The sequence below is a fragment of the Mustela erminea genome, chromosome 8, assembly GCF_009829155.1.
Source record: "Mustela erminea isolate mMusErm1 chromosome 8, mMusErm1.Pri, whole genome shotgun sequence".
Taxonomy (NCBI): Eukaryota; Metazoa; Chordata; class Mammalia; order Carnivora; family Mustelidae; genus Mustela; species Mustela erminea.
In genome coordinates, this window is record NC_045621.1 from 37,986,215 (window position 1) to 38,051,949 (window position 65,735).

The 65,735-nt window shown below is 41.4% G+C and overlaps 1 protein-coding gene and 1 long non-coding RNA gene across 5 annotated transcripts; one reads left to right on the forward strand and one right to left on the reverse strand.

Moving 5' to 3' along the window:
* Positions 1-8,072: 8,072 nt before the first annotated feature.
* On the reverse strand, positions 8,073-30,137 carry LOC116597410. Its single transcript, XR_004288591.1, has 4 exons — positions 29,889-30,137; positions 13,258-13,329; positions 12,157-12,251; positions 8,073-8,993 (listed from the first exon to the last, which is right to left on the reverse strand). It is a non-coding gene; the product is annotated as an uncharacterized LOC116597410 (long non-coding RNA).
* A 6,906-nt stretch (positions 30,138-37,043) lies between these two features.
* Positions 37,044-54,313, forward strand: LOC116597411 (delta-type opioid receptor-like). Of its 4 annotated transcripts, none has more exons than XM_032355092.1 (3): positions 37,044-37,492; positions 45,960-46,093; positions 50,937-54,313. In XM_032355092.1, exon 3 carries the CDS (start codon positions 50,960-50,962, stop codon positions 51,872-51,874), a length of 915 nt encoding a protein of 304 aa, XP_032210983.1. In that variant the 5' UTR covers positions 37,044-37,492; positions 45,960-46,093; positions 50,937-50,959; the 3' UTR covers positions 51,875-54,313. The 4 variants fall into 4 exon arrangements, with proteins under 4 accessions (XP_032210983.1, XP_032210984.1, XP_032210985.1 ...); XM_032355093.1 differs by having other exon boundaries at positions 45,960-46,046; XM_032355094.1 differs by lacking the exon at positions 45,960-46,093 and having other exon boundaries at positions 37,044-37,334; positions 37,440-37,492.
* Positions 54,314-65,735: the final 11,422 nt, after the last annotated feature.

The following is a 65,735-nucleotide window of genomic DNA, read 5'->3' on the forward strand; positions in this document are numbered from 1 at the left end:
GGTTTGAAGTCTCACCCCACATCCGCGTGGGAGAAGCACCTTCCATTTCACTGAGACAGCAGGGAAGTGAGATGCAAAACCCTCACCGAAGTCTGGGACGCGAAACATGGCACTTTGTAGATGGAGGAGAAGGGCAGGGCCTGTAGGATTCTTGGCCAAAGAGGACTGAAAATCCCTAATTCTTGGTCCTAGTCTAGGTCCCACCTCTCATTGCTTCTTTTCCAATCAGTCTCTTCCCGTTGGGTCTCACACACAAATTTCATTTCACTTGTATGTACCCTGTGCCCAATAAAATTCTTTGCCCTGGAAAGTTCTCAGTACTGGTTAACGAGGCCAGGGCTGTTTCCCATCACCTGAAGGTACTTATAGTCGTTTTCTATTGCTGTTGTAATAAGTTACCCTACATTTAATGGCTGAAAACACAAACTTAGTATCTTTTAGGTCTGGAGGTTAGAAGTCTGGAATGGGGCTTACTGTGCAGAAATCAAGGTGTTGTGAGGGTGTGTTCCCTCTGGCGACTCCAGGGAAGAGCCACCAGATTGAGAGTGTGTCTACATTCCTTGGCTTGCGGTGAGTATTCTTGTTTTCACAGCGAGCAGCATTCCGTCATTCTATGCCTTTCTCTTTGGCTCCCATCACCTTCTGTCTCTCTCCTCCACTTTTAGGGGCCCTTGTGATTACATTGGTTTACCCAGTGGTGGTTGGATTGTTGGATAATCCAAACAATCTCCCTGTATTGAGGTCAGCTGATTAATAATCTTAATGCCACTTGGAACCTTAATTCCTCTTTTGCCATGTGACTTATTATAGTCACAGGTTCTAGGGCTTAGGATGGGGCCTTCTCTGGAGGGCCATTATTCTGTCTACCACAGATTGCCGTCTACCATCCTTCCTTCTTTTTGTGTTTTGTTTTCTTTTTCTCAAAAAAGAATATTTACATGTCTTTCAGATTGCCGTTTTTAAAAATATCACTCCCTGATTAAAAAATAATTGAGAACATTGTGAGAAATGATGGCTAACTGAGGACATTTTGATGAGGCACTAGGCTTATGTGTTCCACATGTTTGAATTTGCTGACCAGAACATGAGCAAGTGGATAGTTAGTAGTCCTTTCTGCTGTCCTCAGCTAGCACTCACTTGAAGCAGGCTTTTGATGGCAAGTCAGGATTACGGCAGTACCTCGAGTGCAGATGGTCCGTCTTGTTTGAAAAGAGGTCTGTGAGATTTTTACATTTTTTTCCCCTCAGAAACTTTGTACTTTTATTGATGTATAAGTGATGTAGTATGAACTGGAATTATTTGAATGTGCATGTTTAAATTTGATGGGTTTTAACGTAAGTTGGGAACTGTCCCCTCAATCAAACAACTCCAGAATTTTCATGTGTACCCTTTGTAATCCATGCCTCACCCTGTCCCAAATTCCCAGGCAACCTCACCTCTGCTTTCCAAGAAGCTTCTAGTCTGAACCGTGTTCATTTCACATCTGGAATGCCCAAAGAAGGTTTTCTTTTCTTTCTGTTTCCAGCTTTGTAGAGGTATATTTGACAAATAAAACTATGTCTATTTAAAGTGTACAATGCCATGACTTGATGCACAAGTACATTGTGAAGTGATCGACACAGTCAAGCGTTTCCTTTGTGGGGAGAATGCTTACAGTCCACACTTTCTTAACAACTTTCAAGTATACAATCCTGTATTGTTAACTATAAACGCCATGCAGTACGTTACAGTCTCGGAACACAATCACCTTTAACCAAACGTTTGTGCCCTTTGACCAACACCTCCTCACTTCTGCCATCTCCTGGCCCCTGGCAACCAGGCAACCAGGCAACCATTCTATCCTGTGTTTCTGTCCATTCAAACTTTTTTTTTTTAAAGAATCTACATTGAGTGGGATCACACAATATTTGTCTTTCTCCGTCTGGCATATTTCATTTAACGTCATGTCTTCCAGGTCTGTCTTTGTTGTCACAAATAGCGGGATGTCCTTCTTTGTTATAGCTGAATACTATCCCATCTTTATCCATTCATCCGTCAACAGATACTTAGGTTGTTTCTTAAGCTTGACTATGTGAATAACACCACTGTGAACATGGATGTGGAGACAATTTTTCACGATACTGATTTCATTTCCCACAGAAGGCTTTCCAGGAACTTATTCTCCTTCACAAGCGTCACCGCTCTCACCTGCCTAGGGGTCTCTTGCTGACACAAATCGCTGGAGAGCAGGCCCAGAGCAAAGCGTCTGACTGTGATCCAAGGGTTGGGACATCTGGGTTAAAGGACTAGAAATCCACCCTACATTAGAGTGTAAAAGACAAGCCCTAAATAAACCCTTCTCATCTGCAGTAGAGGAACATATTGTTATGTCTTGATTTTCAGGCAACTTGCATATTGTTCCAATAGTTGTCTTACCTTTTATCAGGTAATAATAACCTTGTCCCTTAAGAAGATGAAACATTTTGAGAGCTGCCTGTGGAAGCTGTTTCTCTTTGTGTTATTTATTCATTTATTATTTTTTTTACCTCTCAGTTTTAGTCATGCATTCAACTGATTTCATTACTGGAGCTGGTGGAACTATCTGTGCACAATCTGTGCCTTAATTTGGGGGTTTAATGGGGGGATTAATCATAGATTGGGATAAAATCAGCTTTTGAGGAAGTTGCTAACATAGAATATTGAAGGTTTTTTTTTTTTTTTTTAAAAAGATTTATTTATTTATTTATTTGAGAGAGAGAGAGAGGTAAAGAAGAGAGAGAGAGAGACTTTGAATGGGGGGAGGGGCAGAGGGAAGGGCTCTTCAAGCAGACCTCCTGCTGAGCATGGAGTCCAACACAGGGCTCAGTCTCACCACCCATGGAACCATCACCTGAGCCAAAACCAGAAGTTGGATGCTTAACCAACTGAACCACCCAGGCACCCCAGATATTGAAGGTTTTTGAGGAATACCGAATGTGTTACCTTGACTGCCTCATTTGAGCAGAACCACTAGGAAGTCAGTCCAGGCATGAAGACGATGCGAAAACTCTGTCGTTGTCCCAAGGACATTGTTCTGTCTGTTACTCAGTGTAGAAGTCAGCCCCACCCACACCCCTCCAAGTTTACTGCAAGGACACTGTAATGGTCAATTCTGTGTCAACCTGACCGATAAGTGTTGGCAAGGATGTGGAGAAATTAGAACCCTCATGTTCTGTTGGTGGGAATGCAAAAGAGTGCGGCTGCTGTGGAGAAGTTTTCAGACCCTCAGAAGTTTAAACAAGGAATTGTCAAAGGTCCCTGCAATTCCCCTCCTCCGAGTATACCCTCGAGTAAGGAAAACATGAGTCCACACACAAACTTGGCCAGCAACGTTATTCGTAATAGTCAAAAGTGGAAACAACCCAGACGGTGATCACGTGATGAGTGGCTGCACAGAATGGGATAGAGCTGTGAACTGGACTGTGGTTCAGTTACAGGAAGAAATGGAGTAACAGTACATGCTACAACTCACATGAGTCTTGGAAACCTTATGTTGAGTAAAAAAGGTCAGTCACAAAAGATCACATATTGTATGATTGCTCTTAGAAGGAATGTTTAGAATAGGCACAGCTGTAGAGACAGAAAGCGGATTGGTGGTTGCCTAGGGCGGGGATGTTGGAGAGGAAAGAGAGAGTATCTGCTAATGGATACGCTCCTTGAGGGTGATGAAGACATTCTAAAAGTGATTTTGGTGATGGTTGTGCAAAGTGGTGTGTAAACTAGAAACCATTTCCTTCCTCCCAAAACTGACTAAAGTGGACCATACATAAACCGGGGTGGAGGAAGGTCATGGAAAAGATGGGACCGTTAGTTGACCTGCGAGCTGGACTTGGGCACTCGGAGGCTCTTCCCCCCACCCCTGTCCTTGGAATGTGGGTTCCATTTGCCTTTCCCATTCCCAGAGGCTGTTCCAAGGACATATCCTGGAGATGGTGATGTCGTGTTGAGAGCACCTGCTTGGTTTGTGTGACTGATCCTTTATCCAACTTTTAAGATGTGGTGGGTGGTGCAGGGATCCATTCACCTTGTGGGTGCCCAAGACAAGCCCCCTATGTCAGTTCCCTTGCTTATTAAAGGCTTATTAAAGGTTCCCTCCCAACCTGGAGTGACCTGCTTCTTTGTTGCTCCCTGCCTGCCCTCTGAGTATGGGGGTTGGTTTCAGGTTTTAACCAGGAAAGCTCCCAGCAGGCTTATGAACCAACTGGTGAGCCAGCCAAGAGACCAGAGAAATGGGGCTTGGGAAGGGGCTGCTAGGGGGAAATCCGGAATTGGTCAGTGAGGTATGTATGGGGAGGGGTGGCCTGTGCAGTAGGTGCTCTTGGACTGCCAGATGAGTATCAGGATGCCCCAAAACCCAAGCCATCTAAGGCTCTTGTTGGAGGCCCTGTGCAGAGCACAGTGTGCCAAAGAAGGGGACAAATGACTGCCATGGGCTGGCCTCCTCTGTGGGCAGTTCTGCAGGCCCCCAATGCTGAACTAGAGGCTGAAGTTTGCATTAGAAAACAAGAAGTGGGTGGCTCAGTCTGTTAAGTGTACCAACTCTTGGTTTCAGCTCAGGTCGTGATCTCAGGGTTGTGAGATCAGGTCTTATGTCAGGCTTGGTGCTGGGCATGGGGCCTGCTTAAGATTCTCCCTCTTTTTTTCCCCCTGCCCCTCCGTCTCTAAAAAAAATCCAAGCAAACAAAGAAGAAAGTTAGAAGAGCTTAGGCTAGAGAAGGCTGTGCAAATGTCCACTATTCTGCTGGCTATGTGTGTGTGTGTGTGGGTGGGGGGGTCAGATAGGGCAGGAAAGCAGATGACAAGTTAGACACAGCATTGTGGCCTTCTGCAGAGCGAGGAGGGTGCCACCAGGATTCCGGTTCAGGCACTAATGACAAAGCCCGATTAGGACACTGAGACCTGGAATCTCTGAGAAAGTGATGGAAATGAAGACGATGCTGTCGTGATGGACGGTCAAACAGACGAAATCCCCCAGGCCTTCTGGTCCCTAATACGAAGGAAAATTTAAAATAGCAATTACCCCCAAAACTCCTAGGAGAAAGCTCTGCATTTGTTCTCTGTCCCTTGAAGTTGTAAATCTTAGCAGGTCTTTGAAAATAAGTACCATGGGAGATAACCAAAACATTGCCCACTGAGATTGAAGAGAAAAGGTGGGAAGGCTTTTTAAAAAGACAGACTGCTAAAAAAAATAGTAATAATAAAAATAAGTAACAATGAGACCACTGCAGACATTCCTTTGTCGATTGCATGAGGATGAAGTCCCATCAGATCTCACTGCAGCCATTTTTAAGTCTCTTGCCATTTACAGAGGATTACTGTTTTACTCTGATGCTTTGGCAAAAAGCGTTCCTGCAAAAGTGCTTCAGCTTCAAGGAAATTCCTGGAAAAGACTTCGACAGGTTTCTGATAACTAAGATAATTTGCCTTCATGCGGGAGGGACAGTGATGAACATTTCAGGTGCTCCCAGAAGGCTACGTGCATGCTTTACAAATATGTCCTGGGATGGCCGCTGGAGACCCGTCCCTGCTCCCTGCTCCCTGCTCCCTGCTCCCATTGGTAAAATGAACTCATCATGTTGCTGATACAATGTTAACATACAAAGACTTGCCTCTGTTGCAGGACAGCTACAGGCTTTGCTGGAGCACCTGTAAGGCAGAGAATGGGCAGTGATCCCACAGACAAAGCAAGACTCAGGCACCCAAGTAAGGTGTGGAGCATCACGTGGTTGGGTAAGATGCACCTTGTCCCAAAAGCTGTGATTAATAAGGTGCAAACTTATACAACCCCTAAGACTGTGAAAGAGGTGCAGGGTTTTGTAGGCTTTTGGGGGGAGTCTAGAGGGCTTTTATTCTCCACTTGGTACAGTGCCTCAGTCTCTTAGGCCACCTGGCAAAGAAAGGGCATGTATGGGACTGGAGATCAGAGCAGCAAGCCACGTTTAAGAAGGTAAAAACAAGGGGCACCTTGTTTTTGTGGCTTGTTTTTGTGTTTTTGGTGGCTCAGTTAGTTAAGTGTCTGCCTTCGGTTCAGGTCATGATCCCAGGGTCCTGGGATCGAGCCCTGCATTGAGCCCCACATCGGACTCCCTGCTCAGGGGGAAGCCTGCTTCTCTCTCTCCCACTCCCCCTGCTTGTGTTTCCTCTCTCCCTGTGTCTTTCTCTGTCAAATAAATAAATAAATAAAATCATTTAAAAAAAAAAAAAAGGAAAAACAGACAAAAACTAGAAAAACAAAAAAACCCTAATGAAACAGATGAAAACTCTGGGGCATCTCTCAAGCAGGGCTACCGTTGGAGTTAGACGTGTCAGTGACTCCAGAGGTAGGGGTCAGGCACTGTGGCAGAGGCAACAAAGTGCGGGGGGGGTGGTGCCCTGAGGATTTTGGTTCTAGTTCTGGAAGGAGGCAGAAACCCAAGGTACACTCTAGAGCCGGTGGTAGTACAGAGTGCTCCTCTAGGTAAAGCCTTTCGCACAGCAGCCAGTGGTCTGAGTTCAGACCAGGTCTGGCTGGTGATTACTCAGGAGGCCTGGAAGGACGTTTGGGTGCATTTTTAAGAGCCTAAGGCAGCCCTTGCAGTTTTTCGTGTCCCAGATTTCGAAGCAGTGACACTCCTGGCAAGGATATGAGCCTCAGTAGATACAGCAGACTGGGTGCAGAGAAAAGCAAGTGATAGTACAGTGCTGGCGAAGAGGGAGAGGACCTGAGAGGGTTGCCGTTTTTTTGTTTTTTTTTTTTTTGTTTTAAGATAGATTTATTTATTTATTTGTCAGAGAGAGAGAGAGAGAGTGCACGCATACAAGCAGGGGGAGTGGTAGGCAGGGGGAGAAGCAGGCTCTCCACTGAGCAAGGAGCTGGACGTGGGACTCGGTCCCAGGACCCCGGAATCATGACCTGAGCCAAAGGCAGAGGCTTAACCAAGTGAGCCACCCAGGTGCCTGGTGAATCTACTTCTATGTACCTGAAGTCCAAGGTACAGTTAATTACACAAATCTGACCTTTCATTTAAATACTTACCCTAGCCTCATCTTAAGCATTAATATCCGTAAAATCATGGTCACGATGTGTTACCTACATACTTGTATAATGCATATCAATAGAAAAGCCTAATTATTATTATTTTTTTAAAAAGATATTATTTATTTCAATCTCAAGTAGGTGGAGAAGCAGACAGAGAGAGAGAGAGAGAGAGAAGGAAGCAGGCTCCCCACTGAGCAGAGAGCCCGATGTGGGGCTTGATCCCAGGACCCTGAGATCATGACCTGAGCCGAAGGCAGAGGCTTTAACCCACTGAGCCACCCAGGCGCCCTGAAAAGCCTAATAATTTTAAAGTTCATCAGCCTGTGTCTTGTTTTGTGGTTCCTGCAACATCCCCCTTTCTCTCACAGCCCACGCATAACTGTCTGATACACAAGTTGTGAGAGAGCCCCAGGGTTTGCCTACAGGTCTGGTTCATGAGTGAGACAGCAATTTGCTTTTCCTAAGGGGTGTTAGATGCAAGGGCGTGAAGAGAAATCCCAGGCATTCAGGTTGGTATTTTCTTCCTGCTGTAGGACCTCCTTACACTTCATCCCCAAGCACCAATGAAACTTCTCCTCCCCCAGGTGGTTGCAAGCTTACATCTTCCATGGATTCAAATTCAAAGACGGATCAAGGGTGAAATATAGCAAAATCAATGATACATTTCCGTCTTCACTGTAGTCTTCCAAGTGTCTTGCATTATTCTTTCTGATAGGAATAATCAATATCCTCATGGAGTAACACGTGACTTCATAAGTAGAAGTTGTAAAAATGCCAGGGCTGTCACTAACTTGGAAATTAAACACTTTTCTCCTACATGTGTCTTAAAAAAAGTAATGCTCAGGTTGTGGGCATTGTATGATAATTTTGTTGGTTAATAGTGTAAATGATTTTTTAAGTCTTTAAGGAAATCAGTGATGATAGTAAACAAATCATTCAATATTTTTCTTGCAGCTATAGTTGTTTCTTCTTTTATTCAATATCTATTTTCCCAAAAAGGTGCTTGTAGGTCAAGTCTTATTTTAAATGTTCAGGGTGCTCACCAATGGAATGCCCAATGAATCCTTCTGAGGCTACCCGCATGCCGATATATTTATATACCAACTTCATTGTTTTATAGGTTTCTATTTAAATTTTATCCTTCCTTTAGAGCACAATACACTTGTAATTTATACTATTTTTAAAATATTTTGAGTGTCCAGAAATGGATTATTGACATTAAACATTCATGCTCTATTTAAAAGTCAACTCCATGTCATATTCTTTGAGAAGGTCACTAATGAATAAGACTAAGTCTGGGACTCCATGAACCGAGATGAGAAAGATCCAGCATTTTCTTTTGTCAGTCATGACCTCAGTCTTTATAGGAGCAAATATTTCTGATGAATCCAGTTGAAGAGATGAAATGTGAATGCTATGAACCTAAGAGGCAAGGAGTTTGGATGGGGGCAATTGAATCATTCTCTTCTTGTAGGGCAAGTGTTCGCTCCAGGAAAATGAATACAAGCTATTATAGGACAATGTATAGTTTAAGGGAGACTCAGTAGACAGGCTCTTTAATTTTACGTAGGAGGTGGATGGTTCTCTTTTCTATGACTCTGTTTTCTATGATCACTTTTGCTGAATTTCTTATGTGTCTACCTTATAGCTTCCAGTCGCATAGGCACACCTAGGAAACCAATGAGTGAGATGTCACAGTGGGCTCCAACTCTTCAGCCTGTGGTTGCAGTGTTCTTGGACCTCTTTGCTCTGTCTTGCCCTCCGGCCTTCCTCCAATGTGTCTGTAGTTTCCAGTTTTCCTCTTCACCTTGATGGCAAGTTGAAGTTCCAGTGCTCTCTCTGGGACACCCGTGGCTCTTCCAGCCCCAGACGGTTTCTGTGACCTTGCTCACCAGGCAAGTTCCCCACCTGACAACTATGTAGGCTCCTTTGCAGGAGATCAGTTGATTTCAATATACTGTGAAGACCAAAGGCCAGCATTAGGAAACTCCTAGGACTATGTAAACCAGTGATTATGAAAACCAAAAAGTTGTCCTCTTCCCGGATGCAAAGCAACAGAGCATGTGTGACCGAAGCCAAGAGCACACACTGCTCAGGTATTTAGGTTGTGAGTCAGTCAGACCTGAGCTGGATTCCACTCTCCCCTGTGTGTTTATGTGGTCTGGGCATTAGCCGTACAGTAGGTGTGATGGCTGGACATATCAGAGGGTTATTGTGAGGATCAAGTAGACTAATGCCTGCGAAGCACATACTTGACATGTAAGCAGGGGACTTCGTTCTCACGTAGTGAGAATGGTGTCATCCAACCCATTCTACCGCAGAGAGAAGATGGCCTGATAGCGGCCTTTTTGAGAGGCATCATAAATTAGAGGTTATGAGCATAACCCCTTGCCTGGGTGGCTCCGGGGGTTAAAGCTTCTGCCTTCGGCTCAGGTCATGATCTCAGGCTCCTGGGATCAAGCCCCGCATCAGGCTCTCTGCTCAGCGGAGAGCCTGCTTCCCTTCCTCTCTCTCTGCCTGCCTCTCTGCCTACTTGTGATCTCTGTCTGTCAAATAAATAAATAAAATCTTAAAAAAAAAAAAAAAGCATAACTCCTGGGGTCTCATCTCCTGGATTCAAATCCCAATGCTCATTACTTTGTTCATCTCTTAGTGTTAACTCAACTTCTATACATCTTGGTGTCCTCTTCTGTAAAATGGGGAGAATGAAAAAGGAGGAGGAGGAGAAGAATATCTAGTTCTTGGGTTGTTGTGAGGTGTAAATGATTTAGAGCATATAAAGTCAAGGGACATATGCCTCCCAATGTGATGCATTGAGAGAGGGAGCATTTCTTCTGTGAGACTCTCAATAAAAAAACATACAAACTAAAGTTCATCAGGAAGAAACAGTAAACAACCCTAAACTAAGGAATGCTCCAAAAAATAACTTCTTTGTACTCTTCAAGAAGGTGAATGTCAGAGCACCTGGGTGGCTCAATCAGTTAAGAGTCTGACTTTGGCTCAGGTCATGATCTCCAGGTCCTGGGATCCAACTCCAAGGTGAGCTCCTTACTCAGTGGGGAGTGCGCTTCTTCTCCTGTCCCTGCTCCTCCTCCTGTTCATGTGCTCTCTTTCTTCACTCACTCTCTCTCAGATAAATAAACGAAATCTTAAAAAAAAAAAAAAAAAAAGAAAAAAAAGAAAAGGCAAGTATTATGAAAGACAGACAAAGGTCCAGATTGAAGGAGAAGACAGAGACATGATAACTAATGCAATGTGGGATCCCAGATTGTTTTTACCAGTGGTAGTACTAAATCTGATTCAGGTCTGGAGGTTAGGTAACAGTGTTATAACTTTGTTAAATTTTTGAGTTTGGAAATTGTACTTCAGTTACGTGGGAGAATGCTCTTGTTTTTAGGAAATGCTCACTGAAGTATTTAGGAGTAAAGAAGAATTTTGAAAGTATGTAAAGTCCTTAGAACAATGCCTGGCACTTAGCAGGACATGAGTGTTCCCTGTTATTTGCTAACTGAATTTTTTCCGGTGCCGAATTCCATTTAGTATCAAACAGTGTTATTGTGGCCTTCATTAACAATGTTGCAGGAAACTGGCTAATCTCACTGCTATTTTCTTTTCCTGTTTATCCGCCTTTGGTTTTAGATCTTATGCAGTCCCAGAAAATGCAGAAGAACTACAAGGAGTTTCCTTTGCAGACTTAACATCTCTCCATTCTTGTTGCCCGCTCTGTGGAAATTGGCTTAGGAATGGCCTCACGACCCAAATCAAGCTAATCACTCCAATCCCAGTTAAGCTTGGGTTTAACTATTGGTAAAGAGCCATTCTCTGCTGACCTCACTAAGTTGTGGGACCCAAGCCTCAAACTGCTGGGGGGAGCTTTTGCTACCACATCGGACATGGTAAATGGTTAACAATCTAAGGTTAGACAGAACAGAACCATGAGTTGGAAATACAAAGAAATGATGCCCTTATTTGAGCATCTGAGCCCAGCTATGCTTTCAAGAATCTGTGCTTTTTGTTATGTGAACCAGGGTGTGTTCTTGAATCCGTTGGGGTTAAGATCCTTCTCTTGCCCAGACGAGGATCCAGAATGACATGGGGCCTGTGTGTCTTGTGTTACTATTGATTCCATGGCTCCCATGTGACTGATCCTGGATGGCGGGCCCCAATGCCTTGGGTAGCTAGTACTTGGAATGCTTGCATGGGTGACATTTCTTGCTTTTGAGTGGGTCAGAGGTCCGGCTGTGTTCCTACAGGCCCTGCAGAGAATCCTCTGGTTGACTGCTCTTGTCCTACTTCTCTCTCTGGATGTCTACTTTTTCTAATTGCCGACAGCAAAACAGTTGCTGTGCGTAAACCTTTTTTCATTTGTTCCGTCCAGGACCATGGTTCATCTGCTTCCTTTTCCTTACAAAAACTCTGCTTTGGGGATTAGAAGGGTTTACTCCTGGCTTGAAATTTATTTTGCTTCAGGGCATTTTGTTTTGTTTTTATTTATTTGTTTTTAAAGATTTTTATTATACTTATTTGTCAGAGAGAGTGAGAGAGAGAGATTGAGCAAGCAGGGGGAGTGGCAGGCAGAGGGAGAGGGAGGCAGAAGGAGAAGCAGGCTTCCTGCTGAGCAAGGACCGGATGCAGGACTCGATCCAATGACCCTGGGATCAAGACCTGAGAGGAAGGCAGATGCTTATTTGATCAAGCAAACCAGGTGTCCCAGCCTCAGGGCATTTTAAATAACACTACAGATCAGTAGTAGATACTCTCTGTTTTGTTTAAATTTAGCTGAAAACCCAGAGGCCTGTGAGGCTCCAAAAGGATGAGATTCGTAGAAGTGCTTCATGAACTTGGGGGGAGGAAAAAGGAAAGAGAGTCTCAGCATGAAGGCCTGAGGTTCAGAATTTAACATCTATGATCAGGGATGGCCCAGACCAAAGTTGTCAAACAATTAAGTGTCTTTGGAGCCCAACCCTTTCCGAGTTCAGTGGCTCAGCTCTCCCCTCCCTCTGTTCCCTCCAGGTGTTTTCTTGCCCATCAATCCTCTGACACTGACTGGTCCTCTTATCATTTTCAAGTGGGTCCGCCCCCCCCCCCCCCCCCCGCACCACCCCAACCCCGCCACTTACCTTGACTGCTGGAAATGACATTCCTCATCCCTGGGCCAAACTGCCCACCTCCTGAGTCCCCAGTGTCTTAGTGGCCATTATTCCTGGTCGCCAAGCTAGAACAGATAGGCATTTCAGAGGTTTCAGATCATGTCACCCTTCCACATGAAGTGCCCATGCCCCACTGCCTCCCCCAATCTGGCCTCAGTTTCCACCATTTATAGTCCTCTGCCCCTGCAGGCCTGGGCTCCAGCCAGATGGGACTTCCTCTCTTCCTCACACCAGTCTCTGATCGTGGCTTCACATTTTTTACTTCTGTGACCTTTGTCACACAATTTCCTTTTTTGGCATACTTTTATCCCTATCTTTTCCTGTCAGTTCTCTCCATAACTCAAGGGCACCTGGACCCTATTCTACTGCTCAGTAAGGATATTCTCTTTGATTTTTTTTTTCCTTAAGATTTTATATATTGGCAGGACGGTCGGGGGGAGGGTGGAGAGCACGAGCACACAAGCAGGGGAAGCAAGCAGAGGGAGAGGGAGAAGTAGGCTCCCGCCTGATGTGGGACTCCATCCCAGGACCCTGAGATCATGACCCAAGCCAAAGGTAGATGCTTAACTGAGTGAGCCACCCAGGCCACCTTCAGTAAGGTTATCCTTGAGACCCCTTGAACTAACCCATTCCCTAGTCTATGGCTTGTCATTGCATTTGTCACATTCTAGCTTGTGGGATGGTCATTCATTTCATGTTTCAAGTTCCCCACTAGAATTTTCTCTAAGGGTCCAGGTTTGTCTTACTTCTATTTGCAGAGCAATGCAGTGAAGTGGGTATGATCATGGGCTCTGGAGCCGGGTTGCCTGGGTTTGAGGTCTGGTTCATCCACTGTATGACCTTGGGTATTATACTTAACATTTCTGGTTTCTATTTTCTGAGTAAATGGGAATAATAACAGCCCTTGCCCCATTGGATTGTGAGGATTAAATGAAATAATATATCTAGAGAAACAGAATAATGTGCTGCAGAGCATAGCTATTCCCAGGGTTAGCTACCATCATCATCATCATCATCATCATCATCATCATCATCATTGTCTTACTCTCATTCATTCAACGAAACACTCACAGTGTGCAGACACTGTTCTAAGCAGTGGGTTACAGTGATGGGCCAGGTTGGGTCTCTTCCCTTGTGAGGTACCTGTTGGGAGAAGCGAGAAAAGATGCAAGCAGATGAGTGGACAAATAGATGGTCTAAATTCAGATAGTGATAAAGCAGAGAAGTGATAAGTGAAAAGATGACATGATAGAGTATTGGAGGCTATGGGATGTATTTTTGATCACTGTTAAATGGTACAACTGTAGATGTCTTGCATAGTCTCAATGTTCAGAAATGTTTGGGAAACATGAATAGATGAATAAACACTGAATTATAGTATTTCCCAGGGGCTGTGTTTATTCTCATCAATACTGGAATCTTGAGAAGCTCTTATGATTCAATGGATTATAGGCATGACAGAAGATGGGTGGGAGAAGGATACTCTGAGACAAGGGCCTGTTCTCTGTCTCCCTCCTTCCCTTTCATACACTCTGGTTCCCGGGATCTCAGGTCAAGTCTCGTTTCTGATGAGATGATCCTTAAGTTCAGCTCTTTGGTTCTGGCTGTGTCACAGCTCCATCCAACTGGCTTAGGTCTCACCAGTTGGAAAGCAAAGGGGTAAGGTGCTGCTTTCTGAGCTGTGGAAGGAGCATGGCCAGAAAGGTACCCTTCTTATTTATTTACTCAGTTCCACAGAGCGTGGTAAGGATGTGTTCCTGAAAATAAGAACCAACTTTATGCAGAATGGATAGAACCAGCCCCCTTCCTCCACTGTGTAGCATACCTGGAAGGTTTTCTCCCCTAAAAATCACCTTCATGGAATCTTAAGAGCTTATCTTTTTAGGGCATTCATGACAGTTTTTATAACTCAGATGCCTTTGGGAGAGATCACACTTTCAATTGCAGGCAGCTGAGTTTCTCAGTTTCTAAGCAGAGAGCAGAGAGCTGAGGGAAACAGACACAGGGCAGAGCATTTTGATATAGGAAGAATGTATCAAGAGTATGAAATGCGCTGGGAGCATTGGTGGCATCTCAGAGAGGGAACACCAGACAGAACTCCCAGGGGTGAAGGAGGTCAAGGCCAGGAAAGAGCAAGTGTATGGGTAAGGACGAGATAAAGAAGGCAAGGTTAGTCTGTGTCACATCTGGCTTAAGGCTGCTCATGCTGCTCATGCAAGGCCTGAGGCCCCTGTGTTCAGAAGCTCTGTGTGAGCCTGGTCCTGACACTGAAAACAATTTTATGTCCTTTACCCTTCTGAAGTAGTTCCTCACGCAGTGGGAAAACCATATTTAATTATGAGTCCTGATGACACATTACCTATCCCAAACTGTCATCCAGTCCATTCTGGGTGTAGCAAAGCTAATTTCAGCTGGTATTCTTAGTATGGCCATACAGGGTGTTAAAATGCTGAAATATTTGGATTGCTGACATTTCTGGGGAGGATGGCAGAGTAGGAGGGCCCTAAACTTCTTTCATACCATGGATACAACTAGATAACTACATACAGCTAGATAACTTCCAATCCAAGTAAACAACCTAGAAAACAACCCAAAGACTGGCAGAACAGACTCTCCACAGCTCAGTGTATAGAAGAGCCTGGAACAAAGAGGGTAGGAAGGATAGAGATCCAGCTGGGAGCAAAATGGATCCTTATAACAAGCACCCAGGTATAGAGAACACACTTAGAGAAGACAAATCCCCTTAACATTTGGCTTTGAAAACCAGAAGGGCATAATTTCATGGATTCTCAAAATCTGTGGGGCTCAACACCCAGAACTTCAAAAATCAGCAGGCCCTGCTTTGGGGGAGATGGAAGAAGAAAGGAAACTGAGTCCTTGCTTTTAAAGGAGACAATACAACAAATAGCCCCACAGAGATACAGCATAGAAGTAGCAGTTTGACAAACACCTGGGCTATATGGGAGGGAGAACTTGTTTACTAATCTCAGAGCATGTACTTGGAGGGGCAGGGATCATCGGAAGACTTCTCCAGGGATGAAGGAGCTGGCTGGCAACATTTCCCTCCCCTCTGCACAGCCAAGATACATGGACAGCTGCAGGAACCAGTGTAGGGCCAACACTTGCTACCTAACTTGCTAACATGCACCCCCCACACCTTTGTTCTCCTGAAGATGTGCCCCTCCACCCAGGCTGTGGCTCCAGGTCCTCTCCCATAGCAAACCCTCACAAACTTGCTAATGCTGCAAGCCCTCCCTTCTGCATTTTCTGTGGACTTGTCATCTTCAATAGTTCTTGTCTGGAGCAGTCCAAAGTGGTTTCACAATCCTGGCAGTGTGCAAACAGACCTGACAGGGGTCAGCACCATTCCAAAGTGACTCCTACCCCAGGAAGAGGGGAAGGTAACCACACACACACACCAGTCTGATTGCAGCAATGGGCTGGGGGCAGATATCGGCTCTGACTGCAGGTCTGGTATATCAGCAAAAATTTTTCAGGGTCTAACACAAGGAAAGCATCCTGCAGTTCAGTGCTACTTCATCTTTGATAAACACATGGTCTGACTCAACTCAAGCCAAAGGTAGCCCCAGACTGGCCCACTAACACCACAGGGACCAAACCTTGCCCAGAATAGGCAAAGAGAGCCATTGCAAATGAATGGACTAAAGGCAAAAGCAATTCAGTTACAGCAGTAGGGTGCAAGAAACACAAAGGAGACACACTTCAAGTGCCAAGTTCTGATGAACAGATCAGAGGGCACCACAGGAACTCTTCCTCATAAAGTCACTACTCTTAATAGCCGCGGATGTAGCTGACCTTCCTAACACATGAACCAGACACAGAGATTTAGACAAAATGAAGAGAGAGAGGATATGTCCCAAATGAAAGACCAGGACAAAATCACAGCAAGAGAGTTAAATGAGAAGGAGATAAGTAATATGCCTGATAGAGGATTTAAAGTAATGATCATAAAGATACTCACTGGACTTGAGAAAAGAGTGGAGGTTTCATTGCGACCCTTAACATAGAGACAGAAAACATAGTAAAGGACCAATCAGAGATTAAGAACTCAATAACTGAAATGAAAAATATGATAGATAGAATAGATAGTAGACTAGAAGAAGCAGAAGAATGGATAAGTGACATGGAAGACAGAGTAAAGAAAAGCAAGCTGGGCAGGTGGAAAAAAATAATGCAAAGTGAAAACAGACTTATGGAACTCACTGACACTATCACACATAATAACATTCACATTATAGGGACCCAGAAGGAGAAGAGAGAGAAAAGGGGGTGGAAAATTTATCTGAAGAAATGATCATTGAGAACTTCCTGAATCTGGGGAAAATAACAGACATCCAGATCCAGAAGGCACAGAGAGCCCTCAACAAAATCAACCCAAGGAGGCCACACCAAGACACACAGTAATCAAAATGGCAAAAAGTAATGACAACTGAAATAAGTCAAGCAGAGAGAGTCAATTATCATATGGTTTCACTTATTTGTGGAGCATAACAAATAACATGGAGGACATGGGGAGATGGAGAAGAGAAGGGAGTTGAGGGAAATTGGAAGGGGAGGTGAACCATGAGAGACTATGGACTCTGAAAAACAACCTGAGGGTATTGAAGGGGCAAGGGGTGGGAGGTTGGGAAACAAGGTGGTTGGTATTAGGGAAGGCACGTACTGCATGGAGCACTGGGTGTGGTGCAAAAACAATGAATACTGTTAAGCTGAAAAGAAATAAAACTAAACTAAAATATAAAAAAATAAAGTAATGGGGAAATAATCAAAGTATTTTAACATAAAAATATAATTCTACAGATCAGAACTTATAAACGGATATTCAATATCTTAAAAAAAAAGTAATGACAAAGAAAGAGTTTTAAAAGCAGTGGGAGAAAAAAAGATGGTTATGTATAAGGGAAACTTCATAAGTCTATCAGGTGATTTTTCAGCAGAAACTTTACAGACAAAAGGGAGTGGCATGATTCAAAGTGTTAGAAGGAAGAAAATCTGCAGCCAAGAATACTCTATCCGGCAAGGCTATCATAAGAATAGAAGGAGAGATAAAGAGCTTCCCAGACAAACAAAAGTTAAAGGAATCCATGACCTCTAAACCAGCCCTACAAGAAATGTTAAAGGAGACTCTGAGTGGAAAGGAAAGACCATGAACAGGACTAAGAAAAATGAGAGGCACACAAGCAGTAAAATTCAGTGTACCTACAAAAAACAGTCAATGAATTCACAAAATAAAAGGATGTAAATTATGACACCATATACCTAAAATGTGAGGGTTGGGGGGAGAGGAATAAGAAATGGGTTCAAATTTAAGTGACCATCAACTTAATATAAACTGCTATATACATAAGATGCTATATAGAAACCTAATGGTAACCACAAATCAAAATCCAGTAATAGGTATGCAAAAAATAAAGAGAAGGTCATCCAAGTATTTCACTAAAGAAAGTTAGCAAGCTGAGAGAAGATAGCAAAAGAAGAAAGGAACAGAGAAGGGGTGTCTGTGTGGCTTGGTTGATAAAGTGTCTACCTTCAGCTCAGGCTATGATCCCAGGGTTCTGTGATAGAGCCCCTCATCATGCACCCTGCTCTGCCCCTTCCTATCCCCAGCCCCACTTGCTCACTCTCTCTTTCAGGTAAATAGATAATTAAATGAAATCTTTAAAAAAAAAAAGAGAGAGAAAAGAAAAGAGAATAACTACAAAAATAACCATAAAATAGATATTAAAAAATGGCAACAAGTACATACCTAGTAATAATTGCTTTGAATGTAAATGGACTAAACACTTCAATCAAAAAGACATAGGATGACAGAGTGGGTTAAAAAAACAAGACTCATCTATATGCTGCCTACAAGAGACTCATTTCAGACCTAGAGACACATGTAGATTGAAAATGAAGGGATGGAAAAGCATCTATCATGCAAATGGATGTGAAAAGAAAGCCAGGGTAGTAATATTTATATTGGACAAAATAGACTTTTAAAAAAAACTGCAACAAGAAACAAAAAAGGACAGTATATAATCAAAAAGGGAACAGTCCACCAATAAGATACAATGATTATAAATATTTAGCACCCAACATGGGAGCATCAAAATAAATAAAGCAGCAAAACAAAACAAAAAACTATAAAGGAAGTAACCAATAGTAATATAATAACAGTAGGAGACTTTAACACCCCACTTACATTTACAGATAGATCATCCAAATGGAGAGTCAACAAGGAAACTGTGCTTTGAATAACACATTGGACTAGATGGATCTAACTAATATATTCAAAATATTCCATCCTAAAGCAGCAGAATGCACATTCACACATTCTTCTCAAGGACACATGAAGCATTATCCAGAGTAGATCACATATTAAGCCATAAAACCAGTCTCAAAAAATAAAAAAAAAATCAAAGTCATAATTTTCCAACCACAATGCTATGAAATTAGAAATCAACCACAAGAAAAAAAATCTGGAAAAAACCACACAAGTACATGGAGATTAAATAACATGTTACTAAACAATGAATGGTCAACCAAGAAATCAAAGAAGAAATAAAAAAATACATGGAGACAAAAGAAAATGAAAACACAGTGGTCTAAAGTCTTTGGGATGCAGCAAAAGGTATTCTAAGAAGGAAATTTATAGCAATAGAGGCCTATCTCAAGAAATAAGAAAAATCTCAAATAAAAACCTAACCTTATACCTAAAGGAGCTAGAAAAAGAACAAAACCCAAAACCAGTAGAAGGAAGGAAATCATAAAGATTAGAGCAGAAATAAACAAAACAGAAACTAAAAACAAAAACAAAACAAACAAAAAAAATCTCAAAACAAACAAACAAACAAACCAGTAGAACAGATAGATCAACCCAGGAGCTGATTCTTTGAAAAGATCAATGAAATTGATAAACCTTCAACTAGACTCCTTTAAAAACAGAGAGAGAAAGAGAGCAGACTCAAACAAAATCAGGAATAACAGAGAAGTAACAATCAACACCACAGAAATACAAAGAGTAAAATGAGAATATTATGAAATATATATAACAACAAATTGGACAACCTGAAGAAATAGATAAATTCCTGGAAACATACAACCTCCCAAGACTAAATTGGGAAGAAACAGAAAATATGAACAGACTGATTATCAGCAATGAAATTGAATCAGTAATCAAAATACTCCCAAAAAACAAAAGTCCAGGACCAGATGGTCTCACAAGTGAATTCTACCAAACATCTGAAGAAGAGTTAATACCTTTTCTTCTCAAACTACCCCCAAAAAATAAAAGAGGAAAGTTTCTAAATTCATTCTGAGTCCAGCATTACCCTGAAACAAAACCAGATGAAGACACTTCAAAAAAAAAAGAGAACTATAGGTCATCTCTGATGAATAGAGATGCAAAAATCCTAAAAAAAAAATTAGCAAAATGGATTTAGGATCTAAATGTGAAAACTGAAAAAATAAAATTCCTAAAAGAGAGCATAGGGAGAAATTTCTCTGACATCGGATGTGGCAACATTTTTCGAGATCTGTCTCCTGAGGTGAGGAAAATGGAAGTAAAAATAAACTATTGTGACTACATTAAAAGAAAATCTGCAGAGCAAAGGAATCAACCAGCAAAACTAAACAACAACCTACTGAATGGGAGAAAATATTTGCCAATGACATATTCAATAAAGGGTTAGTATTCAAAACATATAAAGAACTTGCACAACTCAACACCAAAAAACCCCAAATAATCCAATGAAAAGTGGGCAGAAGACATGAACAGATATTTCTCCAAAGAAAGCATTCAGATGGCCAACAGACACATGAAGCAATGCTCAGTGTCCCTCATCACCAGGGAAATGCAAATAAAAACTACAATGAGGAAAAAAAAACAACAACTACAATGAGCTATCACTTCACACCTGTCAGAATGGCTAAAATCAAAAACACAAGAAACAACAAGTGTTGGCCAAGATGTGGAGAAAAAGGAACACTTGTGTACTGTTGTTGGGAATGCAAACTGGTGCAGCCACTGTAGAAAACAGTATGGAGTTTCCTCAAAAAGTTAAAAAGAGAACTACCTTATGATCCAGTAATTGTGCTACTGGGTATTTACCGAAAGAATGTGAAATACTAATTCAAAGGTATACATGCTCCCCATGTATTGCAGCATTATTTACAATAGCAAAATTATGAAAGCAACCCATCAACTGATGGAAGAATAAAGAATATACATATGTATATATGTATGCGTGTGTGTGTAATGGAATATAACTCAGCCATCAAAATGACATCTTGCCATTTGCAACAACACAGATGGATCTAGAGAGCATAACGCAAAGCAAAGTAAGCCAGTCAGAAATGATTTCACTCATATGTGGAATTTAAGACACAAAACAAACAAAATAAAAAAGAGAGAAACCAAAAAAACAGACTCTTAACTATAGAGAATAGATTGATGGCTACCAGAGGGAAGATAGTGGGGGGATGGGTGAAATAGGTGAAGGGGATTAAGAATACGCTTAACATGATGAATATTGAGTAATGTAAAGAATTGTTGAGGGTGCCTGGGTGTCTCAGTGGGTTAAGCCTCTGCCTTCAGCTCAGGTCATGATCTCAGGGCCCTGGGATCAAGCCCCTCATCAGGCTCTCTGCTCAGCGGGGAGCCTATTTCCTCCCTGCCTCTCTGCCTACCTATGATCTCTCTCTGTCAAATAAGTAAATAAAATCTTAAAAAAAAATTGTTAAATCACTGTATTGCACACCTGAAACTGATATAACACTGTATGTTAAATGTGTGTAATTCAAATTAAATAATTTTTAAAATGTTGACACATTTCTATCATGGTTGGTAAATAGGAAAACAACTGCTTCCTGGCAAATACCCTTGTTTTACAAATATGAAATGCTTTGATGCCTATGAATGCTGCACAAGTTAGCTATTATTCTGTACTATGCATTGAAACATTTAAATGTATCGAGTTAAACCATTTGCTACAAATCCACAATTTTTGTTATGTCTCAATGATGGGATAAAGTCTTTGTGCTGGGCTAGACAGGGCATTGGAGACCCCATGAGACCCCATGCTGACACACTTCACCCCACAAAAGTCCAGATGCCTGCATGCCTCAGTCTCCCATTTCCCTTTGTGAGGAGAAACAGGAAGAGGGAAGACAAAGGGAATGCCATAATAACTAAGCCCACAAGCTCTCCTCCGCACCCACTCCATTCAGAACCAAGCAGAGCCTTAGTCCTGCAGAGACCTGTAGCAGTAGTTCAGTGAGCAGATGCTAAGTGGTTTCTCCCAGATCTGGTGGCCCTGGAGTATCTCAGTGAGTGGAAGAATAAAGCCATCAAAGGAATTAACCCAAGGTAGAGGGCACTAGGACTGATTTCTCAGGGTCTGAGTGAGGACCAGGGCTTGGGAGTTGGGGGGAGTAGGTTGCATGGCAGAGCCTTGGTAACAGGTGGCAGAGCCTACAGGGTGGTGGCACCTGTAATGGCAGCAGAAAATTGGCCAGCATGACTCAAGAACTTCCTAATATCTAGGGCTTTTGGGAACAAAATTCTAAAGTCTTTGAGTGATTTCAGGATGACATAAAATAATGGCTGTAGATATAATTCATTTTTAAAAGACAAAGGAAAAAGGTGCCTGGGTGGCTCAGTGTGTTAAGCCTCTGCCTTCAGCTCAGGTCCTGATCTGCCTTCCGCTCAGCAGGGAAGCTGCTTCCCCACCCCCCCGCCTGCCTCTTTGCCTACTTGTGATCTCTCGCTCTTTCTGTGTCAAATAAATAAATAAATAAATAAAATGTTTAAAAAAACAACAACAGCAAAGGAAACAGTCAACAAAACAAAGAGGCAACCCACGGAATGGGAGAAGACATTTGCCAATGACAGTACAGACAAAAGGTTGACATCCAGGATCTATAAAGAACTTCTCAAACTCAACACACACCAAACAGATAATCATATAAAAAAATGGGCAGAAGATATGAACAGACACTTCTCCAAGGAAGACATACAAATGGCTATCAAACACATGAAAAAATGTTTATCATCACTAGCCATTAGGGAGATTCAAATTAAAACCACATTGAGATACCACCTTACACCAGTTAGAATGGCCCAAATTAGCAAGACAGGAAACAACATGTGTTGGAGAGGATGTGGAGAAAGGGGAACCCTCTTTCACTGTTGGTGGGACTGCAAGTTGGTGCAGCCACTTTGGAGAACAGTGTGGAGATTCCTCAAGAAATTAAAAATAGAGCTTCCATATGACCTTGCAATTGCACTACTGGGTATTTACCCCAAAGATACAGATGTAGTTAAAAGAAGGGCCATCTGTACCCCAATGTTTATAGCACCAATGGCCACGGTTGCCAAACTGTGGGAAGAACCAAGATGCTCTTCAAGGGATGAATGGATAAGGAAGATGTGGTCCATATACACCATGGAGTATTTTGCCTCCATCAGAAAGGATGAATACCCAACTTTTGTGGCAACATGGATGGGACTGGATGAGATTATGCTGAGTGAAATAAGTCAAGCAGAGAGAGTCAATTATCATATGGTTTCACTTATTTGTGGAGCATAACAAATAACATGGAGGACATGGGGAGATGGAGAGGAGAAGGGAGTTGAGGGAAATTGGAAGGGGAGGTGAACCATGAGAGACTATGGACTCTGAAAAACAACCTGAGGGTTTTGAAGGGGCGGGGGGGTGGGAGGTTGGGGGAGCCAGGTGGTGGGTATTAAGGAGGGCACGTATTGCATGGAGCACTGGGTGTGGTGCAAAAACAATGAATACTGTTACGCTGAAAAGAAATAAAAACCAACAAACCAACCAAACAAACAAAAACAAAAGGGAAAGGAAAAAATACTAAAATTCTCTTTTTTCCTTTTACTAACCCCTTGAGGGCTTGTTTTATTTCCTCTCAATGCCTTTTAGAGAACAGGATCTCCTTGTTGAACAAAGACTCCTACTCTGGGAACTGATAGGTGTTGGTTTATAATCCACTGGGTTAGCTTCACCACTGGGTTGATGAACTGGCCTTTCCTCCACTCTTGCTGTGAACATTCATTGATGTCATTCATTTCAATATGTGGGTGGTTGAAACAAGTATCACCCCCCCCCTTCTTCTTGGACTCTATCTGCTGGTGGGGGTGGAGTGGTAGGGAGATGACCATGTAGGGGTCATCTCTGATTTCCAGTCATCTATACTCGGAAGGCCAACAGGGCCACTTTTCCTCAACCCTTTCTCCTCCTCTGTGCACTGACCTCTTCTTGACCATCCTTGGGGCCCACCCATATATTTTCTCAGAGGCCTTAATTGAAAACTCATTCCAGGCTCAACAGTTTGAACAGTTAAGGGACCACTGTTGGGGGTGTTGGCATTTTGAAAGTTTTAACTTGTCAGAGAATCTGAGGCTTGAACAGGATGTTGGAGATTATCTAAGCCAGGGGTCAGCAAATTGGGCCAAATCTACTTTGACACCCAGGTTTGGAAAATTAAGTTTTATTGGAATACAAGGCCCATGCATTTATACATTTTTTTTTTTTTTTTGTGCTACAAAATGGCAACAGTGGTAGATTTGAGCAGTTGTGACAGGGAACATGTGACTCCCAAAGCCAAAGATATTGATTATTTACTCCTTTACAGAGAAAGCTTGCCAAGACCTGACCCAACTGAGCCCTGTTTACCTCCCTTACATGTGACCGATTCTTGAACATCTTCTATGACAGCTCACTTCCTAATACTCACCAGTTCCTTAATTCTAGAAAGTTCCTTCTTATGTTAAACTGCAGTAGCTTTCTTGATTTTCCTTTTTCTACTACTTCACTAGAAAACAAAAAAGTCAGATAACCCCAAAGAGCTAATTTTTTTTTTTTTAGATTTTTAAAAATTTTTATTTATTTGACAGAGAGAGATCACAAGTAGGCAGAGAGGCAGGCAGAGAGAGAGGAGGAAGCAGCCTCCCCGCTGAGCAGAGAGCCCGATTCAGGACTCGATTCCAGGACCCTGAGATCATGACCCGAGCCGAAGGCAGCAGCTTAACCCACTGAGCCACCCAGGTGCCCCCAAAGAGCTAATTTTTAATGGTAGAATTATAAACACCTTTACAGATAGATGAAAGTGAGAAAAAAAGGGGCTTTAGAAGTAATTATCTTTCAAACTGCATGACATAGGTATTTGCCTTTTTTCTGCCCACTTGCAAGATCTACCCTTGAAAATTTGGGGATTCAGTCTTATAGGTTGAGTCAAATCAGTTTTTGGAGGTGGAAATAAAAACACAAGCTGCCCAGTTACATTTGAATTTCAGATAAACAATGAACACTTTTTTTTAACTGTAATTTTGCCTCAAATATTTCATGGGATATGCATACCCCAAATAATTATTTGCTTTTTAACTGAAATTCAAATTTAACAGAGCATCTTGTGTTATTATTTAGTAAATCTGGCAACTCCATCCCCGAGTCCCATGCTTTCTCCCCTCCTGAAACTGAATTGAGTGCCTATGACCTGTATTCCCGGAGTGACTTGTACATCCATCTCCACCCACCCCTTACTGAACTGTAAACTCTTTGAGGGCAGAGATTATGGCCAGTTCCCCACAGAATCCCCAGTGCCTTAGACAAGGTCAGACGTGTGGTAGACTTCAGTGTCTGCCAAATGATTCATGCCTAATTCCTGTTCCTTCCTCTCTCTCCACACCCTGCCCCAGGTAGGCAGCCACCCCGAGATCCAACTGAAAACCCAAGTATCTCTAACCTGAACCCCCAGATCTTGGTGTTGGAGAGGGAATACAGTAGTCCTGGTGTCAAGCTGGTGTCCCCGATGGATCTTCAGAACCAGGGGGAGCCAGGGCGGGCGGGAGGGGCGAGATGAAGAGCCAAGACCAGGAAGAGTAGGAAGGAAATAGGAAGCAGCAGGAGGTTGATCTGCATGCAATCTGCAGAAGTTGTATCCCGGCCAAGGTGATTTCATTCCCTCCCTGGTGCACTTCTGTGATTGGGTGGAGCTGTTTTAGGGGACTGGCACTTGGTGGGCATGTCAAATTTTGCCTGAGGTTGGAAAAGGCAGAAATATCCCTATGAGGCTTTTTGTCCCTCCAGGCTTTGTGGAAACACTGGAAGACCTTGTGTAGGTCTTGAATGTAGCAAATCTCTTTGGTATCCATATATATGGATATATATATACACACACATATATATATTATGGATATATATTATATTAATATATAATTTATCATATAAATTATATTAAAGAAATAGAATTTATTATATAATTTATATATATTATATATATATTTATATATGAATATATATATATATATATATATTTTTTTTTTTAAGTAGATGCCACACCAACTGTGGAGCCCAGCACAGGACTTGAATTCATGACCCTGAGTCATGATCCTGAGATCAAGACCTGAGGTGAGATTGAGAGTTGGACACTTAACAGACTGAGCCACCAGGAACCCTGGTATCCATATTGGAAATGAGTAAATATGTGAAAATAGATATTCATCTCTTTAGGGTTATTTTAATAAGAGCCAAGGAAAGCAAACAATACTAGCTGACCTAAGATAAAATCTAATAATTGACAGTATTTTGAAAGTTAATTTCATTACCATTATAAAGTTAGTAGAATGTGTTTCACATTTATACCTCATAGAATATGGCTGTGGGGTAAGTATTGTTTTCAAAGAAGATTTTTGTGTGTGCATTAGATTTCTTTGTTTAAGGTGTAAAAATGGATGAAGGCCCTTAGTCACATTTATACTAACGTAAAGTTATCAGGAAATCACGTGTTTTCAAAGCTTGTCAGCTGTTGGTCTTAAAACAATCAGTAAGACCAGATGAATTTAAATTTCATTACGTCACATCATATTAATCAAATTTAAACATAACAATACTGAAGACAGTTTAAAAGAAAAAAACAAAACATAAGTTGCTTTTGCTTAGTTTGTAAAAGATCTTTTTCAGAGATTTCTCTGGATTTCTTACTGCAGCCACCCAGGTCAGACAGAGCAGAAGCAAGAGCCCTAATTTAAGAACAAGGTTCTTTTGAGAGGTTCAGACTAGGTCACTGGCGTTCAAAGAACAACGCCAAACAGAGCTTTTCTTTCTTTTTCTTTTCTAAAAATATTTTATTTATTTAGTTGTCAGAGGAAGAGTGAGAGAGAAAGCACAAACTAGGGGAGCAGCAGACAGAGGGAGAAGCAAGCTCCCCACTGAGCAAGGAGCCCAATGTGGGACTCAATTCCAGGACCCTGAGATCATAACCTGAGCTGAAGGCAGAGGCTTAACAGACTGAGCCACCCAGGTGTCTCCCAAACAGAACTTTTCTGACATTTCTAGACATTGCTAAAGTCTGGCAAAGAGAATAATTGATGTTCTGACCCCTGTATCTCTTTTCGATTCAGTTAAATTATGGTGTAGACCCACCATAAGAAAAGCCCCAGCCTGGGTCCCAGAGGTAATGACATACTGAAAGGCTTTGGGCTCTCAAGGAGTTGATAACTAGTTAATGGAGATTAGTGGGAGTACCCGACAGGCTCCGGGAGGTTCTTTGATTTCTTGCACTCCTCCCACAGCTCCCACTGCTCCCTATCAAATCTATCAGCAATTACCCTAAATCTGTCTACCGCTCTTTCTTCACCAACAGCATCTTGTTCCAAGACATAGACATCTTGCCTGGACATGGGCAGGGGCTGCCAATGGTTCTCTCAGTTCTATTCTGGGTCCATGGAGGAAGCTGAATAAGGTTTCCTAAAGACATCAGGTCCTGTTCTTTGGAATCTGCACGTGTTACCTTATTTGGGAAAAAGGTCTTTGCAGATATGATGAACTCAAGAATACTGAGAGGAGAGATGATCCTGGATTATCAGGGCGGGTGCTAAATGCAGCCAAAAGTTTCCTTGCAAGAAAGAGGCAGAGGGAGCTTTTGCACATGCAGAAGAGAAGAAGGCAATGCGAAGACAGAGGCAGAGGTTGTAAGTGACACAGCCATAAGCTAAGGAATGCCAACGCCCACCAGAAGCTGCAAAGGCAGCTGATTTTTGGCCCAGCGCTACTGATTTCCTTCTTCTGGCCTCCAGAGCCATGAGAAAATAAATTACTATTTGTGATAAAAAAACAAATAGATAAAAATACATTAAAGTTTGTGGTCATTTATAATAGCAGCCTCAGGAAATTAACTTAGCCCCTTCAATCTCTTTTCTACACAGAAGTCAGACAGAACTTTTGAAGTTGCAAATCAGACCATGCCAATCTCTTGCTTAAAACCTATTCATGAATTATCATAAGATAATTATCACAATTATCACAAGTAAAATGAGTCCAAAGTCCCAGGGAGATATTTGTTGGACCACTGGGAAATCTGAATACGGACTGGATGTTAGATGATACTATGCAATTATTGCTAATTTTTTTTAATGTAGTAATGTTAATTGTGGTTATGCAGCAGAAGTTCTCTAGCATTGGGTGATGCATGCTGAAGTATTTAAGGGTGAAGTATCCTGCAAGTTACTTTCAAGCAGTTCTGAAAAAAGCATATATTTTTGGAGTAGCCGGGTTGGGTGGCCCTAGCTCAGAGTGTGTCAGTCAGCTGTTGCTTGGGGCTGCGGTGGGAAGAAGGTGTTCTGAGGCTGGCAAGTTGCTGCTGGCAACTTGCTGGCTGTTCCTCTCCATGTGGGTCTGTCCGTGAGACTGTTGGAGTGTCCTTACAATATGGTGGCTAGTTTCCCTCAAAGCAAATCCAAGGACAAAGACAGAAACTGCAGTATATTTATGACCTACCCTTAGAAGTCATGAACCAACCATCACTTCTGTATTCTATTGTTCATACAAGCCAGCCCCAGGTCACTGTGGGAGAGGCTTATTCATTGGTTAAGATTCATTGAGGTTAAGATCACTAGGATCCATATTGGATGTTGGCTACCAAACTGGGGGGAAAAAAAATCAAACTTAATTAAATTCTAGCTAAACTTACTCTAGCTTATAAAGATCTGACTCTTCTCCCGCATATTTTCAAATAACTCTTCTCCTTATCTGTTCTGTTGTAGGACATTGATCTTTCAGTTCCTTGAAATTGCCAAATATATTCATGCCTCAGGGCCTTTGCACTACATGTGTCCTTTCATCAGCTGTGTTCTTTCTCCTCATTACATAGCTGAAGTTGGTCGAATCTCAGCTTAAATGTCACCTCCTCAGAGAGGTCCTGTGTTACAGACTGCATGTTTATTTCTCCCCCAAATCATATGTTGAACCTATTTTTCTAGTGTGCTGGTATTTGGAGGTGGCAGACTCCGGGAAATGATTAGGTTTTGAGAACAAAGCCCTCGTGAATGGGAATGGTATCTTCATGAAAGAGACCACGGAGAGCTTCTTTATGCCTTCTGCCATGTAAGGACACAGAAAGAAGATGGCTTTCCATCCAGGAATCTGGCTCTCACCAGACAATGAATGAGCTGGATGGAACCTTGATCTTGGACTTCTCAGCTCCAGAACTGTGAGCAATAATTTTTTGTTGTTTATAAGCCCCCACAGCTTATAGATAGATAGATAGATAGATAGATAGATAGATAGATAGTATAACAACATATACTAGCTTGAATGGACTGAGACATTCTCCCTCACCATTCATTCTGAAGTGGTTACCAAGTCCCTTGCTTTGGCTCCACCTCTTTTTAATTCTCTACTTGGCAGTTATTTGATATATTTTATATGTATTTGTTGTTGTGCTTATCATTTATGTTTCCCACTTATCATATAAATTCTGTGAACACTTTTCTGTGTTGATTATCCTTGGATCCCCAGTGCCTAAAATGCAGACTGAAACATGTTGACACTTGGTGAAAACTTTTTGAATGGCAACCAAGGGGAGAAGTAAGTGCTCTAGCAGTAGTTTTAAAGTGTTGTGGGAGCCCAGAGGAGAGGACGTTTTCCAGCCTCATAACCTTGACGTGTTGTCAGGTAATTGCTTCCTGAGCTGTCCTATGGATGAGCCTGATGAACAACCCTTATGTGCTCTGCGACATGGTCCAATAAAACAGTCTTCTGACAGAGCCTAAAGGCATACCAGTCTACCTGTCAACAATCATTCTTTCCTTTTTTAAACAAAATTTGAAACCGTCTAAAACCCACCTCGGCTCCCCTGCTGTCAGGCACAGCTGTATCCTTCACAGCCTCGCTGTGTGCTCATGACCCCTCATTTCTCTTGTGCACCGCCCCTTCCCCACAGCTCATTGCCACTCACGGCCTCTGAGTGGTCAGGGATGCGGGGCAGAAGTTTCTTATGCTTTTCAGCCCACAAATATGCCTCTATTACGGGAATGTCAGCTGAATTCCTAAATCCTGATATGCCTCTGGAAGTTCTGGAGAGGAGCCCTTCTATAGTCTGCCTGTGGGTCCACATCTTATCCGTCTGACCTTACCCACGTTTTGTCCCTGAGGTATTTCCTCTTGCTCCAGCACACCAAGATGTGTAGATGTCTATTGTTTTTTTGCTAGACTCTGTAGGGAGCTCTGACAAGAGACCCTTGGGCTTAAAGTGGATCTGTGGATGACAGAATTGCATCACCCAGGAGCTTGTTGGAACTGGAGCTTCAAAGACCTCCTGCATCAGAATCTGCATTGGAACTCAATCCCCAGCCAATTCACGCAAGCATAACAGTATCAGAAGCACTGATGTAAAATTACCTTGGCGTTGTCTTCATCGGGTGTAAAGGAGCTGAGGCAGGTAGACTATCTGCCAGTCACTAGTTAGGGGCTGCTGCGGGGAGGTGAATTCTTTCCAGGGTGACTGGTTTACCAAATGCACAGGCAGGTGAATCTGGGCCTGAGGGTGGTGCTGGCTGTTGGGAGGGAAAGCGTACAACCAGTGGGAATGGAAAAGGGACCCTAGGGGGTGTGGGCAGAGTGTGGATTCTGCCCACCGCACCTTTCATGTGGGCAGATTGGATCCAATTTTATCATTCTCTGTTTTAGTCGCTGTTGCCCATAGTAACCTCCTTTTAGAGGAAGTGAAAACACTTGAAACCAAACCAAACATTCTCCCAGCTTGCATCCAGGTTGCCCGCTGAAAACAAGTGTGACCAGGTTAGAGGGGCAGGGAGAGACAGTCTTAGCCAAGCTGATTTCTTTCTCAAAAAAGTGAGTAGTTTTATTAAGAGTTTTTACAAAGCTGGTGATGTGTGGATATTTGTAGGTGTTTAATTGTGTTTTGGAAAATAGAGGATGTACATTTTTGAGGAAGTGAATGTACTTGGCTTTCCTTCCTCTTTACAGGACTCTCCCTACATTAAAAAAAAAAAAAGTTCCTGAATATATATACATATATATATTTTTTAATTTTTATTTTTTTTGTAGGGAGAGGATGGATTAGGATAATGTAGCTTATTTTTAATTGGATTTATTGGGGTATAATTTACACATAGTAAAAAAAAGTCCTATAGTTGTTTGAGGGTTTTTTCATTTTTTGTTTTGTTTTGTTTTGATTTTTGTTTTTGTTTTTTGTTTTTTTTTTTAAAGATTTTATTTATTTATTTGACAGAGAGAAATTACAAGTACACTGAGAGGCAGGCAGAGAGAGAGAGAGAAGGAAGCAGGCTCCCTGCTGAGCAGAGAGCCCGATGCGGGACTCGATCCCAGGACCCTGAGATCATGACCTGAGCCGAAGGCAGCGGCTTAACCCACTGAGCCACCCAGGCGCCCTGTTTTTTGTTTTTTGTTGTTTGTTTTTGAGAGAGGGAGGGAGAGAATCTTTTTTCTTTTTAAAGATTTTATTTATTTATTTATTTGACAGACAGAGATCACAAGCAGGCAGAGAGGCAGGCAGAGATAGAGAGAAGAGGAAGCAGGCTTACTGCTGAGCAGAGAGCCCGATGTGGGGCTCCATCCCAGGACCCCGGGATCATCACCTGAGCCAAAGGCAGAGGCTTTAACCCACTGAGCCACCCAGAGGTCCAGCGAGAAAGAATCTTAAGCAGGCTCCATGTGCCACACAGAGCCTAACGTGGGGCTCAATCTAACAACCTGGGATCATGACCTGAGCTAAAATCAAGAGTTGGAGGCTTAACCAACAGAGCCACCCAGGCACCACTGTTCTTTGAGTTTCAACAAATGTTTACCGTTGTATCATTCAGGACAGAACCATTCCATCAAAACAAAAAAGTTCCCTTCTGCCCCACTGTAGCTGTCCCTTTTCCACTAACTCTTGGCAACCACTGATCTGATTTCTGTCTCTACAGTTTTGGATTTTCCAGAATAGCATGTAAAAATGAATTATGCATTTGGTATCTTTTTTTGTGTTTGGTTTCTTTCCCTTGGCATAATGCTTTTGAGGTTTACCCATATTTTGTGTCAGTGTGCATTAGTTAGCTTAACTATTTCTTTTTATTACTGAACAGTATTCTTGGTGTAAATGTACCAAGATTTGTTTATCTATTCACCAGTTAATGGGCATTTGGAATGTTTCCACCTTTTGGCTATTTTGTATAATTCTGCTATGAACATTTGTATATGGGTTTTGTGTGAACATATGTTGTTGTTTGTCTTGGGTAAATACCTAGGAGTGGGTCGTGTGGTAACTGTATAAACTTTTTAAGAAACTGCCAAACTGTTTTCCAAAGTTGTGTGGCCACCAACACTATTCAGTTCTAGAATATCTTCATCTCCCTCCAAAGAAACTCTATACCCATTAGCAGTCATACCCAGTTCCCCTGAGGCCCTGGGAACCACTCACCTACTTTATGTCTCTGCAGATTTGCCTATTCTGAACATTTCATGTAAATGGAATCATATAATATGTAGGTTTGTTTTGTTTCTGGTTTCTTTCACTTAACATAATGTAGTCATGCATGTTGTAACATGTGTCATTCATTTTCATGGCTGAATAATATTCCACCAAAAGGATAAATCCCATTTTATTTATCTTTTTATCAGTTGATGGGTATGTGTTGTTTTTGCTTTTTGGCTATTAGGCACAATGCTGCTCTGAACATTTAAAAAAAATTTTTAAATTAACTGCTATGAACGTTTTGTACGGACATATGTTTTCCTTTTGGGGGGTATATACCTGGCATGGAAATTGCTGGGACATATGGTGATTCTATGTTTATGTTTTGAGAAACTGCCAATTGTTTTCCAAGTCAGCTATATCATTTTACACCCCACCAGCAACGTATGAGGGTTCCAATATCTCCACGTTATCTCCAGCACTAGTTATTTTCTCTCCCTTTGATGCAAACTCTCCTAGTGGGTATGAAATGGTATTTCATTGTGGTTTTAATTTATGTTTCCCTCATGAATAGTGATGATAAGCATCTTTTCATGTCTTCTTGGCAATTTGTATGTCTTCTTTGGAGAAATGTCTATTCGAATTCTGTGCTCTTTAAAAATCTGTGTTATTATCTTTTAAGTAAGTTATAAGAGTTCAAAAGCAGAAGTGTTGAGTATGGAAAAACTATACACTTTTTATTTTGTGGTTTGAACTTTTTTGTATCCTATAAAATCAATATCTGCCTAACCTAAGGTTGCAAAGATTTTTCTCTTATTTTTTTAGTTTTTTAAAAATATTTTCTTTCTTTCTTTCTTTTTAAAGATTTTATTTATTTATTTGACAGACAGAGATCACAAGTAGGCAGAGAGGCAGACAGAGAGGGCGGGGAAGCAGGCTCCCGCTGAGCAGAGAGTCCGATGCGGGTCTTGATCCCAGGACCCTGAGATCATGACCTGAGCTGAAGGCAGAGGCTTAGCCCACTGAGCCACCCAGGCACCCCAAGGTTTTATTTATTTATTTGACACAGAGAGAGAGAGAGCTCACAAGTAGGCAGAGGGGCAGGCAGAGACAGAGAGGAAAGCAGGCTCCACCCTGAGCAGAGAGCCCAATGCGGGGCTCGATCCCAGGACTCTGAGATCATGACCTGACCTGAAGGCAGAGGCTTAACCCACTGGATCACCCAGGCGCTCTATCTTCTGTTTTTTTTACCACCCCCCCCAAAAGTTATACAGTTGTTGGTTTTATTTATTTATTTTTTTCAGTTGTTGGTTTTACATTCGGGTAATGATCCATTCATTTGGATCCATTCATTTGATCCATTCAAGTTGAGTTCTGTAAATGAGTCAAGATACAGTTCAAGGTTCATTTTAAAAAATATATTAATATATGTATATAATTGTTTCAGCACTATTTATTGAAAAGATTCTCCATTTATTATTGATTTACCTTAACATCTTTTGCAATAATCCATTGATGATATACAGATATATGAGTCTTTTTTCTGAACACTCTCCTGTTCCATTGACCTCTCTATCATTGATATAGGTCTCTCCATGCAGCAATATCACAGTCTTAATTAGTGTAGTTCTTATAGTAAATCTTAAAATTTGGTAGTGTTCTTTCTTTTTAAAGTTGTTTTGTGTATTCTAGGACTTTTGTTTTTCTGTACAAATTTTAGAATCAATTTGTTAATTCCCATTTAAAAAAAAACTAGTAGGGTTTTGCACTGAATGTAGAGATCAATTTGGAGAGAACTGACAATGTAACAATATTGAGTTTTCTGATTTATGCACATATTCATGAAGAGATAATGTTTGGCAAGGCTCATTGTTTTGCCCAGTCCATGTATGTTTATCTCCCCTTGTTGACAACTAATCTAAGTCAAAACTGTTAATTCCCCTTCTCTTGCCAAGGTTGGGTCAGGAACGGGCTTGTGACTCAGTTCTCCAAAGATGCTGGAGGGAAGCTGACCCTGAGAGCTCTGGGAAAGGTGTTTCTGTCCTAGGAAGACTCAGGAAGAGAGGCCCTTTTCTTTCCCCACACGTCGTAATATCTAGATAGGAAACCAGGAATTGTTGTGGTCATTTGTGAGGGGAATCAGAATGAGGGCAAATAGCCAACATGCAGAACACGACAAATTAAAAAGAAAGACTCTGGACCTTGACGACCACACGAAGCCACGGAAATAATTGACCTTGGAGCCTACACGACCATCTTTGTTATGTGAGAAAAAGATTTTCACGATGTCTCAAATCTGTATGAGTTGGAGTTTTCTGTTATATGTAGTAGAAATCATCTTACCCCAAATATCCATTAATATCAGCTAGAAACACATTCCTGAAAAATCACAAGCTATAGATTTTTTCACTTAAAGAATACTTTTAGTTCATTTTCCCACTCTTTATTTAAAACTTGTATTTTACCTTTTAAATGTATGAATTCAGTATATGAAATCAGTCTCATTATAAAGATACAAACAATACAAACCTGGTAAATGTAAAAAGTCACCGCTTTCCTCCAGCCTCCCCTTTCCCCTAAGCTAGCCCAATACCCGTCCTAGAAAGTAACCATGATTGTTAATTTGTTGTGCATCCTTCTGGACATACATAAATATATGTTAAAAACATAACATCTGAATGTTTACAGGCATAGGTGAATGAAAATTTAACATTTGCAAGGACTTTTAAAAAAATATAAGAACTTTTGCCATATGTGTGTTGAAATCTTTCTAAATACTTTTCCTCGTGTGGGAAAAACATACTGAGGTACACATTTATATCATATCTCAGAATCCAGTGAATAGTCCTGCAATAACTTTCTGGTAACCTTTAAAAAAAAAGATAAAAATATGTTATCTATAAAGAAATATACCAATGTCACTGAACACTGGTCCCTGGTGGTTATGAAGCACATGTTCACGATGGACGACACAATGCCTGCCAATCTCGGCCAATCTTGTTAGAATTACACTCTTCCGCCTGTTGTGATATTTGCTCCCTTGCCACCAATACCCTTTTCTTCCACGCATAAAGTCTAGGGCTGTGCCTTTAAGTGAAGTGACTTAAAAACACTTAAAAAAGGTGTTTAACCACATGGGAGTAATGTGACTTCATGAGTTAGAGCTGCCTGGGTTAAAAAAATAAAATCAATATTAAAAGAAAAGCTCATAATTTCCTTTCAAACTCCTATAGTACCATTCCCTGAATTAACATTAACAATCATTTTCTTTATCTTCTCTCATGGCGGTGTGTGTGTGTGTGTGTGTGTGTGTGTGTGTGTGTGTGAAATGGAATCACATGATACTCTTTTAGTTAGGATACAGGTTTGGCTCTTTAATAAAATCCCAAAATAACAGTGGCTCCCACAAGAGAGAAGTTTATGGAGTGAAATGGAAAGGAACAATCCATTTAAAAGTAGTCTAGGAGGTATGGACTTTCTACACTTCAGTGACACAAGCTCCTTCCGGGTCATTATGCTGTCATCCCCAGGTATCTTGCTTATCTACAAGATTATCCCCATTTCTTCACTCCAACCCAAGGAGGGAGTGAAATCCAGGGGAAGGCATTTCCCTTGCTAAGAGCACAGCCGGGAGGTTGCATACGTCACATCTGTTCTTATCCCACTGGCCATAATTTAATCACAAAACATACTTCATTTTAGGGAAGCTGGAGAGAAGCTACCAGGATTGTTGGGGTTCAGACAAGCCCAGGTTGCTTCCCAAAGTCTCGAGTCTCAAGCATCCCAACCTTGATTTGTTGCTGTTCCCATCAGGTCATCTTCACTAGTAAAGGCTGAACCCAGATGACTGTGAGTCCTCAGGTTAGAGAATGACCAAAAAGGGTAGTAAAAATAAAGAGAAAGACTTACTGATTTAACTAAAATTTAAAAGTTCAGAACGGTAAAAAAAACAATACCATATCCAAGATAAAAGGCACATGGCATGCTGTGAAATGATTTGCAGTAGACAAGTGCAATTCATGATTTTGTAAAAGTATATTTATCTTAAAAAGAAAGGGTGGTTATTATATATTTTTAAGCAGGAAGTTATAAGCAGTGTGTGCAATATAGCCTCATCCTAATAAAAATATCTCCATGAGTCATTTAAGATGCAAGTTACAAGTAATAGAAAATTCAATTTAAACTCACTTCAACAAGCAAATGAATTTGCTCATATAAGTAGAAACTCCAGAAGTAAGATAGGTTTTGGTGTTACCTCAATTTAGCAACTCTGAAAGTTCCTTAAAAACCTAGTTTATTTTTATATCTCTTTTCTGCCTTCTGAAGCATTTGCCTCCGCTGAAAGCGGGTCTGTGTTGTGTTGGCAAGCTGGCCACCAACAGCTTCCTGTTGTCCAAACACAGAGAAGGGATGAGTGTCTCTCTCTTGACCTTTTGGGGGAGCCTGGGCTTTGCTCTGATTGGACCATCTTGATCAAGTGCCTTTCTTGGTGGTCAAATGTATTGTATTGGCTTAGGTCTGGATTAGGTGCTGATCCCTGAAACAAACACCGTGGCAAGGGCCTAGGATTATCGTAATTTAGTTTAGCCAAATCAGGCTCCATAATGGAGGTAGATATGGGGTAAATCCCAAGAAATCTGCATGGATGTTCTACAATGGGATGGGGTGGAATGGATGTTGAGAAGCTCATTCTCACCACAGAAAAAAGGCTGGAAGGATGTACTGCAAAGTGCCCACAGTGCTTATATTCAAGTGGAGTTATGGGGGATTTTGATTTTTCTTAGTTATGCCTATCTGTTATTTTATGTTTTTGACAACAAACATATTACTTGAATAACTTTAAAAAGAAATGAGGCTATAAATATGAGGAGAAGTCGGTGTGTAACACTTGCAGTGTAATTAGCAGCTTGAGAGACTTAAAGCAGACATGTTGGCAAACAGGAAATATGAATTTTCAGAATGGAACCAACTGTGCCTTGCAGAAGCTTCTAACTGCAGTTCTCTTGCCTCTGTTACGAAATTGTGGTCATTTCTATAGATGTAACATGAGATTTTTGAAGGCTAGTCTGGCTCAAAACTGCCGCTTCCAGTGGCTTGAATGTTTCCCTTATGCTGGGGTAGAGAAGCTTTTTAGCTTTCTCTGGAAGTTCTTTCTCTTGTCACCTTCAAACACCATGAAGTGGGTTCCAACCCCAGAAGGGGTGAAAGAGGGGAGGCCTTGAGTTCCTCCACTTCCCTCTTGGACAGAAGACGTGGAGTGTTCTTTCAGGAAGTGGTTACCACAAAAAATCCCCGCTTTCTCTGAGGTCCTGCAGCTCTCTGCACTGGGAATCATAGGGTGACACTTGTTGCAGCCAGCCCAGAAGGAGCCCTAGATCTGAAGACTCAGGCGCCTGGGAGAATGTGAAGTGAGAGACTTCGCTTGATTCACTTCCATTAGAGCTGGGTATTGGGAGTTCTTCCCAGGATTCTCGGAGGAACTCCTGCTGGTCTTCCATATACGTTTTTCCTAGAAAAGAGAACCCATTTTTCCACGGGCATAAAAGACCTCTACTGGTAATGTAAGGTAAGCAGTTCTCATGTTTCTCAATATTATTTCTGCTTGAAATTGATTCTCCATTCTGCATTTTCAAAAACCTGATTTTATCTAATCATGCACTTCTGGAATTATCCCATTGTAATGGTAAACAGTCAATTGATATTTTGGTTTCATTATGAGAACTATACTTAAACAAAGGATGGAAATGTTCCAGTTTAAGTGGTCAAGGCACTCTGGTCTCAGTAAGAAAATACCAGTGAGAGAGGAAATTAGGTCTGAAGGTTGATTTTGGATGGTTTTAAGGAGCCATTCTGTGTTTCTCTTGGTAACATCATCTGTACCCCACCAGAATGGCAACCCCACTCAAAGAAGGACTTGGTTTGTCTTGTTCAGTGGGCATCCACAGCCTCTAGAACAGTCAGAGGTACTCAACACATACCTAATAAATGGATGAATAGGAGGCTGGCCAGCTGGATGGATGAATGTTCCTTATTTTTAAGAACATTGTCCCAATGAGAAGTTTTCTCTGACTCTTCTAGGAAGATTAGACTCCCTCCTCTGATTTCCATGGCACTTTGAATTAAAGCACTTAAATCATAGAATTGAAACTATTTGCTTAGACATCTATCTTCCCTAAAAGATTTTGAGCTCCACAAATGCCTTACTTCTCCATTTAACTAACTATAGACACCTCACACAACTCTATCACACAGCAGAAAAAAAAAAAATACCATGGCTGAGTATCTCTCAGCTTGTGGGATATGCTTATTAAGTAGATCAGGATATTACATTAATTGGGGCCTCATTGTTTCTTCAATGGTGATACATTATTAACTTCTTACTATTTGCTTTTCATTGCTTCCAAGGGAACAAGCATCCTTCTATTTTCAGCTGTTATTTTAATACCTTTCTGTTGAACTGTAAGTACACTCAGTGGTTTCCATAGATTACATTTCCAGGATCAAATTAGTCACTCCTGATGTTATATAAAGAGGCATCTTAATCTTAAAAGCAAACCATCTCCAAGTGTTAAAATAGGATGCATAATTTTTGGGAGGACCACCTAGAGATAACACATCCCTTCTTGGTTATATAAATTCTTACTGCTCTGGTCACACAAACTGAAGTCCCCTACAGGTCCCCACTCATTTTTGGCTCATCTCTTTTATTACCAATGGTCCTCTGTCTGAAGTCTGTTCTTCCTTCAGTAAGAACACTTACCTTCTGACCAGGTCAGATTTCTTTGGGGTCCAGGCAGGGATCTGCATGGTACCACTCTAACAACTCTGAAAGAGCAAATGTCCTCATGTAGCTCCAGTCCTGGATCATCCAGAAATAATATTCAATGTTTTGTGACCAGACATTTAGGAATTCAAGACATAGACTAAGTGACAACCACACTTTTAAGATCAGGGCAGTCCGAAAATCTGAAACAAGGTAGATGCTCAGGTTAGGTAACATTGGCAATAACAATGGCAATAACCATGATGTAAGCCTGATTCTTTAGTGGACTTAGTGGGAGCCTGAGCCCATGGATGCAGATAGTTTAAGTGGCCAAGAGGTGGTGAAAAGGATGGTAAAAAAAATTATAATATTATTGGAAGGTTATTTGAGTATGGAAACTAGTCTCACAAGATCAGAGTGACTCAAATATTTATTTGTGGGGTACATACCACTGGGATGTGTACATCAACAATTGTACCCCTATCTCCCACTGGGTTTTTCATGCAAGAAAAAGAATAACTTCCCCGATCCTCTTATTGGGATACAGAGAAAAAAAAATCACCTTTGTCTAATCCTTTAACATTTCTTGCAGGGCTGGCTTCGTGGTCATAAATTCTTTTAGTTTCTGTTTGTCCTGGAAGCTCTTTATCTCTCCTTTCATTCTGCATGATTGACTTGCTGGATAAAGTATCCCTGGCTGTATATTTTTCTCATTTAACACCCTGAATATATTATGCTAGTCCTTTCTGGCCTGCCAGGTCTCTGTGGCTAGGTCTGTTTCCAGTCTTATGTTTCTACCCTTGTAGGTTAAGGACCTCTTGTCCTGAGATGCTTTTAGGATTTTCTCTTTGTCTTTGAGATTTCCAAGATTCACTATTGTATGTTGAGGTGTTGACCTATTTTTATCGCTTTTAAGGGGGGAATTCTCTGTGTCTCCTGGGCTTGAGTGCCTGTTTCCTTCCCCCAGATTAGGGAAGTTCTCTGCTATAATTTGCTCCAATATACCTTCTGCTCCACTCTTTCCTCTTCTTCTGGGACCCTAATTATTCTAATATTGTTTCACTTTATAGTATCACTTATCTCTTGAATTCTCCCCTCGTGATCCAGTAGTTGTTTATCTCTCTTTTCCCCAGCTTCTTTATTCTACCATCATTTGGTCTTCTTTATCACTAATTCTCTCTTCTTCCTCAATTATCCTAGAAGTTAGAGCCTCCATTTTTTATTGCATCTCACTAATATCTTTAGATTTCAACTTGATTAGATTTTAGTTTTTTAATTTCTCCAGAAAGGGGTTATCTAGTGCCATCTGTGCTTTTTTCAAGCCCAGTTTTGTATCTTTATAATCATATTCTGAACTCTAATTCCAACATCTTACTTATATCCATACTGATTATGTCCCTGGCAGACAGGACTGCCTCTTGTTCTCTTTTTTGGGGTGAGTTTTTCCATCTTGTCATTCTGTCCAGAGAAGAATAAATGAACAAGAGAACAAAATGATAAAATAATAACAATGATCCCAGAGAAATATACACTAAACAAATCAGAAGAGACCAGAAACTGAAAAGAAAAAAAGAGAGAGAGAGAGAAAATAATCAGACAGGTAAACTAGATTCTGAGTGCATTTTGGTCTAATGTTAGAAGAAACTAGATTTCAAAATTGTAAAGAAGGAAAGAAAGAAAGAAACAAACAAACAAACAAAGAAAGAAAGAATGAAAGGAAAATATATATTTCTCCCTTCCCCAATGAAGTAAGTTTCTTGAAAACAGAACCCTTATCTCATTCATCTCCACAGGCTCAGCATTTAGCACAGTGCTTGACACAAGGTGGGTACACGATACATAGTTATTGAATGAATGAATGAATGAATGAATGTATGAATGGAGAAAATGGGATATGGACATGAATTTTAAAATTCTGATTATTCATTTTTTTGATCTTTCAAAAGTGGTTGGATGATAACACAGCTGAGGTTTTCAGCATTAATATTTTTTTCACCAATATTTACAATGTAATTTCTATTGAAAAATACAAAATATAGTTATAAACAATGTTTGCCAAATAACAATAATAATAATATGCTTCTTATTTGGGAATAAGTCCATTAAATAAACAGATAAATATAATGGTCATACTTTAAGATTATCACAAAGATAAATAGTGACATAGCCATTTGCTCTATAAATATGATTCAAAATTCTTTGCCATTTTTATTTTTTTATTTTTATTTTTATTTTTTTTTTAAAGATTTTATTTATTTATTTATTTGACAGAGATCACAAGTAGGCAGATAGGCAGGCAGAGAGAGAGGAGGAAGCAGGCTCCCCGCTGAGCAGAGAGCCTGATGTGGGGCTCGATCCCAGGACCCTGAGATCATGACCTGAGCCGAAGGCAGAGGCTTTAACCCAGTGAGCTACCCAGGTGCCCCTCTTTGCCATTTTTAAAAGGCAAATACAAATGCTAATAAAAATAGTCAAGAACTTTAATAACTTGGCATAAGTGGACTTTCCTATGGAAAAATGCTAGTCTATCCATATGGTAATAGACTCTGCTATGGTCAGAGGCTTATATCCCTGCCAAAGAAACTTTGTAAATATACAGGATTCTGAAAACTGAGATAAATCAATTATATAATAGTTAAGTAAAAGTTCAAGTTAATAATCAACTATGTGCTAAGTAAAAATTTACAGAGAAGGCAAAATTTAAGGCATTCCATGGGTTTTACATTCTATTATAAATCAGAGTTTTCAGATAAAGAGAATCGACTTTGCATGACATATATAATCAAGTATAATTTATATTACTCAAAGGTACCTACTACAGATAAGAGTACTTGACAAGCAATGTATATTATACATGGATTTCAAAACTAAGGGGGTTCTTTTTCATCCAGTGAAACAAATAACAGCCTGTAAAAAAGGTTAATAAGAATAGCTATAATTACATTGTACCTTAATTGGGGGAAATAGAATTAAATCTGACAGAAAGTTACAGCAATCCCCAATGCTGAGTCAGAGAGAGAAAGCTAAAGAGTTTATGGAATCTGCTGATTTCAGATTTACGAAGAATGTACTGATAAAACATTTGGTTTATGGCTAAAGCCAGGTGGGGTCTGCTGAGGCAGAAAGCGTGTGTGCTGTTGCTTGGGATGGGTCAACTATTTTAATTGTGCAAGAAAGAAATCCACTGACTATAGTATAGAGGATTTCCTGCCAGCCAAACGCACAATTCACTATGTTGGCAACTATTGTTGACTTACAAGCTTTAATAATGTTAAAGTGATACACAGGTAAATTAATTTTTGAAAAACTTAATAAATTCAATAATGTAACATTAAAATAGTTTCAGGAATGCCTGGGTGGCTCTCTTTTGTTTCCTCTCTCTCTCTCTCTCTCCCTGACAAATAAAGAAGGAAAGAAATCTTTAAAGCAAAGCAAATCAAATAGCTTCAGCGTATTTCAAGAATAAATGCAAAACCAAGAGAGACTAGAGACAAAATCCTCTCAAATTCTGGGAAATAGCATTCACAGTGAATCACATGCTTAGCAACATATAGAACGTTGTTTGCTTTTTGTGGTTTATAGACATCATATTGACCTTTGGTGGCTGGAGAGATAGTGAGGAAGGGAGAAAAATACCATCTGTCTATTGACTTCTAGGTTAGTGTCAGGGGCTCTGACTGTGTAAGCTCCCTGATGTCAGAAACTTCTTGGTGTGTTTTGGATACTGATGGGTCTCCAACTCTTAGATCCACACTGGTGGGCACACATGTCCAGGTTTATCCTGCTATCTGAAATTAAACTGTTCCCATGAGAGCTTTTTTTTTTTTTTTAAGATTTTATTTGTTTATTTGTCAGAGAGAAAGAGAGCACAAGCAGTGGGGAACAGCAAGCAGAGGGAGAAACAGGCTCCTCCCTGAGCAAGGAGCCTGGTGGGGTCTGCTGAGGCAGGATCCCAGGACCCTGGGATCATGACCTGAGCCAAAGGCTGATCTTTAACCAACTGAGCCACCCAGGTGTCTCCTTTCTTTCTTTCTTTCTTTTTTTTTTTTTTTTTTTAAAAGATTTTATTATTTATTAGAGAGAGAGAGAGCAAACAGGGAGAGGAGAAGAGAGAGTGAGGAGAGAGAATCTCAAGCAGACCCTACAACTGAGCACGGAGCCCAATGAGGGGCTGGATCTCATGGCCCTGAGAACATGACATGAGCCAAAATCAAGATAGCTGCTTAACCAATTGAGCCACCTAGGTGTCCCCCTTCCCCATGAAAACATTTTGTAAGCCAAAATGGCATAAAGCAAAGAAGCAATTACCATTTATTTATATGGAGAAATTTGTGAACATTCCCAGATCCCAATATCAACTCCCATAGACTTTTCTGATCCCATAGGACCTAGTGGCTGCACAAAATAAATTGAGGTGAGGCTCATAGGCATAGTTCAAAAGTCTGGCAGCCTAGAGCTGAGATGCTGAGCATGGTCCTGGGGAAGGACGTGGGGTGAGGGGAGGGTCTCTTGCCGCTTGGGGTGCATGCTGCCTCCATCCTGGCTCCAACAACGGTGGAAGGCTATTGTGGCTTTTTTGTCTTTTTTTCAGTTAGTGAAAACAGGAACCAGTATAGGTCTTCGACAAAAGCAAAGTGGTAAAACATGAACTTTCGAAAATTGGATGATACCTTGAGCTGAAATTCACCAGCTGAGTGAATACATGTCTATGTGTCGAGACCACTACTTTTGTTCATAGTTAGTCCACGCCAGTGAAGAGAGATCCATCCAAGCATAATTGAATGGCTCTTATTTTAGCCAGTGCGCTGGTGATATCATATAAATTCATTATTTAAGCTCATATGAAGATTAATGGAAAATGTTGTTTGTTGTCTATGATATCATTACAGGTAGTATTATTGTACAATGTTTTTCTGAAATCCTGGTATGGCTCTTTTGTCTATTTATATCTGCAGATACATTTAGCATAGTGAAATGTGTCATTAAATTGTGTCCTTTTTTGTTATCGTTGTTACTGTAAAGTTAGATCACACACAGTTACTATTATTTAGATATAGAATGAAAAGAGCTTTGTCACTGTTCTTATGAGCTACCTTTTTTTCAATACTTTCTCCTTGAATATTTATTTGTATTCCAGGTTTGGGGATTTGTTTCACATGGCTACCCTTGTTCATGGGCAGCCTTGTGTTTCAAAACCTCAAGTAAACATGCGCAAGTGCATTGTTTTTTAAGACGTGTTTTTACACATTAAGTAGCTCAGAAAAGGCAAGGTTTTTGTAAAGCAAGGTGTCAGGTCTCTGGATTAATGAATCCTATGAGTGCTTAGAAGAACACCTGTAGATCAAAATTTTGGTCAGAAAAAGAGTGGGGAAGGAAGCCGGAGAATTTCCCTCTATAAATAAAAAGGTGAGTTCAAACTCAAAAAGTTAACTGCCTGAAAAAGCACTCTGAAAAATGTGTGATTTTACTGCCTTCAGAAATCACAGGATACACCTACAGAGCCTTTGTATCTCATCTAGTTCCCACGTCACCTCTGTGAGCTGTTCTCAGATGATCAACAATCACAGCTAATATTTACTATGTACTCTTTCTTGATATCAAGTGACTGGTGCTCAGCAGACACCGGTTTCCTCCCTTCCTTCCTGCCTGCTTTGAGGAGAATAACAGAGGAGATCACCAAAGCTTCCCAGACAGGAGTGATTTTTTAAAATAACCAAAGAAGTAAGATCACGATTAGAGCAGAGGGGAGGACATGTTTAAAGAGAGGAGGAGGGCATGTTTATTGTAGGAGAAGAGATCTGATCATCCAGGGAGGGTTTTAAGAGCAATTCTTTGAGTATCCACTTCTTCTCATTGGCCTTCTGCCGGCAGCCACAGAGCATTTGAAATCATTTCTGAGCTTTGTTTTCAGCTGATGGTCCTTTCCACTGGCGGTATAGTCAGATACTGGCCCAAAGCCTGGCCCACACTACCCAACAGACCGTGAGCACCCAAGAAGGAAAGGCCCTCCTTCCTCTCAGAGATCTTTCCTCCTTCAGAAATTCCCAGGTGGAGATTCTGGGGAGAGTCTGGGTGGACCCATGGGAGAGTCTGAGCCCTTCTCAGTGAGCTGGAACTAAGGTGGTCGCTAGGGGCTGCTTTTCCCCGCTGGATCAGTCTGCTCGGGCTGCCGAAACAAAATACCACAGACAAGGTGGCTTAAACCACGGAAATGTATTTCCTCACAGTTTTGGACGCTGGGAGTCCATGATCAAGGGGTCAGCAGGGTTGGTTTTATCTGAGGTCACCCCTTTGCTGCCTCTTCACATGGTCTTTTCTCTGTGCATATACATCTGTAGGGTCTGTGTGTGTCCAAATCTCCCTTTCTTATAAGGATGCAAGGGCACCAGTCAGATGAAATTACAGCTCACCATAATGGCCCCATTTGAACTTAATGACCTCTTTAAAGACTCTGTCTCCAAATACAGTCCCATTCTGAAGTTCTGGGGGTTAGGGTTTCGACATGTGAATTTTGGAAAGGGCATGATTCAGACCATAATACCTAAGTCTTTTTTTCTTTTTTCTTTTCTTTTTTAAAATTAATTAATTAATTATTTATTTTAAAAAGATTTTATTTATTCATTTGACAGAGACAGATCACAAGTAGGCAGAGAGGCAGGCAGAGAGAGAGAGAGAGGGAAGCAGGCTCCCTGCTGAGCAGAGAGCCCGATGCGGGACTCGATCCCAGGACCCTGAGATCATGACCCGAGCCAAAGGCTTAGCCCACTGAGCCACCCAGGTGCCCCTTTCTTTTCTTTTTAAAGAAGAATTCAATTCACCTGCACCAGTAAGGTCTTGTTGGGAAAAAACTCAACAAACAATAGCCAAATGTCATTTCAGAAATCAGAAGAATTAGGTTGGCAGCCAGACTTCACCATTAACCAGCAACACCCTGAGAGGAAGTTGTGGGGAGTCTGTCACAAACTTTAGGTATCGTCCTTCCCTGATGTGGGGCACCTGGCCTCGGGGGTTTAGAGAATGACCGCTGCAGGTGGACTGCCTGGTCCAAGCTCCAGTATCACTGTCACCAGCTCATTAACCCTGAATGGCTTCCTTCCCACCTCTATATATCACTTTTCTTTTGGGAAAAATGTGAAAAAAGATTATTGGGCTTGGTGTGCAGATTAAAGAAGTCAGCTCCCCCCAGAGCCATCTCATAGTGAGCAGTCAGCATGGATATCTACCATTATATTCTGTTTGTGTCTTTACCCTCTTCCTATCTCCCTTCCAGATTCTTCTCTCACATTAGCACCCATCCAATGTTCTCTTGGTTTTCTTCGAAAGTGGGGTGTCTGTTCAGGAATGGTTGCCCTCAGAGGTAAGAGTGGGGGAGATCGCCCAGCTCAGTGACCTTGGACTCACAAGGTAGGCAGTGCCCTTCCGTGGAAGGTATCTCTCTCCCTGGACCCTGCTGTGGACTAGCGTGGGGGCACACGCTGGAGAAGAAGAATGTTCTGCCACCCATTCATTAGCTCCCTGGGGAAATGGCTCCAAGTACACATGCTGTTGGAGGGCCCCTGGCACCTTCTTTTCATACCATCTGAAGACGAGCAAAGACCTTCCAGATGAGCAAAACCAAGGCCACCTAGTCAGAGGTTGCGAGAGCAAGGGAGTGAACCCCAGTCACTTGCTTTTTAACAAAGCCTCAGAGGCAGGCAGAAGAATGGGGGAACTTAGTGTGGACATGGGAGGCTACAGGTGTGCCCTGATGGGAGCCTGGGGAAGCTGGAGGAGGGCTAACTAGAAGTGGGGTGTCTTTGTGACTGGGTGGGGGGACATATTTGACTCTCTCTGGTTGGTCCTAAGTTGGAAGCAGGGACAAAAATTAGGGAAGCTGCCAATCATTAATAAAGTCCTGACTGTTTGGGGCCAGTTATTACAGAGGCTGTTGTCTGGCTACCTGGACGGTCACAAGAGACACCTGTTACTGTGGGCTGGGGCTTGGTTTCCTGGCAGGTTGCTACAGGCTGTGGATCAGCATTTAATTTTTATACATGGGTTGACCATATGTGTTCATATATTCAGTTTCCCACCAAGGGTAGCATGTTGCCCTCAGGGGTTTGCCATAAGTCGGACTCTTTGGAACCCATTGTTTCCCTGCTTTTATTAGGCGCCCATCCCGCCACCCCCCCAATGCTTCCAGCAGGATTTTTGTAGGGAGTGGTGGCAGCTGCTTCTGATTTCATCACAGCAGTTGTGGAACAAATGTGATTCTTAGCTCCAGGGTTTTCTTTCAGAGCTGAAGCTGAAGGAACCTTTAGGGCTGGAGGAAAATAGGTATTTCCATTTTACAATTTCCAAAGAAAAAGCTCTAGGAATGAACCATGAGTAGAGATAAGACATATAGAAGGGGACTTCTTATATGGCTTTTTTTGCCATGAACTCTTGTTAGGCAAATATACCTCTGAGAAGGAATATGTATTTGAAGAATGGGAAATTCTGTCTGGCGGCATGATCCTGAATAAATAACTCATCTTTCTGAGTTCTCATAAATAAATTAAAGGCGATAAAACTTGCCCTCGTTGATTTTGCAGATTTGCAACTCTCCCGGTGATTTTATGTCCGCAAGAAGAATTCTAAGCCACTTGCTATGGTAGTAGTGTCTTCACTGTGTACATTTGTCCTGTGCCAGGCTTCCTGCTCTGTAGAGCTCCTATCAGACCCCACTGTGCAGGCACGGGTGGGCATCTCATGTGTCCTCTTAACCTGTTGCATGGCTGCTCCTAATTTTAATTATGCAAGCCTCCTTATTGAGTGCAAAGTGAATTTTTACTCTTGGAATGGAATGAAGGTCCTCCAAATCTGGTCCCGGACTTTGTTCTTAGTCCTCTGAATAAGCCCTCAGTCCCCCAAACTGGATCTACTCATCTCTCCTAAAACTCCCAGGTTTTGCTTCCCATTTTCTGTTGCTTGCAATCTGGACCTCTCCTCGTCTCTATCCACCTCACCCTGGGTCCTGCTTTCTTCGTTTTCAGCCTTGAAAGGCTAGGTTTGAGTCTCAGCTCTTCCAAGAAGCTTTCTCTCACTGACTCCATGACCCTTTCTATTCTGAACAACCCCTCAACCCTGCTGGAGACACCCAACTTTCTTGCTCATTTGGCAGGTTAAGTGAAACTACATGATGTTTCTGGTTATTATTACCTAGTTATATAGTATTCTGTTTCTTCTGTTGGGTGAGAGGCTTCTGCATGTCAGCACCTGTGTTTTACCACCTGGTTAGCTCACCGCTTAGGATATGCATCGTGTGTTTCAATGTGCAGTGAAGATCGGTAGAATAGAATGATGCGACGATGTGCTGCATCGATCAGTCTGTTAAACATACTAGAAAGCCACAAAAACCAGTTGCCTGAAAGCATGTATTAGATCTGGAAATAGAGGGGTTTATTATAGTTGTAGCTACAGTAATTTGGGAGAGAAGAAGCTTGTAAAAATTTTTTTCAGAGGAAGCGCAATGGGAGTCTCTGATGCTCTGTGTAGGATTACAAGTTGTAGAACACAACAAGGCCAAGCCCCACTCATTGCTGTTGGGAATGTGCTGTGAAAGAGCCAGACAGGTGTGTAGGAATGATGGGGGTGGGGGACAGGCAGGAGCAGGGAAACCCTGCTGAGCAAAAAAGAGGAATCCAACAGGGAAGCTGAAGACATGACTGAGGTTCTGGGTAGAATGGGGGATGGGAAGCAAGACTGAATAATGCAGGAGCATAGCCCATCAGCTGGGTCAAACCCAGCAACAGTGAGCTTGGGAATGAGCATTGTTGGGAAGCCCAGGCAGACAGGCAGGCTGTCACAATTGTGTAGCCTGCCAGCAGTGGCCTTCTAATTCAGGGACTCAGTGACTGGGTTTCAGGTCCTAGAGGGGACCTAGCAGGATAAGGCAGGCCCTGTCCTAGAGAGTTGGCAGTTCTATTCAAGCTCAGCCATGGAGGATAAGATGGGGACATTCTGAATCAAGGCAGGGCCAATCTTGTCTCAAGAATAAGGAAAAAGCCCAGAATCTCCTGGCCCAAGTTAAGATTTGGCTCTTGAGGATGTCAGTGAGGATGACTCTGTAGATAGAAAAGATGTGGAACTTGTAATCCCGCATGACTATGATGTAAGCAACCAAGGACCAGAGAAGCAAAGTGACTTTGATATCCACAATCACATTCCTAATTGGCCACAGACCTAGGCTTAAAGCCCAGTTCTTATGACTCCACCAGGCAGGGCAGAGTTCTAACTTACCAGGGTCTGTCTGCCATCTTCACTGGGGCCCTTGGTGTCTATGGTGGTGCCTTGAGGACAGTTACAGGAGTGTGCCCTGTGGATAAGCATTTTTCTGTTGATTATTGAAGGGTTCTGGTATAAGATTTTGACCAAAAATTCTGCAGCTAAAAGAAAGCGTGATGATTGAGTTTGACAATGACAATGACTATTCCCATTTCTATTCCTCTCTGGGGGCTGGAGAGAGAAGAATGAACGCATGGAGTTTGACTGCACAACAATGGCACAAAAATCCATCTAAACAGGAGAAATTCTCCACAAAGGGTGACAACACAATATGCAGGGGGAGAACAGATGCCTTGGGCAAAGAATTTCATAAGGAGTTATGGCATCTCAGATTCTCGGCAAGCTGCAGCAGCTTGCTCCACAGTGATACACTTTTTAGGAAATCCATATGATATACTGGGCCTCTTCAGGGTCCACTCTATATCCTTTCAATGCTAGTGGCCGACCTAAAGTAGTAGAGGGAAACCTATTTAAGCTAACTTAAATAATAGAGGGGTGTGTTATATTTTTAGAACCCCAGCACAGAAAATTCAGAGCATCTCAGCAGAATCAGAAATTCAGGAGCCCATGCTGTTCTCTTTCTGCCTTGCAAGGGCTTTTGGAGCCTTGCAGGGACTCTGTGGTTCCCTCTGGTTCTCTCTTACCTTTCTCGATCACTTTCTTCTACTCACCTACGAGCCAACATGACTGGCAGGCCAATCACTCAACATCACACTCAAACTCCATTCTCTGAGTCAGATTTTCAGTCATTCTTCAGTCAGATTTTTAAGAGGCAGACAGTGGTGGATTCAGCTCAGTGTCAGATGTGTACCCCTAGTTCCAATCAACTCTGATGAGGGAGGTGATGCAAAAGGTGATGAGGAATGAGTAAAGCCATAGTGGGAGGCAAAGGTTGGCATCTCTACAGTAGACTTTCAGAGACAGTGATCCTGAGATTTGGAGGATCGCCAGGCTGCAACACACAGCCACTTACCACTGTTTCTGCTTGAGGAGATCTAGTGTGTCTACTACCATTTCAGTGGTCACAGTCCCTCAGTAATCCCAAGATCCCAGAACCTTTCTGGAGGTGCAGTCTTCCAGCTTAACAACAGAAACAGTATTTCTACAAATGGGGTCCCCCTGACATTGAAAGCCAATGACACTGGCCAAAGAAGAACTCATAGCATGCATTTATTTGACCTTGCATTTGACATGAACATTCTTATAATGGTTGTGAGAGTGGGTTCTGGAGTTGTACTCTGAAATTCACATCCTGGCCCCTCTACCCAATAACCATATGGCCCCAAGCAGGTTACTTAGCCTCTTTAGGTCTATTTCCCCATCTGTAAAAAGTGCATAATTAAACCACTTTGTGGAAAATAAAACATGCCCCAGAGCTGGTGAGGAATATGCTCTAAAAACAGTTTTGATCCCTAGAAAGTACTGGGTAAATGTTACCTGTAACTGCTGTCATTTTGTTAATATCCTTGTCATGTCTTATGGACCCAAATGAATTCAGGACTCTGCATCAATGGCTTCCCCATATTCCTTACAGCTCTTGCCCTAATGTCTTCCCCAGACCCTTGCATGCGTTAAGTGTTAACAAGTACTTGGGTTCATCAACTGTGGCTCTGAGTCGAAAAAGTTCTCATAATCAAAGTTGGAAAAGGATGCACAAAGAATAAAACCTTGACCTGATTTTGAGCAATTTGCTGACTCCTGAGAGTACATCTTTCAAACTTTCCTTTTGTATGGTTGGAGTACGTGCTCCTTTCTTGAAATGAAGTGAAGAGCCCAGAAGATTTCTCCAGTTTCTTTGATTCATGTCGATGCTGTCTGAAGTTGTTGTCTTCTATACAGAAAAAGGTGTAATGTATTCCTTGCAATTTCTGCTAGATCACAGAGCTGGAAAACCACACCAGAAGCTTTAAGATTCACTCTTCCTTTTTCTTTAATCCTGCAGGAGCCAAGTTGCCCTGAAAGATCATGAACTTGTCTTCTGAGCACTGCAACATATCAGATTGGCTGAGGATGGAAGCAACGGTGAAGGCCTCTGTGTACACTGTTGCCTTCTTCTTTGCCACATCTGTCACTGTCATCATCGTCACAATAGTATCACAGAATTCGAAGCTGAAGAAAGAGGCCCGATACATCCTCCTGTGTCACCATTTGCTGTGCATCTCCTCCTACTGTGGCCTGGGGGTGGTATTCCAAGGGATGCGGGCTCTGCTGGCCAATAGTCCAGTGCTGATGTGCTGGGTGGTATTCGGGGTCCAGCTAAGTGTTGGAGAAGGGATCCTCTTCACCCTGGCCTTGATGGCTGTCAACACTTACCTGGCTATTTGCTGGCCTTTGAAATCTCTGGCCTTTGTAGATTCAGTTAAGTATAGGGTTCTAACTGGGTCTTGGATAATCATTATATTCAAGAATGTTTGCTTATTCCTCATAGAGGGTACTAGCCCTCCTCAGGGTGCTGTTTTAAAATCTGAACCCCTTTGCCCTGTGATCTTGAATGGCTCTGCTGCCAGAGCCATTGGCATGGTTTTCCTTTTCCTTCTTTTGTCCATCATTCTTGTAAGTTACTCTCTGATCTACCAAGAAGGGAAACGGGCTGGCCATTTTAATAGATCAAATATCAAAGCAAGGAAAACAGTCCTTATTCATTTAGTGCAGATGGGTTTACATGTGATACCAACCCTGATATTCATAGGTTTGGGAAAGATGTGTGGGTTGTTTTTCTTTGTTTTAAATCTGGTGCTTTTTGGAGTCTTTGCATTTGCCCAATGTCTTAACCCTCTGATCTATGGGCTCTGGAATAAAGAGCTGCAAAGCAGATTGTACCGTTGGATGTGCTGTCAGTTGTGGTGTGGTCACATGATGACCAACAGAGAGACAGTTTAACCTGAAATTCAGCCACACTGAATCAATAACTCTAGCCCTAATGGATCATCAGCTATGCTTGAGGACTTACTTTTTACTCAACCATATGAGTAAGTCAGAGTTATTCATCTGGCTTGCAAATTTTGCGGCTGTGTACATGGAATTGGCCTCTGTGAAATCACTTCATGTCTTTAATTTTAAACCCAGATCAACATTTTTAGCAGCATGTCCTACTGTGTCTTAGTAATGAGGCAGTTTTTGAGAATGCACTATTTTTTAAAAACTGAGAAACAGTCCATGGCTGATAGGAAAAGAAGAAGTTTGGCTGTTCCTTTATTATTAATTAGGAATAGGCTTGGCTACATGTAATAACAAAACAGAAACAAAATAACAATGACTTTTTTAAGGTTTGAGATTGTTCGTTTATTTCTGATGTAAAAGGAATCTGGAGGTAAACAATCCAGTCCTATACAGCAGCTTTGTAAGCAACGGGTTCTTTCTCTTCTATTCTGCCATGATTACTATAATGCCTCATGACCCAAGATGGCTGTTAATGCTCCTGTCATCACATTCATAACTCCAGCCAACAGAAAGGAGGAAGGGGCAAAGGAGGGTTTATACCCTCCTTCTAAAGACTCTTTTTAGAAATTACACAAAACACTTTTTCTTATATTTAACTGACCAAAACTTAGTCATATGGTTATGTGTGGCTTTAAGGGAGAGTGGGAATAAATTTTAGCTGGATAGTAGTGTCCCTAGCTAAAAATTGGGGTTCTTGATACTAAGAAAGGAAGGAAGAACAGTTATGAGGAGGCAAAGTTATTTCAGGGACCATTTTCCTCTCAACCAAATAAAGTATAAAGAAAGACAATGGCTGGGTTATAATAAAAAAATATACACTGCCTCTTTCAGTGTGGTACTTGGAGTTAACTTTTAAAAGTTCCAGAACACTTTAATTGTATTTTGTTAACAGTTCTCAAAGAAAATGGCATTAAGAAGAACATTGAATTGGTTTACACATGGGAATTAACTCATGATTTAAATCTAAGCCATTTTGAAGCAGTAGTACAAAATAAAGTCTTCATGGGAGTTTACATATGAGATTTCTTTAGATGAAACATCCACTTCTAAGTAAGTCAGGATTCAGTTCTAGAAACAGAAATCATTACTCTACGTACTTTAGACACATGGGTTTAATATGGGACTTAGATACTTACAAAGACACCAGCAGGGCTGGAGGAGTGGAAATCAGGAGCTACCACTTGTTGGTGTCAAAATCCCACAGGGATCTGGTGGTCTAGCTGCTGTTTCCACCATTGCTGCCCATGCCTCCGGCCCCTCTTAATGTAGTAAATTTGCAAAAGAAGGAGCAACTGGAAGATGGCCTCCTCTTCCTTTCATCTTTCAAATCTCAAGTGATTGCCTCTAACTGGTGAATCTCATCTGGCATTAAGACCCTACAAGCAAAGAAGTCTGGGAAATATAGTTCCTAGTTTCACAGGAACAGAAAGTTATCCCAAAGTGAGGGTGAAATGAGGATTGAAAGAGCCAATCCACGGGATCCACAATTATGACATTTAGCTTTATTTACAGGTGATAACAACAACAGGAGCAAAATAGTTGCTCAACACATTCACAGCTATTAAGTTCCTGACACTATGCAGGCCATTTTATATACATAAAATCAAATCCTCACAACAGGTATATAATATAGGTATTATTATTCCTGATTCAGAAATGAGAAAAACTAAGGCTTAGAAAGGCTGTAGGAGGACAGGAACTTCCCTTTCACATTTTCCATTTACATGACTTGGCCAAAGGTGTTCATTGAGAGCTGGACCAAATTTCATAAGAAATTTTCCACTTTGCTTTGGGTATAGACTCCTGTCTTGTGGAAAAGAGCCTCTTTTCCCCCATTGTTTTGATTACACTTTCCCAGCCTTAGACCCCCACTTATTTTCAGATTCTAGTGCCTTCCATATCATGTCTAGACTCCATTTTGGCTTCAAGTCCTTCTTGCCTCTTCTCTGGGTGTTCATTGTGTCTTCTCTCTTCCTCCGTCCTCAACTCTGAGATTTCAAAGCATGACCTTCTCTTTTGCAATATGAAAATCTCTCCAAGGCCAGAAAGACTGCCAGGGTTGATTACCTTTGTGTCCTGGCACTCGACACAGCGCCTGTAGATAGCAGGTGTACAAATGATGTAATGGACTCACTGGTCAGTAAGACATGCCCTTTTCACAAATTCCTTCCTCACAAAACCCAAGCTGTCTCTTTGTTTTTATTGAAATATAAAATAATCTGAGTGCCAAGAGTAGAATAAAAACTCAAAAAATTTACCCAAATTAACTCAATTATAAGCCCTAGGTCTAAAATACACCATTTAATTTATCCTTAAAGCTTTCCTTTTTTCCCCTTTTTTGGGGGTGAGGTGTTAAATTTTTTTATTGAAGCATAATTAACATACAATGTTATATTGTTTTTAAATGTACAGTACATTGACTTGACAATTTTATGCATTACTCAGTGCTCACCATGATAAGTATAGTTACCATCTGTCACTATATAACAATATTAAAATATTATTGACTATATTCCTTATGCTGTACTTTTCATCTCTGTGTCTTATTTATTTTATAGATGGAAGTTTGTACCTTTTAATCCCCTTCACCTGTTTCACTCATTCCCCCTACCAACCTCCCTCTGGTTTGTTCTCTGTATTTAAGAGTCTATCATAAATGACGTCAACAATAAACTTTCTCATGATGTATAAATCCTTTGCACTCATTAGAGAACTTTAAACTTGGACAAGATGTGCAAGGAAGAGAGGAAGTGGTGGCTAAAGTCACTTGAAATTTGTTGAGGGTTCTTGTAAGGTGTTTCTTTTGTCTATAGAGCTAGGCAATGATATTGAATTTAAAGTCAGAAAGGGTAGTGCTCGCTTCGGCAGCACATATACTAAAGTCAGAAAGGGTATAGGTTTGGGGGACATGTTCAGAGAACACACACTTTGCAAATAGCTCTGAAAATACACTACTTAAGGAAAAAATGTAAATTATTTCAAGATTCCTAAGTTCTTACCAACATTGCATTTTACCATAACAGCAACCATATTATTACTGCGTGAAACTATTTCTGACTTATCCATAGACATACTATATAAACATATATTGGCTAACTAAGAATGGACTTAGGCAAAGTCCCTAAAAGCAAGAACAGAAAGGTGGTTCATAATGCTCATCATAAGAAAATGTTGAAAGAATCCAGGCCATTGTTCAGAAGCTCAGGATTATAAAATCAGCCACATTAATGAATTTTAAGCACTTTTTTCTTCCCTGAAAATATCAAGGGCTATGGTTTGAACTGCCCTGCTGATGGCCAAGCAAAGATACATAAGCAGTGGGGAGAAAACCACACATTTATCCCTGATGGAAGAGGGGAGCAGAGGCTTTAACCCACTGAGCCACCCAGGCGCCCCGATGCCAAAGTGTTCTTATGAGCCAAGAGGAATGGTGGAATGATCTGACCTTGGGGTTGTCGGAAAAGGCTTGTCTTTAAAGGCTTCTTGCCAAAGGACAGAGGTCATCAGCCAAAAGAGGCTGGAATGTACCATTGGCTCAGAGGGTGAAGATGGGATAAGGAGCACCTGGCCAGAGACAAGGATTGCCCAAGGGCCCAGAAGCAGTAACTTTGATTGAGGACTCCACAAAGCACTGTTGAAGAGAAACAATTATTGCTGGGAGACTGTCCCACCCAGAAGATGGAAGCATCGTCCTATATCTACCTTTGGTAAGGATAATCTCTCCTGCCCCTTATATCTTCTTTCAGCTTCTTCCTCTGCTAACCCTGCAGGAGTCACAGGCCCCCTGGGGGCTTGAGGGAAGCTGACTAGAAACCTTAATTCCCCCTTGAAATGTAGCAAAACACATTCACAGGTTCCAGGGATTAGGGCATCTTTGTGGTAGTAGTTGGTGTTACTTTGCCTACCACATTTGCTAAAATGAGATTGTTTTTTGGACCTCAAAAAGACCAAAGGACTTTTTATTATTTAAGAATGACCAGGGTTCCTGGGTGGCTCAGTGGGTTAAGCCTCTGCCTTCAGCTCAAGGTCATAATCTCAGGGTCCTGGAATTGAGCCCTGAATCAGGCTTTCTGCTCAGCAGGGAGCCTGCTTCCACTTCTTTGTCTGCCTGACTCTCTGCCTACTTGTGATCTCTCTCTCTCTGTCAAATAAATAAATCTTAAAAAAAAAAATGTCCAAAATGTTAATCCAAACCACAAAAAAAATCCCACCTCACACCCATTTGGTTGGCTACTATGAAAAAACACAGAAAATGAGAAATGTTCAAAAGGGTGTAGAGACATTGGAATCCTTGGGCACTGCTGGTGATTGTTAAATGGTGCAACCATAATAGAGGACAGATGGAAGTTTCTTCAAAAAAAATTAAAAATGGGACCACTGGATTGACCCAGCAATTCCAATGAATCCCATACTTTTGAAAGTAGAGTCTAGAAGAGACGTTTGCATGGTCATGGACATAGCACTATTCACAATAGCTAATAGGTGGGAGCAATCCAAATGCCCGTTGATGGGTGAATGGGTAAAAAAAGTAATCTATACATATGTTGGAATATCATTCAGCCTTCAAAAAAAAGGAAATCCCATCAAAACTACAACATGAATAAACCTTGAAGACATTGTGCTAAGAGAAATAAGCCAGTCACAAGAAGACAAATGCTGTTTGATTCTACTTAATATGACGAATCTAAAGTAGTCAAATTCATAGAAACAGAGAATAAAGTGGTGATTAGTGGGGGGGGGTGTTGCTAGGACTGGGAAGAGGGGGAAAATGGGAGTTGTTTAATGGGTGTAAACTTTGAAATGAACTTTTTTTTTCAGATGATAAAGTTCTGGAGATCTGTTTTACAGAAATATGAATATACTTGATGTTTTCAAACTGTACACTTAAAATGGCTCAGACAGTAATTTTAATGTTATGTGTTTTTTAGCAACAGGAAAAAAGAGTGATAGACATTTCTATGACATATACGCAGTATGTTAGGCTAAGTGTATGTGTGTGTAGAGAAATTTATATTTCTGTATATAAAGATTTTATTTATTTGTTTGACAGAGAGAGACACACAGTGAGAATGGGAACACAAGCAGAGGGAGTGGGAGAGGGAGAAGTAGGCTTCCTACTGAGCAGGGACCCTGATGCGGGGCTCGATCCCAGGACGCTGGGATCATGACCTGAGCCAAAGGCAGACACTTAATGACTGAGCCACCCAGGCATCCCCATTTCTGCATATATACATGTATGGTTACAGGACCATTTTTGGGCAATTGAGTCTGGCATATTTCAATGAGTTAAGCTTAGATTCAGCCTAGTGGTGTCATTGTAACTATAGTTTATGATGCATTAATGTTTTTTAAAATTCAGAAATATTGCTCAATCATTTGTATTATTGACTGAATGTTTGTGTCTCCTTAAAATTCCTATATTTAAAACTAATCCCCAATGTGTGGTATGTGGAGGTAGGGCCTTGGCAGGTGCTTAGGTCATGAGGGTGGAGCCTTCATGAATGGGATTAGCCCTTATTAAGGAGATCCTAGGGAGCTCCCTTGCCACTTCTGTCATATGAAGGCACCACATAAAGACTGTGGCCTAGAAGAGGGTGCTCACCCAACCATGCTGGCATCCTGATTTCAGATTTGCAGCCTCCAGATCTTTGAGCAGTAAATTTATGTTGTTCAGAAGCCTCCCAGCCTGTGCTATCTAGTTCCAGCAGCCCGAACAGAGTAAGACACCTAGCCTCGAAAGTCACACAGGACAACCTCTGCAACATTCCCTGTGTGAGCACTGAGGCAACAAGTCTAGTCACTTGTAAGGGAAGGGGCATTAGATTCCATCTTTTGGAGGTAACAATGTCAATGACTTTGTAGATATATTTACAAATAACAATGCCATGTGATTGGTTTTGCCAATGAAAACCAAAACATGTCGCTTCCAGAGGAAAACACATCTTATTTTAATTTAAGAGCTTATTTTAAGAGTGATTTAAGAGCTAAGATGTGATTTCCCACATTCTTGCCCCTTTCCAATATTGAGGTTTATGTGTTTATCTGAAGAGGTAAAGCTGAGTTATTGCATGAGGGACAGCTGTCCTAGAAAGTAGCCCTGACCTTCAGGGGACCTTACATGAGTGATAAATAAACTATTGTTTTGAGCCACTGAGAGTTTATTTTATTTATTTTATTTTGGGGAGGGTTCTTTTTAAAAATTTAAATAGAATTAATTAACATACAGTGTATTATTAGTTTCAGAGGTGGATTTCAGTGATTTATCAGTCTTATATGACACACAGTGCTCATTATATCATGTGCCCTCCTTAATGCTCATCACCCAGTTACCGCATCCCCCCATCCTAGTTTGTTTCCACTCCAGCAACCCTCAGTTTGTTTCCTATGATCAAGAGTCTCTTATGGTTTGTCTCCCTTTCTGATTTCATCTTGTTTTATTTTTTCTGGGTTTGTTCCTTTAATTAACCAGAATCATGCTGTATGTATTGTTCTTTGATATGTTAATGTTCTAGCCTAGAACACTCCTTTTATCCATTGTAGAGTCTATGGAATTAGTGTCACTATTTGGGTTGCTTCATTCTGCTGTTATAATTATGCCCACTTTTGTGCATAAACTTGAGTATACCGGCTGGAATTTGAATCTTTCTTTTTGTTTTTTTTTTTTAGATTTTATTTATTTATTTGACAGACAGAGATCACAAGCAGGCAGAGAGGCAGGCAGAGAGAGAGGAAGGGAAGCAGGCTCCCTGCTGAGCAGAGGGCCCGATGTGGGGCTCGATCCCAGCACCCTGGGATCATGACCTGAGCCGAAGGCAGAGGCTTTAACCCACTGAGCCACCCAGGCGCCCCCCGGCTGGAATTTGAGGGGAAGAGTGTCAGTTTGAGTCCTTGTCAGTCTGAGGTGAAGGTGTGTTGACTTGGCATTGAGCAGGTGGCAAGCAGTACATGCTGACTCAGGCAGGAGGGTGGCTGGACTGTGGATTTGGGATCCACAAAGGCCTGTGGCATTTTGTGTGATGGAGACATGGCTGGTTTTGCTCCTGGTCATGAATTCCTTTAACTTTTGTTTTTCTGGGCAACTCTATCTCTCCTCTTCCGAATGAAAGCCTTACGGTAGAGCGTTCTTGGCTGCAGATTTTTTTCCTTTTAGCACTTTGAATATATCATGCCACTCTCTTCTAGCCTGTAAAGTTTCTGCTGAAAAACTCACTGGTAGCCTTATGGGGCTTCTCTTGTATGTAACTGCTTTCCTTTCTCTTGCTACTCTTAAAATTCTCTCTTTATCATTACTTTGGGCCACTGTATTTACTTTGTGTCTTGGTGTACACCTTTTGGGGATGGTCTTGTTGGTGGCTGTCTGTGCCTCCTGGATCTGGATTTCTCTTTCATCTCCCAGATTCAGGAAATTTTCAGCTATTATTTCTTTAAATAAATCTTCTTCCCCTTTTCTCTCTCTTCTCCTTCTGGGATCCCTATTATGTGACTGTTATGCTTGACAGTGTCACTGAGTTCCCTGGGTCTATAATCATTTTGTGTACTTGTGTACATTACTCTGTCCTCCAGGTTAATGATCTGTTCTGCTCCCTCTTGTTTGCTATTTATTCCAGGTGATCTATTTTTTAAATAAATTTTTTATTTTTTATGAACCTATAATGTATTATTAGCCCCAGGGGTACAGGTATGTGAATTGCCAGGTGTACACACTTCACAGCACTCACCATAGCACATACCCTCCCCAATGTCCATAACCCAACCACCTTCTCCCTACTCCCTCCCCCCCAGCAACCCTAAGTTTGTTTTGTGAGATTAAGAGTCTCTTATGGTTTGTCTTCCTCCCCGATCCCATGTTGTTTCATTTTGTCCTTCCCTACCCCCAAACCCACCACGTTGCCTCTCAAATTCTTCATATCAGGGAGTTCATATGATAATTGTCTTTCTCTGATTGACTTATTTCACTCACCATAATACCCTCTAGTTCCATCCACCCAGGTGATCTATTTTTAATTTCATTTAGTGAGTTCATTATCTCTAACTGCTTCTTTTTTTAGGTCTCCTATCTCTTTGTGGTGGGTCTCATGGAGGTCCTAACTCCTTTCTCAATTCTAGTGAGTATCTTTATGAGCATTACTTTAAATTCACTCTTAGATATTACTTATCTCCATTTTGTTTTGGTCTCTTATTACGATTTTGTTCTGCTCTTTCATTTGGGACAGTTCCCTCTGTCTCCTTACTTTGCCTATTTCTGTGTCTGCTTCTACATGTTAGGAAAGTTAGCTATATCTCCCACACTTGAAAGTAGTGGCTTTATGAAGAAGAGGTCCTGTAGTACCCCACAGTGCAATGTCTTCTTTTCACCAGAAACTTGTGCTTCAGGGGTGTCTCCTATGTGTGTTGCTACAGGGGTGACCTACCATTGTGGTGAAGCTGTGTTTGCCTTCAGTGTAGCCTGCAATGGTTCTCTGCCCGTTGTGGGCAGAGTCTGGTGCCTGTGGTATTAGTGGGCCAGTCTGGGGCTGCCTTGGGCTTGAGTTGAGTAAGACCAGGTGTTTGCCAGAGATGAAGTAGCACCAAGCTGCAGGGCACTTTTCCTGTGTTGTCCCCTGAGAAATTTTTGTTGCTGGGTGGGGCCCGTAGTTAGATCAGCTGCTTGCCCCCAGCCCACTGCAGGGGCCACAGTCAGACTGATGTGTGTTTATCTTCTCCTCTCCCTGGAGCAGGACTCACTTTGGAGTGGTGTTGGCCCTTGTCTGGGCTGCTTCCACACTGCCAGGCTTGTAGCACTGTTTTGATGGGATCTTGCCAAGAGTGATTGGAGGAGGTGGATCCACTTTGTTGTGGCCTTTTGTCTACCTCTGGCTGCAGGGAGTGTTCTGCCACTCTTCAGGTTGCTTTCTGGGTTATTTATGCTAATGTGGGTGTTCTCCAGGGGATCACCCTGCACAAGGTGAGCCTGGCTCCTATTCTGTCATTTTCCTGGCAGTCTCTAAGCCACTGAGATTTTAGAGTTACTGCACCATAACCCCTGACCAATGTTCCCCAGCATCCAAATTTGCAAGATGGATTGTTTCAGGACAACCCTGGAGATTACAGCATATGATTCAAAAAGATAGACTGCATTACCAATGTTCCTGACAGTATAGAAGAAGGGTTGGCAAACTAAGTCTCACAGACCAAATCCAGCCCACAGTCTGCTATTGCATAGCCTATAAATATGAATGTTTTTTCTATTTTTAAATAGTCGGAAAAAAAAACAAAAGAAGAATATCTCATGACATGTGAAAATGATGACATTCAAATTTCTGTGTCCATAAAGATTTTTTGGACCATGCCCATTGATTTAAGTATTACCAATGGCTGTTTCTCATCACAGCAGTGTCAAGTAGGTGCATGACCCCCACAGCCCAAATTAGTTACTATCTGGTTCTTTGCAGAAAACTTTCGCTAACCTTGGCCAAGAAAGACAGCCTGGCAAAACACGGAATCTGATGACTTTGATTTGAAATATGGTTCAAGAAAGTTAGGAATAGATTTAAGAAACACCTTAACCAATCAATTTTCTTTGCATCTATATTTTTATTGGCTCATAGGTGATATGGGATAAAAAAGAATCTGTCTAAATAAGTTTAAAAGCTTCTTGAATAAATACACACTACAATTCCTAAGAAGTAAAAAATAATTGTGGCATAGTTTAATTTGCAACTTTTTTCCCTTCCTTACAATCTGTGGTGTCCTTGACTCAATATAATATGGTAGCGATAAAAAGTGAAAGAATTTTACTTTTCACATTTTACATTCCAGCAGTCACATAATAGGGATCCCAGAAGGAGAAAAAGTGAAAAAATTTCATAATTTTCACTGCTCATTATGATAAGCATACTGACTTAGCATCTCTTTCTTGCACTTACTCTACCTCTGGCAGTTGGCCCAGTACATATAATACAGTGGGTTGTGACTTACCTATCTAGGTAGAACATCAGGATTGGAGAGTCTTAAATCTAGGGCATTTTCTGAATTTCACTGAGCTGTGTGGGAGACCTGGAATGGTAAAGTGAAGCAGGAGTGCCCTAGGGCAGATGCTGTTCACATCTTTTTTCCCCCATCTGTTCTTACTGAGCAGTTCTCATCTCTATACAAAGGGTAACTGCTGCCAGAGATATCTGGGATGAGTGTTCATTTGTTTTCTGAGATCTCTGTTGTCAGCACTTCTGAGGATGGCAGCTGACACGTCCTTACTTTAGAGAATTCAACCATTGTTTTCTGGTAAAATACAGGGAACCTGAAGATGTAAGATGGGATAGGCTTTGTTCTTTTTTTTTTAATCGTCATCTACGATTAAAAATCGTTCATCTGATGATCGTTCATCTGATGACGAACTCTTAGCTGGGATGAGAGGAAGGAAAGCAGGCAATTCATTCTAAATCATTATCCTGAGTTGTAGGGATCTTAAAGGCACAGAGCCTTCTTCTGGGTATTTTGCCTTTAAATGGGTCTTTCACTGCAGAAGACTTGGCAGAAAAACTCTAGAAAACTCATCTGTTGTTGTCAAAAGCAAAAGTAACAAGAATGATCAAATTTAAGGAACCATGTGGGCCAAGTGGAACCAAAATGGGGGCTCTGACTTCTTTTGAAGTCAGATTTATTGGGGGATAATTTACATACAATAAAATTCACCCCTTTTAGATGTAGATTCATTGAGTCCTGATGAATATGGAGAGGTTTATGACACCAATATGATCAAAACAGAGAACAGTTCCTTTATCCCAGGAAGTTCCTTCTGGCCCACTGGCAGTCAGTTCTCTCTCATCCTCCAATCCCCAATCCAGGGCCACTATCTATTTGTGTTTTGTTCTTCCCATTTTTCCTTCTCTAGATGGTCATCCAATTGGCATCATATAAATGAAACTATCCCATTACCATCTATTATGGACTAAATTGTGTTTTTTTCTCCCAAATTCATATATTGAAATCCTAACCCTGAGTACCTTAGAATATGACCATATTTGGAGATAGGACCTCCAATGAGATAATTAAAGTTAAATGAGGTCATATGAGTGAGCCCTAACCCAGTAAGACTGGAGTCCTTATAAGAAGAGACAACAGAAATCTCTCTACACGCACACACACACACACACACACATACACACACACACATGCACACACACACACACACAGAAGAAAGGCCATGTAAAGACACACCCAGAAGGTGGCTGTCAGCAGGCCAGGATGAGAGTTCTTCCCAGAAACCAACCTTACCCACACCTGGATCTTAGACCTCCAGTCTCCAGAATTGTGAGAAAATAAATAAATTTCTCTTGTCTAGGCCACCCAGTCTGTGATATTTTATTATGGCAACCCTGGAAAACTAACACACCAGCCTTTTGAGTCTGGCTTTCTTCAGTTAGAATATTCTTGGGGTTCATCTATGTTGTTGTGTGTATCAATACTTTATTCTTTATTGAGTAGTATCCCATTGCATGAATGTACCACAATTTGTTTACCAATTCACTGGTTGATGGACATTTAGGATATTTCTCAATTTAGTTTTTGTCCATTACAAATAATGTTGCTATGAACATGCATGTACAAGTCTTTCTGTGGGCCTTCGCTTTCATTTCAATAACTATGGGGGGGATTGCTGGATCAAATGATAAGCATATGTTTAATCTTATAAAAACCACCAAACTCTTTTCCAGCATGGCTGTACCATTTTGTGTTCTCTTCAGCCATGCATGTGATTTCTATTTGTTCTGCATCCTTGTTGACTCTTAGTATTGTCAGTCTTTTAAATTTTAGCCGTGCTGACAGGTATGTAATGCTATTTAGCTGGGACTTTCATTTGCATTTCCCTGATTGCCAGTGATGTTGAACATCTTTTCATATGCTTAATTTGCCATTTATTTATCTCTTTGATAAAGCATCTGTTCAAATTTTTGGCCCTCCCCACTTAAAAAAATTGGGTGTTTTGTCTTCTTAATTACTGAGTTGTAAGATTTATTTGTATATTCTGGATTCAGGTCCTTCACTGGATACATGTTTTGTAAAAATTTTCTTCTGGTCTTGGTTTGGTTGGTCATTGTTATTTTCCTAAAAGTATCTTTCAAAGAACAGAAGGTTTTCATCGGGATGAAGTTCAATATATACATTTTTTCCTCTTATGAGTCATGTGTTTTTTTTAAAAAAAAAAAAAAAAAGGATTTTATTTAGTTATTTGAAAGAGAGAGAGAGAGTGCATGAGAGGTGGAGATGGGAGAGGGAGAAGCAGATACCAGGATCCTGAGATCATGACCTGAGTCAAAAGCAACTTAGCTGACTGAGCCACACAGGTGTCCCCAGTTCATGTTTTTTATGTCCTACCTAAAATCTTTAGGTAGGTCTAACCCAAGATCTCTATTAATATTCTAGTATTGCTATAACAAATTACTACAAATTGAGTGGCATAATTCAACATGGACTTCTTTTTTTAAAAAAAAGTTTTTATTATGTATTTGTTTGTTTATTTATTTATTTGTCAGAGGAAGAGAGAGAGGGAGAGCACAAGCAGGGGAAGCAGCAGGCAGAGGGAGAAGCAGGCTCTCTGCTGAGTGAGGAGCCTGATGTGGGACCCAGGATGCTGGGATCCCAGACCCTGGGATCATGACCTGAACTGAAGGCAGACATTGAACTGACTGAACCATCCAGGCTACCCAAGACAACATGAATTTCTTATCTCACATTTATAGAGGTCAGAAGTGTGGGTTCCTTGGCTGGTTTCTCAGCTCTGGTTTTCATAAGGTCAAAACGAAGGTGTTGGTTGGCTGGGTTTGTGCTGAGAGGATCAGGAAGAATCTATTTCCTTGGAAGAATCCAAGTTCATTGAGGTTGGTGGTAGAATCCAGTTCCCTGAGGTTATAGGACCAGGGTCCCCATTTCCTTGCTGGTGTCAGCCAGGGCTGCCCTTAGCTCCTAGAGACCTCTCTCTGATACTCTCACACATGAGAATTTCTTATCTCTCATTTCTAGAGGTCAGAAGTGTGGATTCCTTGGCTGGTTTCTCAGCTCTGGTTTTCATAAGGTCAAAACGAAGGTGTTGGTTGGCTGGGTTTGTGCTGAGAGGATCAGGAAGAATCTATTTCCTTGGAAGAATCCAAGTTCATTGAGGTTGGTGGTAGAATCCAGTTCCCTGAGGTTATAGGACCAGGGTCCCCATTTCCTTGCTGGTATCAGCCAGGGCTGCCCTTAGCTCCTAGAGACTTCTCTCTGATACTCACACTTAAGTGCCTAACCCTCACGCCCAGTAAAAGCATGTGGAATCCTTCTCACAGTTAGAATCTCTAATTTTCCCTTCTGCTTAGTTGGAGAAAGTTCTTTGTATTTAAGGGATCTTGTGATTAGATTAAGCCCACTTGGATATGCTTTCTATTTTAAAGTCTGTAACCTTAATTACATCTGCAAAGTCGTTCTGCCATATAACTTAGCATATTCCAGGTTCAAGGTTAGGGAATGGGCATCTTTGGGAAGTCATCCTGCTGACCACAGAGGCAAATATTTTCCCCCATATTTCTTCTAGAAGCTTTCCCATGTTACCTGTTACAATTTAATCTATGATCCATTTTAAATTAATTTTTGTATGTGGTATGAGATTATGAGTTTGAGTTCCTTTTTTTTCCTTTTTAATTTTTTTTGCATGTGGATATCCAATTGTTTTAAAAGTATTTGCTGGATAAATTAGAGTTTTTATTTCTATCATCATGAAAAATTATGATTTTTATAGTTCCAGAACAAACAGAACTATGATTCATGTTAGTTGATTCCATGAACAGTT

Excerpts from the sequence above, each read along its gene's own strand:
- LOC116597411 (XM_032355092.1), top strand. The coding sequence starts at position 50,960 with ATGAACTTGTCTTCTGAGCACTGCAACATATCAGATTGGCTGAGGATG.